Source organism: Puccinia triticina, chromosome 17A (genome assembly GCF_026914185.1).
Source record: "Puccinia triticina chromosome 17A, complete sequence".
Taxonomy (NCBI): domain Eukaryota; kingdom Fungi; phylum Basidiomycota; class Pucciniomycetes; order Pucciniales; family Pucciniaceae; genus Puccinia; species Puccinia triticina.
In genome coordinates, this window is record NC_070574.1 from 1635036 (window position 1) to 1705965 (window position 70930).

A 70930-nucleotide genomic window follows, 5' to 3' on the forward strand; every position below is an offset into this window, starting at 1 on the left:
TGATTCTTCCCCCCGATTTGGCCAAATTAATCCGGCAAACCTTACTGGTGTCACCTCGCGGACGGGAAGACCATTTTGTTGCCAAAGATTTTCTCCTAGAATCTCACAACTATTGGCTCAAGTTCATATACACCTGTGGTGGCGCAGGCACACAAATCAAGCGGTTAAAAACATTGATCTCATCCAACATCCCATTGGTGTGTGACACATGCAACTAGAAAAAATCTTTCCTCTGACTAATGATGTACCTAATGTAATCTAGCTCAAGTCGATGTTTGACTCGTTGCGGACTGACAGTGGGGCCAAACATATTCAACAGAGCCACAAAGTTGAGCTCACATTGCGCGCCTTAGAAAGGTTCAACCAAATGGTCATCTCCAAGGACATCTTAAATTCGGATCCGATTGAATGTTCAACAAGTAAGGTCATATTGCAGCCAGACACATACTTGGACGGCTTAAAAATACTACAAGCTGAACTGAAGGATACTCAGAGTGAATTACATAGGTTTACCATGCACCTGCCCTTTGACGAACAAGTTCCGGAACCAGAAGGTGATTTGGATGATGATGGCAATGTCAGCATGGAACATAACGATATACAACAAGCCAACAACTCACCCGTCCCCCCCTCGGAATGAAATTCTCAGTGATATTCATTGTCCCCGATGGATGCTTTCAACCCCTTGTCTCTCAGCATCTTCGCCCGCTAACTTGACAAGCATTGCCATATGCACTGCCTGCTCCGCCTTCCAAGCCGCTTCCCCACGTTTTTGTTCTTGCTCGGCACGTTTGTGGTTGTCCTCGATTTCTTTGGCAATCCTTTCAGCCTCCAGTTCTCTTGCTCGTTTTTCCTCCTGCTCTCGCCTTCTGACCGCCACCGCCCTCTCCTCAACTTCCCGCAATTCCGCTTCCTGTTGATTCTCATTTGCTAAAAACTTAGTTGCAAATCTATCAATGATTTCCTGGAGAACCTTGAGTTGGCCTGTGATTGTATCCCCTCCTATTGTCTTCCTCAGGGTCGCGACCAAATCAATCAAGCCGAACCGTTCCAAAATTCCTTCCATTTCAACCTTGCCAAACAGGTCTTCGGGTGTGAAGAGTGAAGGGTTCGGGTATGTGCGTTTAAATAAAGCACCAAACGATGATCAGAGCTCAGCGGTCAACATCTCGGACAGCGGAGACATAAGCTTGATGCGTTTGGTGGCGGACTCGTCTTTGGGATTGGTCATCTTCTGGGTTTTTCTTTTCTTCTCATTTTGTTCTGGCCAATTGGTTGTCATCATGTCATTCATGTTCTCTGCTGTCATGTGCTTCATATTGTTCATCAGTCCACGCGCCGCCTCAGGCTTGCAATTAGAGCAATCGCATATCTCAAATAGGTTTAATTGTTCGCACGCCTTCTCCCTGATGTAAGATGGGTCATCAAGCGAAAAAGGTATGTATCCAAGCCTAAGAATGATCAAAGTAAAAATCAGAATCTACAACATGTTCTTATGAATTGCACACCATGAAGGAGTAGACCAACGCATTATCAATTGCGAAAGCAATTCGTAGACAACATGGGGTGACGGCCAGTGCATCCATGCGGTCGTTATCTCCCTGAGCAATACTTGAATCAAAAGCGGACACCGAATTTTTGCCGCCTTTCCGACTCTTCTCCACAAAGATGATTGCAAGACCTCGGCGGCCATCTCGCCCGCATCTACCAATCATTTGACAGATAGCCGAGGGCTCGGCACGACCCAGTTGAATAACGCATCGGACCCTGGACCAGTTTTGCCCCATGCCTAAGGCCATTGTACAGGAAATGATTGGAAAGGGGTGATCCAAAAAATCTTCGACCAACCGGACCTTATCCTTCTGACCAGTGCACGAGTGGAACCGTCAAACGAGGCTTGAATTTGGTCTCATTGAATTATTGGGGGTCCCGCGAGCAATGTCCACCGCTTTCATAGCGTTTAAGGTCCGATTACGAGTGGAGCTATATATTAGAGTTGGCACAACTGATGCATCCGGCACGTCTGATTGAGATGGGAAGTACTCTGACAGCACGGTGCTTTTTTCCATGGACGATGTGATTGGGACACAGATAATGCGCAATTCCGGGCAGGTAAGCTCTCCTCTCACAATCGAAACGTTGTGGTCTTCGAGTTTGAGGCTCTTCTTGATTCCATCAATTGCAAACGGCCGACAAGTAGCTGACATCAGAAGAATAGGCTTGTTGTTCCGGGTAAGCAGTCGACCACCCGTTTTCCCATAACACGGCCGGAATATCGCCAGATCCTCGATCCGACCTATTGCTATCGCCTTGTCCTTCCCGCTGCTAGATTCGACAAGGCCCCACTGATGTATAATGTGAGCCTTGTCAAAAACTACTAATGCAAGACGGTTCTGAAAATTTGCACAGAAGTAGACTTGGTCCCAGAGCTTGCTATTCAGGAATATCTCAGGGCTGAGATAAACAAAATTGTAGAATCCATTTGCAATGTTGTTAGCCTCGATCGTGTTGAAGGTGATTTTGGTTAGATTGATTGCCATGAATCCTGCTTTCGTTTTTTCAAGCACCTGGTTGTCCCCTAATGCGTCAAGAGGATTCAACACTAAGATGACACCTTTAGCCGTGATTGGGAGCAGATAGTAATATATCTCAGGGATTCTGGACTTCCCAAACCTTGTGCCGGCAAGGAGGAAAGTGTTTTTACCGCGTGCTAGATGGAAAACCGTCTCAATTTGTAAGTCCTTCGCCGGTTGGCCGTATCGATCAAGAGCTGTTTGACCAATGGCTGACTTCAAGCCTTCATCATTTCTATTGGAAATCTTCTTCAGCAGTTCAATACGGTTACCGGAACCTTTTGGGTTGGAAATGGCCGGAGCAGCCAGATGGCGGGGCATATGATCAGGGCTTATGGCCAAGATATCAAGTGATGGGGCAATTCAAGATAAGTAAACAGTCACTTGGCTCCGCTTACTTGAATAATATTTTCCTCACTTGTGAGGGTGTTTTCAAGGCCAAATAACCTTGTACTAGACGCTGTTATTTGGTCATCATGACTGAATAACAATCGCACTGCTATCAAGATGTACAGTTATGGTGGCTTCTATACTATGTGTTTGTCGCGGTACAGGAAGGATACACCAAATTTATTGGAAAGTGGAGTGTACAGGAGTAAAAAAAAAACAAGAGTTTGACTTTTGGAAAACAGCTCATCGTGTCTTTTTGAAAGGATGGCTAGCACTGCTCTGGGGGAATGGTTAGATGATGGATGGATGGATGGCTGCGCAAGAAGCCAGGCTACAAGGCCGTGCTACTCATGACCTCATATGTTGGGGGAAAAATGTGTAGGCATTGATTTAGTGAAAATTGGGTGCTGGCCGGGACTACGGTCTCTCAGCTCTCACGCCAGATTTCGCCGCTTGGGGGCAAGCCTCTCTGTGAGACAGAGACCCTGCGGGGCTCTCCCCGCAGAGAGGCTTGGTTAAGCTCGCCTCAGGATAGCCCCCAAGGTCCTCAAAACCGGTCAAGTCATACCGGAGGGCAGGCCCCGCACTTGCCCCAAGGGACCGCTTTGCCGGGGACTCCGCACGTGCAAGGGAACCTGCGCCAGTTAGCAATTGAGCGCCAGGGGAAGGCGCGCTAGCCGCCGACTTATACTCCAAGGCAGGGACCCAACGGCCAGGGAGGACACGGCCTGCAGACGAGACTCGCACTGGAGTAAACACTAGGCCTGCCTTCTCGGTTTTTGGCCCCGCAGCCGGAGCAGACAACGCTGACACCTTCCTGGATGATAACGATTCGGCGGGGGTCCCATGGGATGGGCGGCAGACTTTGAGTGAGACGTTGCCTGGCCTGGGGTTTCCGACGCCCGGGCAGCTTGCGATTTGGCAGGGGAGGCAGCAGACTTGTGCTTGCTGAGGCGCGCGTCTTGTTTAACCGCCAGCTCAGCAAGGGTGAACACGGGACGCTTATCTCTTGTGAATTCAGGGATGTTGGGGGGCTGTCCTGGTCTATCCCGGGGATTTTATGAAGCATACAGCGACTCCACTTTGTTAACCCGTCACGAGTCACGCGGATTGAGGCGCCTGGGTTTTTTGGGTCTTTGATTCTCATTGACTCGGTGTTCACGCCGTACTTCCCAGTGATGTACACATGGAGATCAGCCGCAATCCGGATGCGCTCTTGTTCATTGACATCGGCGAGCGGCTGTCGGATGGGAGGGACGATCTACCTGGTCAGTATGGCCTAACCAAGCACCTGAGGCTCCACATCCACGAATAATGTCTTACATTGACCGCCACCCGAGCCTGGGAGCGTTCCAGGGCCAATTGCGTGTCATCAGGGCCATAACTCATTGCCAGAGCGTCCTTCTGGGCCCTTGCCTGAGGAGACAGGCACGTTTGCCATGTACCGGGGTCAATGGGAAATGAAATTGCAGCACTCACCGCCTGTTCAGCCTTCGCTTTTTTCTGTGGGTCCTGCATGACTACCTTGATTGTCAGTTGGGCGGTCAGGCTGGCCAGCGCTTGCTCAACAAACTCCGCCAATTGGGCTGCAGAGGAGACCATAACGTTTTTCCCCTTTGCGAATTTCTCGTTTTTTGGTATGATGAACTGCCACTTGAGTAGCTTCTCCTTCTCCATCTGACGGAGATGAGCCCCCAGGAGCGAGACTATCTTGTCGAGTCTGTCAATACAGTCCTCGATGACTTTGGGCCAAGTCATGTGCTGCAGGATCGTCTTCAAGACCGCCTTGTCATCGCTGACCACCCGCTCCCAATGTTTTGCACTGGCCGCGGTCGTGTTCCAAGGATTAACTTGGGCAATCTGGCCTGCCGCGGACAACCGGTACACGTGGTGATCGAGGTTGATGATCCGCGGGGCCGGCGGGCGCCTGGAGTCCGATACTGGAGCCACAGCTGCCTGGCGGGGAGGGGCGCGGCGAGTCGTGTTGGGCCTGGGACCTATGCTCTTGGGATCGTCTTGGTTCGGGATTGACTGTTCATAAAACATCTTGCAGGCATCGGCCTGAGAGTCTGGGGGCTGACTGGGTCCGAGGTACGACTCTTGTGGCTCGCCATGCGCATTGGCGAAAGGCAGCGGATCCATCCGGCTGGTGAGCATAAAGAATTTGTCGGTTACTTTGTTTTTGTTGGACTGATGCCAAAAACACAAAAAAACCTTCAGCTGTTGCCCAAATGTGCAGGGTACAGTATGATGGAAGCAAAGGTATGTACATACCATGGTTGCAACTGTGCAGCTGGCCAGGAACCGGTGGGTGACAAGAAGGAAGATGGGGATTCCTAAATCCCAGAGGGGGGGGATCAATCCAATCAGCTCTCGAGGTGATTGGACGGCAGGTAAGAGGGGCGGGAAGGGAGAAACACTCACCGGTATTGGAAAAGGTGATTTTTGGAGTCGGGGATCTGAATGGGCTGTTTGGCGGATGGTACCGACTGGGGGGGAGAAGAAAAAATGATTGGGTCAGCTGTCCGGGTGAATGGAGAGCAGGGAAGAGGGGGGGAAGGCTTGGAGCGAATGGAGAGGGTGGTGAGGTACTCACCGGTATTGGTATTGGCGGATTTGAGGCGGTTTGGGTTCCAGTTGGGCTGGCGGGTGGATGGTTCCGGCTGGCTGGTGGGCGTTTCTGGCGGCTGGGCTGTGGGTGGGTCCGAATGAGCGGGGGGGAGGGGGGGCGAGGAGAGTCGGGGGCCATTTTCAATGGGGAGGGGGTAGGGGGTATGGGAGAGATGGAGAGAGGGAAGGAGTGCAAAGATGAGAATTTTTGGAAGGATACAGGGCAGGTGGCTTAAATGGAAAATTTTGTTGGTTGGATTTTCAGGCTGCCGGACCCGCAAGCTTTTCGGTTTTGGCTGTATCACACCTGTAACTTAGAAAATAACCCTTATTTGTTCTAAGCTACGGCACCTGGCTTGAGTCATCGCCGCGTCCCCTTACTTTTGTAAGGGAGCTAGCCCCTCCGCTATTCAGCGTCGAGGTGTGGTTTATTCCCATTGGCCTGAAAAGGTTATAGTGTGGCCCTAATTCCGCTGGCCGCTATCCTAGCCGCTACAGCGCGAACTCACAACCCTATCGACTCCGTGTCACCAAAGAGACTGGAGCTGACATGCCTGGCAATGCCTGGCAAATGCCTGGAAATGCCTGGCAAATGCCTGGCAAGTGCCCGGCAATGCCTGGCAAATGCCTGGCAAGTGCCCGGCAATGCCTGGCAAATGCCTGGCAAGTGCCCGGCAATGCCTGGCAAATGCCTGGCAATGCCTGTCAAATGCCTGGCAATTCCTGGCAATTCCTGGCAAATGCCTGGCAATTCCTGGCAAATGCCTGGCAATTCCTGGCAATTCCTGGCAAATGCCTGGCAATGCCTGGCATTGCCAGGCATTGCCAGGCATTGCATCCACATCGGGTCCGATTTAGTCGGACTCAACTCCTCCTCGGAGTACGATTTGGAGTAAGCAGGAGTAACTTTACTCCTTGCTACTCCTGGCAACGGTGGGTAGTTACGATAACCATAAATCCTCTTCTTTGGTCTTCAACTCAAAATTAGGAACCAAATAATATATTCTGTCAGCTAGATCAAGAAGTCAGAGCTCTCCTCAAAAATTGGTGAAAGATTTTTCCATTTTTGTAGAAAGAATGAATTGATATCCCTTATTCTGTGTCAAATTTTGCATTTACTAGTAACTAAAACCAGTAAATAAAAACTGGAAGTGTAATCAAGTATATACAGTCAGTCTATTTACAAAAATGGGAAATTATTTCACCAGTTATTAGAGTAGAGCTATGACTTCTTGATCTAGCTGAAAGAAATCATTATGTGGATCTGAATTTTAAATTAAAGACCAAAGGACAAAAAAAACTGATAGTAACTGTTATTGTAACTACCCACCGTTGCTTCTGGGATTAAGAGCAACTTGAATATGCAAAACACCTGGATTAAGCCAGAGCAGCGCCATGTAGCCATCTCAACCGTGGTACACCCACCTATTGCCCCATCTCCACATCAACAGCCGCCCCAGACTGCCATCCCATGCCTGCCGCAACGGCCCAGAATGCTTCAGCCCCATCACCGGCCCCTGCCACAAACTCCCCTGCTGCGGCAACAAATACAACCAAACGCCGAGGACCCAATTTCACCACGGAGGAAGACGAGCAGCTGTCAAAAAGCTGGGTTAGGATTTCGGAAGATGCTATCCGGTCTAATAACCAAAAGATAGATGATTTTTGGTCTTGGATACTTCAAGATTTCAATCAGTTCAGCCCGGGACCTTCACGTGGTGCTGATGGTTTATTAACCATGACAGCGGACCGCCAAGGATGGTTGATAATATTGGATGGGTCAACATCACCATTGACTCAAGTCGGGTGAGGACCAAGGCGGAGGATGAGGCGTTGAGCAGGCCGGGGAGGCCCCTGTTGGTCAAGGTCGCTACCCACTGACATGTCCGACGAGGAGGAAACATCAGAGTCCAAGTGATCTTCAGGATCAAGGTCCTGTCAAGGATCCTCCTCTTCATTGCTGTCAAAATTGATGAGTGGGAGAGGTGGTTGTCTGGAGAAGTCAGGTAGTGGATCAAGAGGGGATAGATCAAGACTAGGATTAAGCGCGGAGAATGAAGGGAATTGTGACTCATCAAAGTATGCATTTCTCGTCTCGATGATTTTCTTGTCTGAGTTCCTGATGATCCTATAAGAAGAATAGTCATTGGTGTACCCAATGAGAATGCCATCCCACGAGATGGCGTCAAATTTGGATGTGCGGAGTTGGTTGGGCTTGATCACCCACATTTTGCAGCCAAAGGGTCAGAAGAACTTCATGTTGGGAACCTTGCCAAAGAGTTGTTGGATTGGGCTGATCTTGCTTTTTCTGAGAGAAGGGAGGCAGTTAGTGGTCGCCATTGCAGTGAGAACGGCTTTGCCCCACCATTCCTTGGCAAGCTCAGACTGCACCATCATACATCTGTCCATGTTGATGATGGTTTTGTTGGCTTGCTCAGCTACACCATTGTGCTGCGGGGTGTAGGGAGGCAAGGCGTTGTGTTGAATTCCGCTTTGGTGAAGGATACCCAAAAGAGAGTGATTACAAAATTTCCCGCCCCTGTTGGTGATCATCTTCTTGATGATGACTTGGCCAGTCTGGCGCTCAAAGAATTTTTGAAAGTCCAGAATTGCAGTGGTGGCATCGGATTCCTTCTTGGGAAGAGTGATGCTGATAAACCCCGTGTGTTGATTGATCAAAGTGAGGAAGTAGCGTGATCCTGCGTTTGTAGCCTTCTCTTCTCTCAATTCTCAGATCAAAGCTTTCTTTCTTCACTCTATCCAGCTGTTAGGCAAAAGACAAAGCTAGTGCGTTCCTGCTTTCAGGTGATTTCTATTCTCTATTCAGACATTTCTCTTAATCCTCAAAGATTGTCATTAGCTGGTGGAGTTTTTAATTAAAAATATTATTTTCAGTTGCTCCTATTTTTTCAGTTTGCCTGTGGAGTTTTGCTCCCAGGAAGACTGCTTTAGCGGTTTGCCTGTGGAGTTTTGCTCCCAGGAAGACTGCTTTAGCGGTTTGCCTGTGGAGTTTTGCTCCCAGGAAGACTGCTTTAGCGGTTTTCCTGTGGAGTTTTGCTCCCAGGAAGACTGCTTTAGCAGTTTGCCTGTGGAGTTTTGCTCCCAGGAAGACTGCTTTAGCAGTTTGCCTGTGGAGTTTTGCTCCCAGGAAGACTGCTTTAGCAGTTTGCCTGTGGAGTTTTGCTCCCAGGAAAACTGCTTTAGCAGTTTGCCTGTGGAGTTTTGCTCCCAGGAAAACTGCTTTAGCAGTTTGCCTGTGGAGTTTTGCTCCCAGGAAGACTGCTTTAGCAGTTTGCCTGTGGAGTTTTGCTCCCAGGAAGACTGCTTTAGCAGTTTGCCTGTGGAGTTTTGCTCCCAGGAAGACTGCTTTAGCAGTTTGCCTGTGGAGTTTTGCTCCCAGGAAGACTGCTTTAGCAGTTTGCCTGTGGAGTTTTGCTCCCAGGAAGACTGCTTTAGCAGTTTGCCTGTGGAGTTTTGCTCCCAGGAAAACTGCTTTAGCAGTTTGCCTGTGGAGTTTTGCTCCCAGGAAAACTGCTTTAGCAGTTTGCCTGTGGAGTTTTGCTCCCAGGAAAACTGCTTTAGCAGTTTGCCTGTGGAGTTTTGCTCCCAGGAAAACTGCTTTAGCAGTTTGCCTGTGGAGTTTTGCTCCCAGGAAAACTGCTTTAGCAGTTTGCCTGTGGAGTTTTGCTCCCAGGAAAACTGCTTTAGCAGTTTGCCTGTGGAGTTTTGCTCCCAGGAAAACTGCTTTAGCAGTTTGCCTGTGGAGTTTTGCTCCCAGGAAAACTGCTTTAGCAGTTTGCCTGTGGAGTTTTGCTCCCAGGAAAACTGCTTTAGCAGTTTGCCTGTGGAGTTTTGCTCCCAGGAAAACTGCTTTAGCAGTTTGCCTGTGGAGTTTTGCTCCCAGGAAAACTGCTTTAGCAGTTTGCCTGTGGAGTTTTGCTCCCAGGAAAACTGCTTTAGCAGTTTGCCTGTGGAGTTTTGCTCCCAGGAAAACTGCTTTAGCAGTTTGCCTGTGGAGTTTTGCTCCCAGGAAAACTGCTTTAGCAGTTTGCCTGTGGAGTTTTGCTCCCAGGAAAACTGCTTTAGCAGTTTGCCTGTGGAGTTTTGCTCCCAGGAAAACTGCTTTAGCAGTTTGCCTGTGGAGTTTTGCTCCCAGGAAAACTGCTTTAGCAGTTTGCCTGTGGAGTTTTGCTCCCAGGAAAACTGCTTTAGCAGTTTGCCTGTGGAGTTTTGCTCCCAGGAAAACTGCTTTAGCAGTTTGCCTGTGGAGTTTTGCTCCCAGGAAAACTGCTTTAGCAGTTTGCCTGTGGAGTTTTGCTCCCAGGAAAACTGCTTTAGCAGTTTGCCTGTGGAGTTTTGCTCCCAGGAAAACTGCTTTAGCAGTTTGCCTGTGGAGTTTTGCTCCCAGGAAAACTGCTTTAGCAGTTTGCCTGTGGAGTTTTGCTCCCAGGAAAACTGCTTTAGCAGTTTGCCTGTGGAGTTTTGCTCCCAGGAAAACTGCTTTAGCAGTTTGCCTGTGGAGTTTTGCTCCCAGGAAAACTGCTTTAGCAGTTTGCCTGTGGAGTTTTGCTCCCAGGAAAACTGCTTTAGCAGTTTGCCTGTGGAGTTTTGCTCCCAGGAAAACTGCTTTAGCAGTTTGCCTGTGGAGTTTTGCTCCCAGGAAAACTGCTTTAGCAGTTTGCCTGTGGAGTTTTGCTCCCAGGAAAAATTGCTTTAGCAGTTTTAGCAGTTTGCCTGCGGAGATTTGCCCTCAGGAATTGGCTAGCACTGGCAGGTTATGACCTACATAGTTGCCGAGCAGGTAAAAGCTTGCCAAGCAGGTACTTTTACCTGCTCGGCCATCGGGATGACCTGCTCGCTGAGCAGGTACAGTTACAGGTACCTGCTCCGCCGCGGCCAGCAGGTCAACTGGCCAAGCAGGTAACAGTACCTGCTGGGCGAGCAGGTACTTGTTCCCGCTTCGAAGCGGCTACAGGTATCTGCTTGAAGATCAGGTCAACCTGCTTACCAAGCAGGTAAAAGCACCTGCTCGGCGGGCAGGTCATCCTGATGGCCGAGCAGGTAAAAATACCTGCTCGTCGAGCAGGTTGACCTACTCGGCGAGCAGGGAAAAGCTCACCAAGCAGGTACTGTTACCTGCTTGGCCAGCAGGATGACCCGCTGGCCGAGCCGGAGAAGGTACGTGTAACTGTACCTGCCCGGCGACCAGGTTGATGGCCGAGCAGGTAAAAATACCTGCTCGGCGAGCTGTTACCTGCTTGGCCAGTAGGATGACCCGCTGGCCGAGCCGGAGCAGGTACCTGTAACTGTACCTGCTCAGCGAGCAGGTCATCCCGATGGCCGAGCAGGTAAAAGTACCTGCTCGACGAGCTTTTACCTGCTCGGCAAGTAGGTCAACCTGCTCGCCGAGCAGGTACTGTTACCTACTTGGCCAGCAGGATGACCCGCTGGCCGAGCCGGAGCAGGTACCTGTAACTGTACCTGCCCGGCGACCAGGTTGATGGCCGAGCAGGTAGAAATACCTGCTCGGCGAGCTTTTACCTGCTCGGCGAGTAGGTCAACCTGCTCGCCGAGCAGGTACTATTTCCTGGCCAGCAGGTTGACCTGCTGGCCGAGTCGGAGCAAGTACCTGTAACCGTACATGCTCGACAAGCAGGTTATCCTAATGGCCGAGCAGGTAAAAGTACCTGCTCGACAAGCTTTTACCTGCTCGGCGAGTAGGTCAGCCTGCTCGCCGACCAGGTACTGTTACCTGCTTGGCCAGCAGGTTGACCTGCTCGCTGGCCAGGTACCTGAACCTGCTTGGCCTGCAGGTTGACCTGCTCGGCCAGCAGCTTGACAGGTTAACCTGCTGGCGATGCGGGTATAGTACCTGTACGTGATCGGGCAGCACTGCTCGCTAGTCTGAGCAGTCTGCTTGGACCGGCGAGTCGAGTTCTTGGACCAGCGAGCAGACTGCTCCGGCCACTGTGGCTCGACGTGCTAACTGCCGGAGGAATCCTCCCCGGGAAAGTTCTCCAAGGAGGGTGGAACAGCCGATGATTCAAAATCATCGGCTGTTGACTCACCGATGATTCGAAATCATCGGTGATTTACCCACCGATGATTCGAAATCATCGGTGATTTACCCACCGATGATGGTGATTTACCCACCGATCATTTGAAATCCTCGGTGATTGACCCACCAATGTTCATTTTACTCGGTGGGTCCGTAACCGAGCTTTCATATCAGATGAAAGCTCGCTTGAGCTGTCAACCGAGCTTCCATTGCTTGGTTGGTGGCGGCCGAGGTTAACTCGGCTGGCCACTGATCGAGGAATTTACTGTGGTGTTACCGGGAGTGCATTCACCCTTTTCATAATGTGTCCATGCCCCTTTATGTGCACATACCCCTTTCAGGTGTGTGTATCCCTTTTTCATGTGCATGTATCACTTTCACAATGTGTACATACCCCTTTCATCATGTTTAAATATCCCTTTTATGTGTTAATACACCTTCTCACATTCCCCTTTCATGCTTACATATTCCTTTCATATGTACATATCCCTTTGATGTGTACAAACCCTTTTTATGTTATTCTGGCTGGATTCAATGACACATGGAGTGTTTACTAAAAGAAAATGAAAGGGTGCTCAGGGGGATTCTCATTTTCAAGGTTGAACATTTTACTCAGCCTACTGCATGAGCCTTACAGTATGTTCAGCATTGGGATGCTGAAAAAGGTACACACTCAAGGTGCACCAGCATGGAATTTGGGTACTTGACTGCAGCTTGAGCTGAGGCTTGATTCAAGCTTACTGCATCTCAACTGCAAGCAGTTTCTAGAGTTTTTCTTGCATTGCCTGGGGAGTGGGAAAATATCTCCCCTGGTGCATGCAGTGGAACATTTCTGGTGGCATAATTTTTGTAAACACATCATCTGCCTTTTGGCCTGTGGTTGGTACCCACGTCAGTGAGGTCATTTTCCTGTAGAGAGATTCATAATTAGTAATGTAGAAATCACGTTGGTGTGACATGTTCTCTTTTTTGAGGAATCTTCAGTTCCTACCCTCACTGCGGATTGATTGTTGCAATGTAGATGGCCCACAAAATCCTCTTCAAGGACATCCTTCAATAGATTATGGATCCAGAAAGTGTGCCTTGTTGCTGCGCCAAGTGCCATGTATTCTGCATGGCAGGTTGAAGACGCAACTGATGCCTGACGCCGCGCAACCCATAGGATGGGACACCCTAAAAACAGAATCAGAATGCCATACAAAGAACAAGAAAATTCTCCGCCCCATGACGCATCACCGGATGTTTGCAGTGCCCTAGGTTCTTTATTTGGGAACAACCAGAGACATTGATCAGTACTACCTGCTATGTAACTGATGAGATTTCTCACACCCTTCCAGTGAAGAACACTTGGTTGCGCGGAGAACCTTGCCAGTTAATTGACAGAGAAAGCTATGTCTGGTTGCGTCCCAACCACTAGATAACTCAAAATGCCCAGAAGGTGAATATATTGCGACGAAGTCAAAGCATTGCCCTCTTCCTTGGAGCATTGAAATTTGGGGGCAACAGCATTTTTGTGACTTGCACGCCATCCCATTCCTCATCCAACAGGGACTTTATAATGAGCTTTGATTGGGAGAATATGAAACCATCAGAAGTTCTCTCAATACGAAGTCCAACTATTGAATCCAGTTGGTTGGTGTGAGCCTGAGTCTCTATAGTGACAGCAGGACACAAGAAATGGGGGGGCAATAGTTGGATTTCTTGGGATAAAGAAATTACAACTATAAAAGAAAAAAAGAGAAAGAGAGAGAGAAACCAAGCAGGATAAGAAGGAAGAGAAGTACTAGGTTATTCTAGTGGGAATGCACGTCCACTGGCAATGCTACTCTTCAGAAGAGTGCTGCTAATCTGTGCAAGAAGTGCTACAGCTTCCTCTCAGGAGGGTATCTGGATTAGATAAGTCTTAATCCAGCCACAGTTTTTTAGACTTCTCTCTGGACAGTCAAGGTTCTTAGAGGGAAACCTGAGGGACAGCCCTGAACCTAGATTTTGAGGCAAAGACCTGATGATAAGAAGGGACAGCCCTGTAATCAAGATGGAGGCAAAGGCCTATAGTTTTGGAGGGACAGCCCTGTGATCAAGGAGGAAGCAAAGCAAGAAGAAGAGGCAGATCAAGCAAGACACAGAGTTGTACCTCTGAGATAATCAAGGTTCAGTGAAAGAGGTTACTTACTGTCAATATCCTAGGCGCCTGTGACGGTAGGTATACTGGGAGTAGAGTAGGCTCTTTGGTGGTGATCCTGGGGTTATCTGGGTGGTGGTTCTGGTGTGCTGAAGTCTGTAGATCCGCCTCAGGCAAGGGGGATCCTGACTACGAAAATTTTCACAGTTTGCTTATGTAATTTACATATGTACATGTGGTTTGGCGCGCCTGGTAGCGCTGACACGTCACAACTGCGCAAGGGCGCCATAACTCAGTAACTCAGGGAAGGAGTATAGTTACAAGGAATTGATAAGTTGTAACTAGGGTTAAAATTGCATGAGGAAACAGAATATGAAGTCAAAACAAGGTTATCTCTTAAGATGAAAAAGATATAAAGTAATTTATATGTAACAAAGGTAGAACAGGCAGCTTTTAGGTCAGCTGTGATGACTCTAAGGCTGACAGTTGGACCACTTAATTTTAAGCACATCTTTGAGATTGAGCTCCAGTTTCTGCAGAAGCTTTATATTTGATGCAGTCACAATGCTGTCATCAAAATGGATCCATATGACACTGGTTTCTGATTCATGCCTCAAAAGAGACTGTTGTTGTATTGTGACGGGGAATATCCAAGCTTGTCTAGTATGCCACATAGATGAAGCCACCAGCATTGCACAGCTTGCCAGGTGCCATACAGAGCTTTCTTAAGGAGAAAAGCATGGCCTTTGGGAAGCTGAACACCTTCTGGCGCCTTCACCCACACTTCCTCCTCAATTGGGGAATTGAAATAGGCAGCAACAAAATCAAAGCTGTGCACAGGCCAGTCAAACCGTGCTGCAATTTTCAGGAGTCAGCGCATCAAAACAAATGTTGCAGTAGGCGCAAACGTTTCAATAAAATCTTTTCCGGCGATCTGACAAAAACCTTTTGCAACCACTATGAAAAAAACTCAAGAAACGCTGTCAGTTGACATGCAAGAACCAGGTTCATAATTTGATCTTTACCCAAGTTCATCCAGGTTGATACTTTGGCCCTTATTGGTATTTTGCCAGGTTCATTCCTTCATCTTCAGGTGTAGTGCATGCTAACATGAACAGGGTATGCTCACATGAAAGGGGAATTTACACATGAAAGGAATAACATCAAAAAAGTATGCACACATGAAAAGCATATGTGAACATGAAAGGGGAATGTGAAAAGGTATTGTTACATATATAAAAGGGAAATTTCCACATGATGAAAGGGGTATGTATGCATAAAAGGGGTAGGTGCACATGTAAGGGGTATTTACACATGAAAGGGATATTTCCACATCAAAGGAATCTGTAAACATGAAAGGGTTATGTACACAGGATGAAAGGGGTATTTACACATGAAAGGGATATGTTCACATCAAAGGGGTATGGAAAAATGAAAGGGGTATTTACACATGGAAGGGGTATTTACACATGAAAGGGTTATTTACACATGAAAGGGTTATTTACACATGAAAGGGGTATTTACACATGTAAGGGGTATTTACACATCAAATGAGCATGTAAACATGAAAGGGTGATGCATGCATGATGAAAGGGGTTCATGCACATGAAAGGGATATGTGTACATGAAAGGGTTAGGTGCCCATTACAGGGGTATGTGAACATGAAAGGAAATTTGCATAGGTCTCAACTCAGTCTGGCATAAATTAGGCAATGCACAAAGATTGCAGGGTAGAAAGAATTTGGGATTCATGGGTATGATCCTTGTTCTAATTGAGGATTAACTTGAGTATGCTGGATGTCAACTGGCAGCAGTTTCTTGAGTTTTTTTCATAGTGAACATAGTGTGCTTTGTAGCGCTTAGTACTGCCATTGTCTCCGGACTTCTTTGCAAATACCCACCTGCCATCAAGCAGGCAGACATCCTTCAGCATCAGTTTTGAAACCCACACATCCGTCTGAAGTAAGTTGGACAACTCTTCAGAGATTGCATTTGCCCATGAAGCCTGATCAGATGATTTCATTGCCTGCTTATAGGTCTTAAGGATATCAACGCCATAGAAAGCACACAACTGGAGGACTGCTTCAATGAGCATCTCTTGATTGTTGAATTCAACCTTGTTGACAAAATTGCCCAGTTCTATTTGCCGGGCAATAAACTCAAGAGATATCTTATTCTGAGGCAATGGGGCAACCAGGGAATTTGTTGGAAGCTGAGGAAGTGTAATTCAAGGTACACTATCAACAAAACGGACCATAGCCAAAGAGACAAACTTGTTGCTATCCGGTATATAAAACAGCCAGCCTTTACTACTCTCCAAATGCGCTACAACATACGCTTCATAAGCTCTTTTGTCAAGCTTGTTGCGCTTCTTGACGGGTACGTGGATGAAAGCCTTCAAACCAAAAATCCTGAAGGTGTCAAAAGTTGGTGGTCTGCCAAATAGGGCTTCATACAGAGTTTTGCCTTTACTGGACTTGTTTGGAATTTGATTCAGGACATGGTTTACCCACAGGAAAGCATAGCTCCAGAAATTCCTGGGCAGTTGACTGTTGCTCAGAACTGTGCAATCCATATTGGCAACAGTTCTGTTGAACCGTTCCACCACACCTTTCTGATAGTGATGATACGGTAGGGACCATTCTGCTATTATTCCCTTCCCTTTCAGAAAATCATTGAACACCTTATCAGCAAATTCCCCTCCATTAATATTATCCCTTTCCAGAATCTTCACTACATCTCCGGTCTGCTTCTCCAACTTGCGGATTATTTCCATGAGTACGTTGTTTGCCTCAGATGTTGCTTTCAGACTCTTCACGTAAGAGTAGCCAGTTGCAACTTCCCGCAAGGTTAACAGGTATTTGGCCCCATCTACGACCTCTACTGGGAAAGGACCCATCAGGTCCGTACATAATATTTCCAGTCAATCTGGCGCCCTCATGGTACTGGTGAGGGGATTGAGACAAGTGCTCTTGGTAATTGTACATATAGGACAGTGAATTTTCCCGGGAGGGAGATCAGATGGCAGGCCAAAACCTAAGCGTTGTTTGATGAGAGATCTAATCTTCCGGAGGCTAACATGCCCAAAAATCTGATGCCAGAAAAGTAAGACTTTCTCAGCATCAGTGAGCAATTCTGGTTTCCATGACAACAGATATATCCTTTCAAATGGCGTGACAAAGGGGTCATTTGGTGATGATGCAATAAAATCACTGCCACGTTCTTTTAGAGGCAAAGAAACTTGATTGGCATTCTCATGGTCATATGAAACAGGAACAACAGAAACGGGGATAGATGATCTTGAGGGAGGCATAGAAGATGTTGCCAACAACGAGTTGGTAGGAGAGGAATGTGATGGAGTACACAACAGAGGAAGAGAAGGAGAGATTGAGGAAGAGGAAATAGGTCAATTCCGGAGCATGGGGTATGGCAAGCACCATTGATTCTTTTGTTGTTCAAAATTTCAGCTGAATGTCAAACTACCGGACTGGTCATACATCTCAAAAGCATCTGAGAACCTGTTGAACTGGAAGTTCCAGTTAGCTTTCCGGAGGGCTGCAAAAGAGATGAGGGTAGAACAAGCATGCTCACAAAACAACACCCCTTTTATGGGTATGATTGCGCCTATTGGCACCCGTAAAAACAGGTCCCCAAAGCCTGATATGAAGGCTCCAGAGCCTGAAGTTGCTACATTCAAAGCAATATTCTGCTTGAGCTTACGGAAGTTGTGCAGCAGGCTTAGGTTGCCTGTCAAGTTGTGCGTAGCACCAGAATCCAAGAGCTGGGGTACTCACATCAATTTCAGCAGTCATTTCCCCAAACTCTGCCTCTGCAATCCCATCTGGGAGCTCCTCCACCGTTGCCTCTTTGGCATACGCGCCACCCCCCCCCCCCCCCCGTTGATTGTTGAAGCAAGGTTGGTTGCTGGTTTGGTTGGGATGGGTCTGGTTTTGCTGTGGTTGGTAAGAGTCCGCAGGGCGGTACGGTGCCAATCTGTTTTGCTGAAAGGCAGGCTGCTGGTGGAGCAACATGGGGGGGTAGGGATTGGAGTGCTGAGGGAAATACAACATCAAGTTATACTGCTGTTTTCCTTGCAATTTGGCGAAAGGTTCTCTGAAAGAACCGTGCCCAAAAGGTATGCCAGGAGGTGGATAGACCGCTCCAATCATGGGCAGGAAAGGAGGTTGATGCTGCTGACGGGAAGGAAGAGTGACCGGCCAATAATAAAGAGCTCCATGTCCATGTTGTTTCCTGTTGACAGGTTGAGATTGGGATTGAGAGGGACAGTCCCGGAGCTAGTGTGTTGCGTCTCTGCAGCTCCAGCATTGATTAGCTGTCACGCTGTAGAAGTGAAGAGCATTGTTCCACTTGATCTTGGGGATATCAGCAAGAAAAGCTCTGCAATTGAAAGGTGGCAACTCAGCAGCCAATTGCAGGACCGCTGGTGAATGACTGCCACTTGACTTTTGGTGTCCTCCAGGTCGAGTATGGTTGTCTTGAAGCTTGCATGCTGACAGGAGTTGTACCATCCAATCAAAAGTGGGGGTAATGCTGTCAGCTGAGTTTTGAAGTTCAAGCTCAACTTGACAATCAAAATCCTGCCTGAGTGAAGTGTCCCTGCCAATGCTGCTCTGGAGGATGAAGCCCATGAATACATCATCTGTGAGGTGCACTTTGAGGTTGCGCCATTCCGTTGCTAGATCTTTGAGACGCGAAGCCACCCCAGCAGATTTTGGGCTCTCAGAGTTCTTGAATTCAATTAATTGGTAAAAGACTTCCAACTGAGCCAACCGACTGATTGATTTGAATTTCTTGAACATCCTATTGTGCATGTCAATACAAGATCCAGCATTGTGTACGTTTGATTTGAGGCAATCATGCATTGTAGCCAAGAAGATTGTGCAACCAATTTTTTTGAGGACTGAGTTGGTGTTCTTTGTAACAAAGAAATTTTTTTTTGTTGAGGTGGATACCACCTTTCTCAGCGAGTTCTCAATTTTAAACCGGAAAATTCAAGCCTTAGGAGAGAGGACAGCCTTGTTGGGAACTTTTGTTGTAGCCGCATGAATCGCTTGTCCAACAATCTTGGACTCCTCAAGTTGGGCTTTGGCCTCCGCCAGATCTGCTGCACGTTGAGCCGCAGTGAGATGTGGTGGCCATTCCATGATTGTTGGTGGGAGGGGCATTGGGGCGTGAGAGGGTGGCGGATGTGATATGTGCAGTTGAGAAGGACTGTGGTTGTTGATGGGCAATTCAGAGAATGTGGGTGAGGGTTTTCTGTCCAAGATATTCAACGGGTTGGCAGGTAATAGCAGAGTTGATGTAGGGGATGGTTGGTGAAAAGAAGGGGGAGGCGGATGGTTAGGAGAGGGTAGAGAAGGGGGAATAGTGATATTTGAAAAGGATTGGTTCTTGTTGGAAGAAAAAATGGTGGGAGAAAGGGAGGAGAGGGAAAAAGAGGTGCACAAAAAGTGGATTGGGGTAGCGGGACAAAGTGTTTTTCAGTGAAGATTGGTTCTGTATCTGGCTTCCCGGATGGCGGAAGTTGTGGTAGATCTGGGTAGAACCGGTTTTGAGGTGTTGCTGGCCTTGCTTTCTGCCAGCCGCCGGGAATTCTCTGGTTTATGATTGCTGTCTTGTCTCCGGGAGTGGTTGGATTGGCTTGATTGTTAGTGATGTGAGAACTCCTTTGAGATGGGTTGGCAGTCCTCTGAGGGGGAAATAAAAATATGATATTCCAGCTAAGTAATACTACTGTTACGGGTGGTTTAAAAGACCTGCCCTCTATTATACTACACAGAATTCTGACAACAAATTTATCTATTGTTGTGGCATGACTTTATGACAGAGAAAACTTGTATGTAGTAGTCTCTATCAGACCTAGATCAGTTTTTATCAAGTATAAGATGCTTATACAACCTCTATATGGCAAGCTGGGCAAAGAATATAATCAATTGAGAATATGTTTTTTTGGGGTTTTATGGTTTTAGCAGAGTGAAGTGATGGAGTGTGATATAATATTTCTATGTTGATGTCTGATGACTGTGTCTCCGTGATGATGGCGAAATGATGACTGTTGACCACTGAGCTGGGGTGCCTGGGTGATGATGGCAAAATGATGGGAGAAGGGCCTTTTTCTGAGTCATTTTTGCTGGTGAGGGCTGCACTCAAGGCATTTCTGCTGGTGGTGACCCTGTGGATTGCACTGCCTTCTGCAAGGGGTGCATAACTTGAACTGAATGTTCCACATGACAATGTGTGCTTTGTACCTTTTAAGGCAAGGGCCGCCTAGGTTTGTTGCACTGCCAAAATGGAGGCTTTCTGACCGCATGCATCAATGTAAGGTCTGTGCAAATCTGTTGAGTTGTTGAGTGGAGGCCTAGTTGCTGCAGTTTCCAATGTGCAGGTTGCGTGAGGTGATCTGTAGCTAATAGTGGAGGCCTGCCTAACTAGTAAATCTAACTATGCTCTTATATATATACATGCCTTTTATTATTTGTATGAATTTCTACCTAGGTATGGCCTGTACTAAACCTATAATTGTAAATAACTTCTAAACTAAAAGAGCTAGCTGGGTAGTTGAAGTGAGTGACTAGGGTTAAATTTGATTTCTCTAATAATATTCTATCATATGCAAGTATTTCAGGCTGTGAGTTCAGGTTTTGGCAGTTTTGTTGCGCGCAACAGATCTGGATCACCACAGCAGATTGTTCCAAGATGTAATACTTATCCATCCCCCTAGTTGCCAACTGCCATGGGTATGTGGACTTTTGAGTGCCGTACACATACCAAAAAAGGCCGGCTTTTCAATGGTCTAGGAGGCGTGACAGGAATCTGGGTGGTTGTGGGGGATTTTGAGGTTGTAATGACCTTCCCAGCCAAATGGCTGGTTGCCCTCACGCGGGAATTGGGACATTATATTCAAGTCCCTCCTTTGGAGGTGCTTTGCGCCTCTAACTTAACTAAGTCCCTCTATTTGAGGGGGGGGGGGGTGGGGGGGGGATCCTGCAGGGACCCTCCAAAGGAGAGATTTATGCGCTATGTCAACCCCGTGGCAGTAGAAAATTAGAAAAATGATGTTTTTCAATCCTTTCCTATAGTGCCATTTGTCACCAGGTTGTAAGAGGCTGTCAAGGTCCTCTTCACTGGTCTGGGTCTGGGGGGTCTTTCTGGGTCTGGGTTCAAGGACTGGACGGGGATGGGGCTGGGGCAAGGCAGGTCTGCCTTGGAGGGATTCTAGAACCACTTTCTGAATTGCTAGCTCAGGGGAAGTGGTTAGTACTTCCCAACTATGTACAACTGGAGATGAGAATGAAAGAACAATGATATAGCAGAGAAATGGCTGAAGGCTCACCTAGCTCAGGGGAAGTGGTTAGTACTTCCCTACTGAGCTAGGAGGGTGCGGGCGGTCAAGGTCTAAGGGTCCTGCCGGGACTGGATCTGTGACATTCCCGTGATTGTCCTTGTGGGGGCGGGCTCACACAGGTCATAAATTTTTGGGGGAGCAAAATGTGCACAACATCATGGAGTTCCTTTGTACATATTTTACAAATTTTTTGGGGCCTTGGGTGGCCCATGAAGTCCTTGTTTGTAACTGACAAGTGTCCACTTCATTGTGCATTCCACATTTTGCACTGTACAGAATCTGAAATTGATAATGTTACAACTATGATTGCAGCTCAACCAGAGGAGTTGAAGATGGGAAAAAATAGTAGAAAGAAGGGGACAGCTTAAGCCATCCCAGAAATGTAAATTAGAGCAAAAAAGGTTCAGAAACTCATTTGGCAGACAAAATGCCTAATTCTCTACTGCCGCAGGGTCATAAGTACCTCCCCGAGGAGGGAATTAGCTAAGTTAGTTCGCGCCTCCTCGGAAGGAAAGGGACTTGTGTGTTAAGTTTGGTGCAAAACACAACCAATCAGTGTTCAGCCTACCCCCCGGGGGCCCGAAGTCTTGAGCTAAGTTCGGGGATCTGCCAGCTTTGAAACCCCGGGGTGTTTGAGGCATTCAAAACAGGAAGTTTTGCTCTCTCAATCGACGTGTCACTCGTACATAGCTCGGCAAAGCCACCACAATTGCAGCAGACAAGCACATTACAGTAACTCAAAGCCTAAGCAAATCATCCATCATGTCAGACGAAGAAGTCTCTGTTAACGAACCCTCTCTTCAAAACATTCTCGATCAGAAATGTAAGCACAAGATACCCCCAACCAAATCAAAACCCTCTACTGACTGCCTTGATATCCATCAGCCTTGAAATGGATATTTTGTGGTAAGCTTTTAATTATTGCCTAGCTGAAAAGTGCCTCTAAAAATTCACTCAATCATTGCCTTCAATTCCATCAAATTTCAATGAGAAAGGTGGGAAGGGAGGTGTAGGTTAGTCACCCAATTTCACCTCGAGTCACTACGAGAAAAGGATGCTGAGTAACCTCAAAATAACACCCTGTAGGTAAAACAACAACGTCGTGCTCTTTAGCAGTCCAACTAGCCTCCTGTCGAGAATCGGTTCTGTTGATCTCGACCGATCCAGCACACAATTTATCGGATGCGTTCTGTCAAAAATTCGGCAAAGATGCGACACTGGTCAACGGATTTGAGAACCTATACGCGATGGAAATCGATCCGAATTCTAGCTTGCAAGAGATGGTCGAACAGTGTGAAAATGATTCCCTCTTTCCAAGTTCTCTACCTTGAGATTACACAAGCCAGTCTGACATTGAAAAATTGCATTCCAATCGATACCTGATTGTTTTTGCATCGGATAGCTGAGTCGCAGGGCGGAGGCGGAATGGGTGGCATGATGCAAGACCTGGCATTCGCTATTCCTGGAGTGGACGAGGCTATGGGATTTGCCGAAATTATGAAGTTAGTCAGATGACAATTGATTATCCTCTTTGCACAAAAATATGATATTGATCTTTTTTTTTTTTCGAAACATTAGACACGTGAAATCAATGAAGTACTCCGTGATCGTATTCGACACAGCACCTACAGGCCACACCCTGCGCTTCTTGTCCTTCCCGGCCGTACTTGAAAAGGCCCTTGGGAAGCTATCCATGCTGGGCGGTCGATTCGGGCCGATGATGCAACAATTTGGCTCGATGATGGGTGTCAATACAAATACTGAAGACATGTTCGGGAAGCTGGAAGACATGAAATCCGTTATCACTGAAGTTAACAACCAGTTCAAGAACCCTGTGCGTACTTATATCGTCTATCCCCATACTTCTCGCTGGTTGAAACTCTGGGAGTAATTAACATTTGATATGTCCCTCGTTGCTCATATGTATTCAGGACCTGACGACGTTCATTTGCGTCTGCATATCTGAATTTTTGTCACTTTACGAGACCGAAAGGTTGATCCAAGAGCTGAGCCAATACGGGATCGACACTCACTGCATTGTTGTCAACCAACTCCTATTCCCTAAAGCCAACAGCGACTGCGATCAATGTAACACCCGATACAAAATGCGTTCGTGCACATGCTTTTTTGACACTCGTTCAACCGCTAAAACTCACTCAGGCTACCTCCATTTCTTCCAATTATCCATGCGTATACAGAAAGAAAATATTTAGCAGAAATCAACGACCTCTATATCGAAGAATTCCATGTTGTCAAGATGCCCTTACTAACTGAAGAGGTGAGGGGTGGGGAAAAAATCAAAAGGTTAGTATTTTTTTTACTGGAAGCGTCTCTTGATCTTGATTGATATGACTGATATTGTCTTCTCTTTGCTGTCAATGTATCAAGTTTTTCGAAGATGTTAATTGACCCCTACAAGCCCCCATCATCACAACTCTTGTAACCCATAACCAACTTCAGCAACATCAGAAAATTCTCAACACTAGAATAAAGATACAAACATGTCAATACACACTCGCACCACATAAAAAAATCACTTTTTTGCTCCGTTTTTATTATTATTCCGTTCTCGCCTTTTTTATGGTGGAGAGACAGTGAGATATTTTTTCTTTTGCTTGAAGGAATGATTCATTTTCACATCCACCCATCTCTTCATCTATGCCTGGTCCTTTCATATTTCTCCCTCGTTAAACTGTCTAGAGGGTGTGAATGAGACATTTTTTGTTTCAGAGGTCCGTGAGAAGTCTTCCTACACCATGGATGAGCTGTCTGGCTCAACCATACTGTTTCCGAGACACAATCTGTTTGCAACGGTTGATTCCGTGCGCAATCTGTCCCAATAGCATTGTCTACGGCAGGCCACTTCATGATGATCAGAAATCATGTGTCGAATTCGCTGGGCACTCTGCTCACGGCCCAATCTTTTATCAGCATTTTCTTAGGTACTGTTTCGAGGTCCTCATTTGTTTGTTGACCAAGAGATTAGCTCACTGCAAAAGACATGCATGTGATACATTCACATTCCTCTCTTGATTGAAAGCCTTGGGAAAACTGTGATCCCTGTTTGTAAGGAGCCTGGCTTCGTTTTCATCCTTCACTGAAATTTGAAGGGATAGATTGGACGATAATCAAGCTCCACTAGAAACTTCTAGACATTTTTAGACAGTGATTTGGAGTTCATTGGTCAGGAGTGGTGGATTCCAGCATGTGGTTTGGTGAAGTGGAAATGAAGCTATGAGCCCGCGTGATTTTTCTCACTGAATTTCCCATTGTGCCGGTTGTGTCTTCTCGATATATCTTCCTCGAGGAACGGATACAGGAACGGCGTGAGTTCTTCGCCCTTGTCAAGTTTCATCTATCCTGACATTATTCCTCACTTTAGGACGGTAAAAAAAAACAAGAGTTGATACCAACGACCAAAATGATCAATCGATCATCGCGACTGACTAGATCGATTGTCCCGGTCTCACAAACCCAATCGACCACCCTCCACAGATTAAGCAAGCAACCTCAAAACAATTTATCAACAGCAAGAGCGACGACTGACGAGAATAAACCACATGACCATACCGTCGTTGGACATGGATCGAAGAATCAACCTTCTACTAGCCCTTCGGTCCAAAAAGCATTCCTGGAATCCATGAAATATCTTCAGCAAGACGCCGAACGACTCCAGCATAAGATAAGAGAACTCCAAACTTCTCAAAACTCACCTCAATCACAACAAGATATCGAACGGCTTGAAATATTGAGCGAAATTAATGATGTGCAAGTTCGGAAGAACCACAACCTTGGCGTTGGGGTAGATATGTCAAAGCCGATATACCGATTTTTAGAACAACAACGATGGAGGAAAGAAGGTCAACTCGGTCGTCTCGTGAGGATTTTTCCATCACACTCATCGAAGACTATTGATTACATATAATTGAGCTTGATTTTTTTACCTTCTTCCTCTCTTTGTGAAGATGGAAACAATCCATCGACTAAGGATCTTTCCCGATTTGTTTCCGTCGATCGATCCGACCGTCAACCTGAAAATTAAGTTCCAAGACAACTATCTATCAAACACTAACCGATTGATCAACATCGGCAACTTTGTTCCAAGCTCAAAAGTAAGCCAAGTCTCCACTACCTCTTCGAACATTGATAACGATAAAGCTTGTTTAACAATTCAACAACTATCTATTTTTTTCCTGTTGTTAATTTGTTCAGTCCACGAAGCCACCAGTCATCCAAGCCCAAGTCTTCCATCCCGAGCCAAAACTATACACGCTCGTTATGGTCGATCCCGGTCAGACTCCTTTACCTCTTTTTTTTCAAAACTTCGTTGATTCTTATTGCCACTAGCAGGAAAGGACACTGAATCTTATCTTTTGTACACGTGTAGATGTTCCCGACCCTCGAAATCGATCGTTCACTACTTTCCTTCATTGGGTCAGGTAAGATATAGTTTCTCGAACACCGAAACAAAATGTATTGACAATGATTATTGGGGAGATGTCTGATGAAATACTGCCGACAACCACTATCCCACAAAAAACCTGAATCCAAAATAACAAAAAAAAATCAAACGGGGAACAATGACAGAGCGAATGTTTCGATTTCGGCAACAACCAATGGCGAGATAGACCTAACAACGGAGAAAGGAGCAGAAGAAGAGGTGGAGTATGTGGGGCCACATCCGGCGCAAGGCTCCGGGAGCCACCGGTACACGATCATGATGTTTGAGCAAGCCGGCCCGATCAATTTGAGTGCCGATCCGGAGCTACTCAACCGTGCTGGGTTCTCATTACGCCGATTCAGTCGCCAACTTGACCTGAAACCGGCCGGCGTGATGGCTTGGATTAGTCAATGGCATGCTCGAGATGCTGAGGCGATCAGCTCGATCTATAGGGACGAATTACGTACGTCTTTTCCTCACTCATCCTACCACTTTGTCTCCATGTCAAAGTTCTTTGTCTGTGGAGATATTAAACTGTTCTTGTTTGGTGCCCTGCAGAAATCCACGAACCTCGATACGGGAAAGAGCCTAAGCCATACGCAAACCGGGTCAAATTACCGTCCCATACACCATTACCCCTCACCCATCGTCACCCACCCGTCATTCCTTGGCGTGAAAAGATTGCTTCTTCTTCCGATCCTAACCTTAGTTAACCCCCCGCATTATTCTTTGGATTAAAAACGTGCCCGTATACAAGAAATCTCACCTCATCCCCTTTTCACTCGTGATCTCTGCGAGTCTCAAACAGACTCTACTTTCGAAAATACAGAAAATCGTCGAGGTATTTGTCCTAGGATGGGTGGAAAATTGATAGTCCAACAAGCACCGATTCCGCTTGTGGAGACTAGGCAAATGACACATACCCGTCCCTCAAGGCTCAACCCATCCACAACTATTGAATATTTCTCGGGTCCACTGCATACATATAGATGAGCTTGACCCAGTAAGCGGTGATCAAGACAACAGTCAAAGAGCCCTAAGCATCCCTACCTCCTCTCTCTTGATAGAGCGTCAAGGACTCGGGATTCTTTCTCTCTCCAAAAGCGTGTTCTGAAGTCTGGTCAGCTCAATACACGAGCCGGCCATCTGCACCAATCATCGTCCGTGACTAAATCTCTCGGAGAGCGCTGCCATCAGGGAAGCAACCAGACAATCTTTGCGCGCATCGATTAGTCTTGGCGGGTCTAACCAAAAGAACCCACTCAACAACACTTCGCACGATTCTTGATTGCTTGATGGCGATATGGACAGTGACTTGTTGGTCTGTCACTATTCATATCTGTGTGTAATTGATTGAGAGGTTATACGGTATCAGACATGAAATAAATGGATCGACTGCTTTAACAATATATCAGATATGTATACTATTCGCGCACTGGATACTTCGAAGCACTTTTTTTGTCTAGCAGAGAGAAAGTCATTACATACAACAAAAAGAAAACGGGTACTGGGGTTTTGTTTTGGCAAGGGATGAGAAATGAAGAAATTTTCATTGTTGCTTTTTCTTGATTGTAGAGAAGTGGGGAGTGTGTGTCTAACTACGAGAAAAGAAGCTCCACAGCCCGCCAGATTTTTTGGCAGGGGCCGGCGCGCCGGGTTCCTGGTCCTGAGGAGGAGAAATATGTGCCGGAGGATCTTGAGGAGCGGCTGCTGTGGTAATGTAGGTGCCGGAAGAAGATTGAGGGCCTGGTTTAGAGGCCGTTTGAGTCTTGGAAGCGTGCGGGGAGTGGGGGTTGGGGTCGAGCTGATCCCACTCGAATTGGGTGGCGTAGTTGAACGCGAGATCGAAGACTTGTGCGGCTGGCTTTCCTGACGCTCCCTCGGCGACATCGTTTAACGAAAGCTTCTCCAGCTTCACTCGGCTTAGACCCTCCGCCCCTCCTTCAACAACCTGCGGCTCCTCTTTCCCATTCGTACTCTTCCACCATTTGTTTGCGATCTCTTGCCTCATATGTTCTTGCACTTCATCGCTTACCGCCTCCAAAAGAACGCGTTCAAACCTGAAGAACTCCGCGTTTAAATCGCTGATCTCTCGCTTCGACAACGCGTTTTCTCCGTCTAGAGCTTCTTCTTCCGAGTTCATCTCTTCTAGGTTCATCTTGGTCTGTCGGAGATAGAAATTCGACTTTTGTTGTAACACGTAACTCTCTAGAAACTTTTCTACTATTAGCCATGACTTTGATTGTATCAAACTCCTAGAGAAAAGAAAAGGAGCGCTACATCAGTTCCTGGACCCCAACAAAAGAAAGCAAGCAAGAATGGTTACCTGTAAGCTTTGAAAAACGAAATTTTAGATTCGATTTTCAAACCCAGTTCATGATCGTCTTCGATCAGCTTTAGCTGTTTAATTCGCTCGAGGTTGAAGAGGATATCATCGAATAATTTAAGTAATGAAGGGAAGATCTTAGCTTGGCGACGTTGGATGAGCAGGGACTTGATGAGATCGGTTTCATAAGTGTATTTAGAAGATGGCCGTTGATGGTTGAAGTTGGAGACAGTTTTCGAAGTCGGTTGTCGGTGCTTAGCCAAGACCAGGCGATTGATCTGATGATAGTTCTTCGGATTTCCGTTGATGCGATTGTCGACTTTGGTCTCCACTTTGCGCCACTTCTGTTCAAGTTTGTGAACCAGTTCGAGATCCCGATTGACTCTGGTCGAAAGCAAACGGAAACCGACGATGCTGTGGATTGTCGCAAGGACCGCCGATTGTTGGTCAAATCGTTGGATAGTCGAGTTCAATTCTAGTGCGCGATTGTTGGACTCGATGAGAGCCTGTAAGGCGGTCTCGACATTGACGTATGTCGATAATGCTTGGTCAAATGCGGCCGTCGGACTGATCGGATTTTTCTGGCTCATCTTCGGATTCTTGGCTTGTAAGAATCTCTGTCGCTTCTGCTTCCTGCTGAGATGCTCCTCGGCCTGGGATTGATCGGGTGAGGTGGGTTCAAGAGGAGATGATTTGAGGTTGGAGAGTAGGACTCGATCGGCCGTTTGGACACTGGTGATCAGGTCGACCAGTTCTGGATTGCGGATCGGGATCAGTTGATCAAGCCACTTTAATTCGATTGTCTGTTGGACGATTTTTCGAGAGGATTTGACCAAGCTTTCGATTTCCGGCCAATCCTTTCCGGCCAGCTTATCACCGACCGGATTTTTTTCGAGTCTTTGCTCACTGAAGGATTCGATCTCGAGAGCATTTGCGCCGGATTTGTAGGCGCAATAGCGGATCATGGGGGCCAACTCATCGCTGGACTCGTCGAAGATGGCCCGTTTCTTGTGGTCGGTTTGGTCGGTCGAACTGGCCAAGGCTTTGAGGATTACGCAGGAGAGTGCAAAGTGGTCGAGAGCGGTGTCCCATCGGGCGAGCTCGAATTCGAGCAGTCCTCTCATGTAGAGTCTGTGCACGTGCACCTGGGCTAGAGTTCTGATCGAGAAGGAATTCGAGGAATGGCACAAGTCGAGGAATCGATCGGAGTGCTGGATAGCTTTGGTCAGCCGATTATTGGCATGATGTCGGACCCTGCTGGCGCCGGTTCTAGTCGCCTGATCTGTCTTCTGCTGGGCGTGCTTTTTCAGGATCGATTGTACCTCCTCTTTTAATTCTCTTGAGGATGCCCAGGCGTGTTCGACTTGGAATAGATTGATCAAAAAATGTCTGAAACGGATCGAAGTAGGACCGGTTAGAATAATATTTTTTTCTTCCCCAGATGGTTTAACTTACTTGAGATTATGCTCATTGGTGCCGTCGAGACTTTCTGCTGAGCGTTTGATAAACTGTTTGGTCTTCGGGTTATAAGATTGTTGCAAGCCAGTTGATTTTCTGAGCGTCTTCAGCTTGTGAGTACAATGGATCCTGACAATTCATGTATATCCTATCAGCATTCGATTGGAATCCCCACCCTGTCGGTTGCTGACTGACCTGTATCGATGGAAGTCTGAGTCCCTGAGACCGAACTTTTTGCGTTCTTCATTGACGATGCACAGCACTGCAATTAGTAAAACCATGTCAGTACACTGAGTGCAATAGAGCCAAGTATGTAAAAATATGTCGATCGACTCACGATCCACGTTGGCCATGGTTTGTGGATGACGATGCTCTTGTGGTTCTTGGTCTGGTGCGGTGTCCTCCCTTGGCTTTTGTCTGGGATATGTTGCGTGATTCTGCCCGGATTTGACCAGTTTCTGCCCTGGGTATATGCGCACATATGTACTCCGAATCCGATCAGGAGCAGACCATCTGGTCAACCACTTTCCAACCCATACCACCACATCAGACCACATCCATCGATACATACATACACGACACATCCATCGAGCGGACACTTGTTTATATGAAACCAAACCAATCGCACAACCAGCTCGTCTTGGATATCAACATTCACGATGTCTACCAGTCCGGGGACATCAACTGTCTGCGAAAATTCCTGAATACGATCGAAAGCACCAAGAAAGCCTCGCTGATCAGCACGACGCTCAACAGAAGAGACCAATCAGGCCGGACGCTCCTCCATAAGCTTGCTGCCTCAAGAGCCGAATCAGCATCAATAGAATGGCTCCAACTCCTCGCTCAAAACCATTTCCTCCAGCTCAACATTCCAGACCTCGAATCCGGTTGGACGCCTCTCCATCGGGCACTCTATCATGGCAATCTAAGATTTGCAAAAGTGCTAATAGACCAGCTAGAATGTGATCTGAATACCAAGGATAATGAAGGTCAGCTTTGGAGCTAAACTCATCCTGTATAGTCATCCCTGTCTGACTATCTTTCCTTTCCAACTACAGGCTTATCAGCATTTGACCTGTACCACACGACAATTGGTGGCCCCATAAACTTGATGGACTCAAAACTATCAATCGAACCCAAGGATCACCACACAGATCTTTTTACTTGGGGTTCCAACCGAAACTTTGTCCTTGGCATTCACGACGATGGAGATAGGCATCATCCCGAACGAATTCACCTCAAACGGTCTAGTAGCTCTTCTCATAGTCAACACCCTCCTCCAGCTGCCCGTCCAGCTCCAGCAAACCAATTCATATCCAATCCTATAGACTTTGTCGCCATCGGTCGACTCCATACCGCCCTCATCACCTCAGAAGGCGAGCTACGAGTATGTGGATTCGGATCTGGCGGAAGGCTAGGATTGCCGACAAACTCAAGGAGTAATACTCAAGATCATCGACCGACTGCCTCGATTTCGGCCGAGACCCAATTCACCTTTGCCCCCGTCAAAGGAGGCGGCTTGGCTCAGCAAAAAGTCAAATTTGTTGCCTTAGGTCAAGACCACACTGTGGTGATCACAAATTCAGGACAGGTTTACACATTTGGGATGAACAGGTTCGGTCAACTGGGATACGGCCCCGAGTCCCCAGGAGCCTCTCTCGAGAATATGATTCAAGTCGAGCCGAAACGCGTACTTGGTTTGCTCAAGAAGGTCGATGTGATTGGAGCGGCTGCCTCCCGCTGGCATACTGCCGTCTTCAGCTCAGATTCACTCTTCACCTGGGGAGCCAATCGAGGTCAACTGGGCTACCACAACCCTCACCCTCACAACTCCTTGGCCTCGATCCAAATCACACCTAGGAAGGTGGCCATTGCTCAAACATCTATCATCCAACTAAGCTGCACAAGCTATGAGACTGTCTATCTCTGCGAAAACTCCAGTGATGTGTACGTTTTGAAGTCTGAGCAGACGCTCAGAGTTTCCTTCTCACCATTCGACCGTTTTCCCTCCGATATCCAAGTTTCTGGCATGCCCAGCACTCATCGAGGACATACCCCAACCACACGAATCATCCAGCTCGATAGCTCCGATCAAACCTTGGCCGCAGTATCAAGTATGGGGGACGTGTACATAGTCGACTTGGAAAATCCAAATCCGTTGGAGAACCCTATCAATTATTCTACAATGTCTTCCAGTCCACATCGATACAGCGCCTCGACGATCCCGTCGAATCCTCCATTCAAACCCCGACGGATATGGTGTTCGACCAAATCGACCGATGCGGCTAAACAAGTCGGCGTGGGGCTGGATGGAGATGTGATCATTACCACGATGCCTGGGCATGTTTATATTAGCTACAGGCGATCAGCAGTCAATGGGCCTCTCAAAAGCCTGGACAGTCGCTCGACCGAACCGTCTACCATGATAAGTGCGAAGAAGAATTACAAGTTTCAGAGGGTTCAATGTCTCCAGCGAGTTTCTCATGTAGCCGCAAGTCCGACTGGCTCGTATGCGGCTATCCGAAAGGATGTTCAATTGAGGGAGATCCAGCAAAGCTTACCCGAGGAGAAAATATCACTCTCTTCAAGGCTTGCGAGTATGCTTCCGCATCTCAAGAAGTATGCCAGCTCAGTGCCCGAACTCCACATAGTGCCTTCAGCCACATCCTCATCCAAGGTGTCGTCATCCGATGCCTCCTCAAGGGGCTATTTCGGCTCTGGGACTATTTCACCCAGCTCCGAAGTGCATTTAGACGTAGATGAGAATATCGTTGAAGAAGAAGAAAATGATCGCGAGGATCTCGTCTGGGATTCTCGAGTCGGATCGGCGCTATTTGGCTTGTCCTTGAACTGGACTGATCATCTCCCCACCTTGGACAGTGGGGATATTTATTTGGCCGCCAACACTGGAGAAAGGATCTTGGTGCATCGGTTCATATTGTGTTCGAGATCGCCAATCTTGGACCGAATCCTGAATAATCTCGCCCATATCGATGGCATCAGTTACCATCCGGGTGATACTGGAGAAGAGGATGATCTTGAAGGGTCCATCAGACTGCCCACGCTACGCTTCGACCACCATGTACTCTTAACTCTGTTGCTTTTCATCCATTACATCTACACAGACACTTTTCCATCTATCTGGGACAACCGGGTGTGGCCACAGATCGAACATGCACACCAAGAGTTTCTTTCAAACACTAGTTTGCCCGGGAAAACTAGATATGACATCATCCATCTGCTCAACGAAGCCAAAGAGGGCCTCAAGAGCCTTGCCAAAAGTCTCAATTTTCCTGCCCTGGAGCTCTCTCTTGTACGACTCGGCAAGGCCACCCCTGAGTCTCTCCTCTCTGACCACTTTCGGACGATCTTACCCACGCTGGGCTTGCCGAAAAGTCACTTATCCGACGTCAAGGGTACTGTCAAGGGGGAAGCCCTTCAAGTTCTCCCTGGCGACGATCTCGTCCCGAATCCTCAATCCAGCAACTTGAGTCCGGACATGGAGCTGGAACTCCAAGATGGCGAGATCCTTGCCTGTCACTCGATCTTGATGCGCGCTCAATGTCCGTTCTTTCGGTTGATGTACGACCAAGATGTCTGGGTGACCGGTCGCAGACGAGCCAAGGCTGCGGGAAACACCGACTTGATTCGAATCGACATGGGCCATTTGTCGAAGAAGGTCATGCAGGTCGTTTTGCGCCACATCTACACCGACGATGCCGATGATTTATTCCTGGCCAAAGGTGAGGTCCTCTCAGTTATCTCGGATTGCTCATGTTTCTCGGGATGCTAATCGGGATCCATGGCCTTTTTCTCGATCAAGACTTCCTTTCATTGAATGATTATATCGACTTTGTCTTTGATGTCATGTCGGTAGCGAATGAGTTGATGATGGACAAGCTGAAGTATATCTGTAGTGTGGTTCTTAGACGTTGCGGTATGTTGTGATCACTCCAATACTTCTCATGGATGAAAAACCCTGGCCGTTTTGATTTGCTTAACAAATTGTTTTCCCCTTTGTTTCGTATAGTAAATCTATTGAACGTGACTGCGATTGCGGCTGAAGCCGATTTTTATCGCGCGGATTCGCTGAAAGAAACATGCATGAATTACATGATTCACAACTTAGAAGCACTTTTTGAAGATAAAGGATTAATCAAGATCCCCGATGAATTACTCTCAGCAATCTCTACGTATTTGAAGCGGGTCCAGGCGGATGTATTCCCAGTCTCTCGATCGACACGGATCATCGACGACTTGATGGCTCGGAATTCTCAGTTTTTAGTTGACTTGGATCTGCCTAAATCCAAACTTACTTTGACGACACGTCACTGGAAATCTTTGCACAAATCCTTTACTCATCAAAGCTCTCAAGCGCTCCCAGATGTTGAGGTATCTTTCAATCAAAGGATCTCGAAGGGGTCGGTTGAGATTGGTCCTCATCAGCTAATGACTGGCAGTCCGAACGGCGGTTTCCCCTCGCCACCATCCGTACCTGTTAAAACGATTCAAGTGACTAATCCAGATCTAAGCGCGATAGAGTCCTACCCAGGATTGGATGGAACTCCTTCGAAAGCCATTGACATAGATGACGATGCACCGTTCGTGATGGATGAACTTGATAACGCGACCCACTCGACGCCCAGGGGAGCTAGCAAGCAGAAACTAGCCCACTCATCCTTCCCCAATGACTGTCCGGTATGGGCGACTCCGATCAACAAAGTAACGCCTATCGATCTCCGGACGGTGATGTCCTTGGGAAAAAACCGCGCCCCGGTCGGGCCCTCTCACCCCCACCTAGACGCCCTCACACCTCCTCGATTGCCTTCTGATCTGACGCCCAATCAGAAACTCTCTCAACGAGAAAAGAGGCGCCAGTCAGCGGAAGCTTCTAAATCCAAAGTAGACTCATTATCGACCGCAGCTACTCATAACAGCCAGAGCAAGGCGCCTGCGTGGAGGTCGATCAGCAGCGGCAGTGATCGGAAGATTTTCGGGCCTAGCGGGCCAGGGCTGCCGGCCTTGATGAACAATATGTCTCTCTCTTGCTCGCCCAGCTCGTCCCAAACACCCGCTGGACCATCCAAAACTGTCCAGCCGATTGGTCCACGGGTCCAGGGAGCCGTGCCGAGGAATCTCGAACCAAACGACCCTGCCTCCGCCGTTGGCGCATCCGTCATCACTCCTACTCGAGCTGCCAATGGAATCGGAGCTAGCAACTCTTCCCGACGCGCCTTGGCCGGCCAAGATACGCCGTGGACCAACTATGTCTCTACGTCTACACATTTCGTGATCCCTGGGACCTCCTCTGGACCACTAGATCCATCATCAAACCTGGTTGTTGGTTCTCACGAAGACAACAAACTTGAAGATAGTAACACTCATCTACTTGGCAGCAGCAGTGGGATCGAGAACACTTCCGGCACTGGCCGAGTGACGCCGAGGACTTCGAGCCAAGGGAGACCGACGACGACGAACTTTTCGACGATCCAAGAGCTTCAAGCTAAGGAGAGCTGGGCGTTGTATGGCCCTGGGAAACAGAAGCCCAAGTTGGCGGAGATCCAGGAAGAAGAGAACCGTCGACTGAAGGAGAAGAGGCAGGAGGAGCAGTTCCTGAAGTGGTTCGAGGAGGAAAGCCAGAGGCTTCAGCAGATCCCTCCGGCCGCTCATCATCGCCCTAACAAGCCACCCCGGAAACCCGCTCACAAAGAAAAGAAAGCTAACCAGATCCCGGCCAAGCCGACTGTTTCCGAGCATCATGATCTAAATAGACTCTCCGGCAGAGATCTTCCTCCTCATCATGAGTTCCCCAACCCATCTCCAAAAGGGAAAAAGAAAACAAAAGCTAATAAGTCGATGCTCTCCGACTCGAAACCCTCTTGCACTTCGTCCACTCCTACACCTGCAATGACTAAAACTGCGACTGCTCCATCATCGTCTGAGAAAACTTCAAATGGGGTGTCTGTCCCTTCTTCATCTCCTAATCTCACCTCTAAATTCTCTCATCATCATCATACTCAGCGTCATCAGAACGACCATCTTCCTGCTCTCCATCATCAAAACTCTTCTCGTGTTAAAGCCAATTAATATCACAATGACTCACTTCCTTTTCTGTTGTATTTTCATTTGCCAGATAATTTTTACAACTCTTTCTGTTCAATCTTTCATATGTAAATAGATTCAAACCTCCTTTAGTTAGATGGTCATCTCCTTTTTTTGTTTTGGTTTTGGGATGTATCTGTTTATGTCTGTTGCATTAGGTTATGAATGTGTAATCATTGATAGGGATTGGGATCTCCAAAATAAAATCTGAATAAGTCACACACACCCTGGTGTTTGAATCTCATTCCCATCCAATGCCCTCAATAGAGGAGAGCTGAAAGTCATTGTGACAGAGAAGTAACCCCAATGGAACTAAGCCTTTGCTATAGAAGAATAACTCCAAAGCCTTTGTAAGGGGAGCCTTGTAGAGTACTAGAGCCCAAGACCTAATTGGTTCTAGATTTGAACAGCTGATTGGCAAGCTGCTTGTCTATCAAGCAGTGAGATAAATGACAACATTACTCCTGATGACTATGATCAAAAAATCATCAAACTCAAGATGAGTACAATGATCTTAATAATAAAGATGGAAGCAGAACCTAACAAATTCTGGTTTCTTCTTCAAATTGATCAGCTCTTTGCAATCAATCAAGCCTATGAATCTGAGATTTTTTGACCACAATTTTCCACCAAAGCTCTTCATTTGATCCAAAGTAGCAATTAGATCAAACCCCTCTTGAAAGACTTCTATCAACTTCAAGTTCAAATGAGAGCAGACTTTGACAATATAACATTTGTGTTGCTATTAATAGCAATCTTTGAATCAGTATAAAGAGACATTTTTTCTCTTGGCCTTTGTTGCTGTTTTCATAACACAACAAGCATAGCAAATGCTTTCTGCCTTTAGTTCCTACACTGGTTAGTGGGTACCATAGTGCTGGTCTCCCCAGTGACTGGCATTATATTTGCCACAAAACAGCTTGACTGGTAAGCAATTACACTTGCAGGGATGGAAATCCATGTGTGCAAATTTGATGTTGGATACACAAGAGTTGGGAATTCCAGGTGGAAGTTCCTCTAGGAAAATCAAAGCTTTCCCAGAATGGCCAACCTGAGAGCTTAAATGATTGAGCCCTTGAAAAACATTATTTACATTTTATCAAAATATCTAGGCCAGGGCCCAGAGATGTACGGTTATGGTAAGTGAAAAGGAAAGTGGTAAGCTATATGTGAGTTTGGAACTTTGGAGGGACAGGTGATCCAGAGGCAAGTAAACAATTGTTTAATCATGAAAAGAGCAAGATCTGAGTGATAAGTGTGAGAATATAGCCCCAGACCCGCAGCAACCTCCTTGGAAGCTAGCGCGGTTAGACCAGACCCACCTGCAGCAATCCTCCAGAGAGCTTGCATGGACAGACCCAAACCAAGCCCCAGCTGCACAAAGAGGTAAGCCCCTCTAGCAGTCCAGCCAAACCCTAAACCCAAGCTATACACGCTGGGGGTACTTCCTCGCGAGCAGGTTTGTGGATCCAACAAGGAGCTTTTGCTCCGTGGAACCGACGAGGATCAGCTTGGTAAGTGCTTGGTAAGCTCGTTGGTTCCACAGAACATCATTTTCCCCGTGGAACCAACGGGTTTGTCACTTTTCCCCATTGGTTCCACAAAGCACACTCCTGTAACTTGTGGAGACCACGTTGGCTTGTTGCTCATGTCCGTTCCACCACCACAATTTTTTTTTTTTTCACTTCCAACCAGGACTAGCTCAGGCTGGTCCTGAAGTGTTGAAACTTTGAGAAAATAAGTAATTGAAAGGAAGAAAAAAAAACTTTGATGGAAAATCGACTTGCAAACGGCTTCCTGAGTGGGTGAAATATTTGAAAAAAAGGAATGTTCTGCAATCTGGAATAGCGTAGCTGCCAAGCAACGCTGTTGTGTATGCCCTGCCACGCAGATTGGGTTTGAATCCCAACTGCATCATTTTGTTGGGCAGGCCTTTTTTCACCAGCTTGGTACCATGCTCCACGTGGATTTCACGGCGGGCGGAATTGGTATCCTCGGATTATCATCACAAGGAGCCCCCGTGATCCATTTGGTGGAGAGCACGTGAACGTGTGGACCAGCAGCCGCTGGTCCAACCTCGCGCAGGGGCACTACGGGGAATCCAAGAGGATTCCTTGAGATATCCTTGTCGAAGGACTCCCCTGGTGTAGCTGACAAGAGTCGCACGGTCCTTTGTAGACACGGCACTCGCAACGGCTACCGCAAAGGAAAAAGGTAGATCAGACCAAGCCTCCGGGTATGTAGCCGAGCAGAGATAAAGTTGATACGCACATCATGCTGACCAACTTTACTCTCAACAGAACCCTCGCCAAGCGTATCTGGAACCAGGCGCAAGACTCACTCCTAGCCAGGATTACGGCCAGCACCGACCAAGGTGAGCAGATCTTTAACTCAAGATCAAGCAAGCAGAACACTAGCACTAAAGCAAAGCAAACCTTGTTTGCCAATATAGATCCAGCCACTGCTCATCCGTACAGACAGGATAAGACCAAGTTATTCATATAACTGGTCCCTGCACCGGTGAGTCAGAGAAACAGAACCACCTCTACTAGACTAGCCAAAGACTGATCTGAAAAATGCGCTGTTCATCGCATTAGACTCGTCAGACTCGTCTTACTTCAGCAAAGCAAAAGCACAAGCAACCAGGAAGTCTTTTAACCTAGAACCCAGCTTAACCTTGTGCTGCTTTCAGGTAAAGCTTCTTCTCTCATAATCTGCTTTCTTCTTATTACTTTGTAAATACAAGAGAAATTAAGATAAAGCAATCCAATTTCAGTTGCTCCATTTCTTTCAATAAGGTATTCATGGTGTCAATAGCTGGTATTATGGGCTTGATGGGAGATTATTTCAATTCAGGAAGGTTGAAAGTTTGGCGAATGAATTTTATGAGACCTAACTCGTGTTCCAGAAAAACAACGGAGCCAACAAAGTCTTCAAACAGACCACCCGAGAATTGTACGTCCCGCCAATACTGTTTCAACTTATGATAGAAGATAGCCAGGGTCGCCACTCGCTTATAAGCCGATGAAGAGTCAAACTTTAGACAGAGGCCCCAGAGGCTTCCCCAATTTTTGGGCATGGATGAGGACATGGCTACGCGAAGGTCGTCATCATTCTTGATAATTTGCGCAAACGTGGATTCATTGACTGGGCAGGAAGATTTAAATGATAGCAGAAAGTCAATATCAATGGCTTCAGGTGTTAGATTGTTGTAGATAACTCATTCCACAAACCTATATCTGGTCCAAATCCAGTTCTTGGTATATATAATTCTAATTTGGGAAAGAAAGTTCAGTCAAAAGGTACTGTGAGTGTGATGCTGTACCACGGAGAATTCAATGGTGAAACAAACCTTGTTCCCATCTTAAAAGACATTTCTGATGAATACGTGCGCGCATGCTAATACTTTCGACATATTTGGTCATTCCAACAATGTGGTTGAGAAGATCCTGCCTATAAAGTTTCGAATACCTCAACCGAAGGATATAGAGTCCATACAAAGCAGGCGCAGCCAAGTTTACTGTGGCAAATGCACGTTTAAAAAGTTGCTCTTTATGTTTGCGCAGAGCATAGGCAAGAATTGTAAGCCATTCCTTGATTGGTGCATCTGTGTCATCTTGCCGTTCCATAATTTTTTTAAACTCAAATTGTATTATGCGAGTTTGATATTCAACCGGACGGTCATCACGCTCCAAAATATTACGGATGAATACCATGCGTGAGTCGTGTTCGGCCAATTCATTCAATTTTGCCGACTGCATTGTGACTGAACCAATTATAAAACATTAGCTCTCGGCATGATGGGCACTAAGATTAATTCTAGGAGCTCTAATATGTTGGAAGGAGTTCACTTACCTTTGCAATAGTGCCCAGAGACTACCGGGGAACATAAGCCAAACGTGCCGACGAGGAAAATTGAGGAGAACAGGGTGGTCGAAATATCTCAGCAATTGTTTCCTGCTCTCAATCACATACCGCATGTGCAGATCCGAAGCTATGGGCGAGTACTCACGTGTCTCCACATCTTCACCAATTGGAGTTTGCAATGCTAGAGAGAGATTGCGGGAAGCTATGAGAATCAGTAGGTATTGGCGTGAGGTGTTGAACAATCTCAAGGCATACCTGGTGGTTGATTTACTGGAGATATTTGGTCTAAGAAAAACCAGACTCAGTTCTTGTTTTGTAAGACATTGAAGAACTTATCATAATGCGAAGAAGAATTTGTGGAAGAAGTAATAGTAGTAGGGTTATGTAACACACCTTCAAAAGCGGCACAATTTTTTTGGTAGGTTTGGACCCATTGCTCGACCTGGGGGTTTACTGCTGGGGGTATCCATTGATCCGCTGCAGCGACTGTGGAGGAAGCCCTTTCTAACCCCGAGGAGCTGCTCGTCGCACCGACAGCGCGGCCTGTCTTGCTAGCAGCATACATAGCTTGGGCGCGGTCTGTCAGTCGGCAGATGAAAGTGGCGAGACATAAGGCGAGAAACTTGGGGAATCGCATCTGCGGTGCTAAAGGAGTGTCGAGGAAAAGTGCGATGATTGCGGATATTGGGTGACGTTGGGACGGATGTGTAGACGGAAGCCTGTTGGAGCAAGTAGTCTGACCGCGGATGACTTCCATGAGCTCTGATAGACATCATGTGTTCTCCTTGTTTGAAGCTCATAACATTAATTCCACTTGTTTGAAGCTAATAACAATTGCACCTTGGTTTCAACGATCAAACATGACTATGGTGACTTGTCACATCCACTAGCCTATGAAGGTAGGGGAAGGTACGGAAGCTGAGGTACAATCGCATCCTATCAACTAACCTCTATATATGGATGAGGAACGCTGTCGCAGACCTAGCCTGAGTGGGCAGCGATGGGCAAACCAGAAGTTGGTTAGCGCTTGCTTAACTTAACGGCCACTAAACAACCTCTGGTGGGCCAATAGCCCTGGTTTGTAATTAATTGGAGGTTACCGGCGCGCAGTAGAGGTGGCCAAGGTCCATGACCAAACCCGAAGGAAAGACGAAGTATCCTGAGGCCGGACCTGCCCTCAATTACGGCAAGCAAGGTCCTCGCGAGTACGAGATACGAGGCGATAATTACACCCCGGGCGCACTAGAACGTCCGGACGGGCTGATCCTCACGTCTCACGACAGGACCTCACCCGCAACAACAAACGGCCAAGATACAGGCCCCGTGCCATTCATGAAGCCGTCTTCGACCCCCTCGTGCAATCCGCCGGCCGAATCCCACGTCACCAGACGGAAGCAGCCGACGTTAGTCAGTTGCTTGTAGCACGTCCACCAAACAGGGCAGCCAGACCAGACTGCCAACGTACAGTGGCTCATATCGAGCTTAACTAAGCCAACACTCGTGGTGAGCGGGTCTGGGCGGCAGCCCAGTCTCACCAGAGAGGGAGGGGTCGCTTCGCGACCAGCCAAATGCTGCACGGCCCGCAGGAGGCTGGGAGTCGGACCTTGTGTTAAGTTCGGGCTCATATACCACACGGCTAAAATCAATGCACGCCATATGTACGGCACCCCACCACAACTACCGAATTCTTGCAGGTTTTTTCCACTCGCCAAGAAATTGGGCCACAGCGAAGCCGCGGTTGGCAGCAGAGCTGCCCGGTGGGGAGCTGATGATCTGACAAAGAAACTGGGCTGATGCCACAGTAAACAAGGATGTTGGGCTGATGCCCCAATTCCCCAATGCGGGTAATTTTGGTGTTTGTTTGTATTTCAAGTGAGCCTGAGCGCCAATGCGCCTAGCTAAATATTTGAGGACCATGGTTGCAAGGACTCCATGGTGGGAACAAGGCTGCTATTTATGCAAATCAGTGAACCTAGGTAGTAGGGGGAAGTTGGCTACAAGGTCACTTTCAGGCTGAAAGTCCTGAACCGTGATATCATTCTTGAGACCAGCCAACACTTCAAGTATAATTGAATTCCCCCAAAAAATTACTTAAAGTTTGAGGTTGTGAAAATCATTGAAAAAAATCATCTACTAAAAAAAATGCTAACTGAGCGTGCTCAGCCAAAAAAATAAAAATGTGTCAGACTGAGTAAAAAACAATGGGGCACATTTTTGGGGAACTTTTTTTGGATGGGCCTGTGTGAGGCCTGTATGGGCCCCAACCAAGCCCATTGGGCCCATTGAAAAATTATTATTTGTGTGGGATTTGTAAGAATACATGCCAAGGGGAACAGGCCCACTCGCCCAAGGCGAGGAGGGTACCGCGAACCACAATAGCTGCGGAAGAAGGTAAGCCAAGCGAACCCTTCTCCGCAGTCCAAGCTGCCCGCGGGGTTGGGAAAACTGAGAGCATCTTCTTGATGAATGCAGGTACCAACCACGACAGCAGCAAGATTGACAAAGCAAGCAAACCTTGCCGATTGTCGTTACTGGAACGGATCTTGTCTACCACCTCTGGTGAGTAATAGAGTTCCCGCCCTGATAACCGACAAGGAAGCAGCTGACAGCTCTTCCCCTCCAAACAGGCAAACAGCCCAAAGGAAGAACTCAAGCCAAATAGGCAACGCAAAAGGTAAGCAGCCGAGTTCCATAAGCTAGGAAAAGAAGCTGAGGCAGAGGACTGAAACAACAATTCTGTTAAAGCAGATATTGTTGGCAGCCCAGACCAAGCGTAACCCTAAGCCAAGGCGGCAAAAGAGGATCAACCTCAGCCCAAGTAAGAAAACCTTACCTAACTCCACAAGGGAAGAAGACGGTCAAAGACTGACGCTGATACACAACATCAATAGATCAGCGGCAACCTTGCAGAACAGCAATATTCCTTCTTCTTCACTCAAACCTAGATAGCGGCCCTATAGTCTGCTTCTAGGTAAATATTTATTTCTATTTTTCTCATGTTCTTATGTTAGGATTGTTACTATGACTCAAACTACTGTCTAATGAAATAAACCTTCTAGTTCTCCTAATTCTCTCAGAATTCCCATCCTCAGCTAAAATATGAAATGGGTCAAACTGAGTAAAAAACATGGGGGCACATTTATGGGGAGATTTTCTTGGCAGGCCTGCATGAGGCCCACATGACCCCCACAAAGCCCACTGGGCCCATTGAGAGAGTAGCCTTGGTCTAGAATGCCTATGCTCAGCTAAGAAACAAAAATGTGTCAACCTGAGTAAACAACATGGGGTCACATTTTTTGGGCAATTTTTGACGGGCCTGCATTGTGGCAATTGGCCAAGCGGGAGTTGGGTATTTGCCCAGATGGACTTGCAACACCATACATCAAATTTTGAGGTCCTTTTGCACTTCTGTATTTATGTAAATCCCTCTACATTCAGAATTAGCCTGATCAGAAGCTTGGCTATTTTCTTCCATCTTCTGGCTTTTTCTCTCACCCAATCATATGATTTAGGCATAAAAATTGGGTGGGTTTGGGCCACAGAATAAACAGGGGGGTCAGGCTGGGTCAACTTGTCTCAAATTGCCACCCCAAACCCATTTAGCTTGTGGGCAGCCGGCAGGCCTCTGAGACCAATTATCCTGCGGGCAGCCCACCGGTTGCAGTTAAATAATAAACTAAAATATTTAAGGATTAATATCAATGCCAATATCCCCAGGGTTGGAATGTGACCTTTCCACAGGCCCTGAAAGATGTTGAAGTCAAATTGTGGATGCCAGAGGGTGCTACAGGTTCAAAAACTCATCCCTTCATGGCTGAACCCTGAAGGGGGGGATGCCGGGGCAAAAAGGGGTTTTACCAAAGGCAATGGTGCAGGAGCTAAGCTACGCAAAGCGGTATACTATAAAAAAAAACTAAAGAAACTGCTGCCAGTTGACATCCAAGTATATTAAATTCTGAGGATTGTACAAGGAAAAATTCAAGGGTTCCCCCTACAAAATGACCAAACACAAAAAAAAATCAAGGGTTTCCCCTCCACCAAAACAGACAGAAAAAATCAGAGGGCACCCTTACAAATAAAAAACAATAAGAAAAAAACAGGCCACCAAACATTAACAAAAACCCAAGCCCACATTCTGCCACCCAGCATCAGCAAGCTGATGCACCGTGGCTCACCACCCATCCCTGTCTAGCAGGGTTAAAAACCGGTGGGAGGAAGACCCCCAGCCCTTAAGCACAGGGGGGTCCACGAGTAGCGCCCCACCAAACTGCACAAGTGCAACAGCGGACGGGGGTGAGAAGACCCCTGGCTGGAAATGTAGCTCAAGGAATCGCCTGAGGGACATGAAGCTTCATGAAGACCTCTTCTTATAGAACTCTACATACAACTTGACTGAGAATCCGACTTCTACAACCCTGTCAACCTCAGCGCCTCGCGCCGCATGTTCAACTACCACTCCTCCTTCCCAACCATTGTCCAGACACCCGCACAGGCCGACTCTGGGGTCTGCCAGCAAGTCCCCTGTAGTGCCAAATGCGTTGGCTAACCCACTCTTGCATAGGCCAGCCCTGCCCCTCTTGGACCGACCACCACAAACAACTGCTCACAAGCGGTAACCCCGCCGCGCTCCAGCGCCTATGGTCAAGCTTGAATACAACAGTCATTACTCACGACCAGCCTTGTTTTTCTTGGGGGAGTACAATCAGGGAGTCTGCTTGAGTTGTCATTTCAGATCCAACCATTGTTCTACTTCACGCTCAGTTAATGCTGGGTCCTCAAGTATAGAGTTGGACTCTTGATGAAGTAGAAGCCAAGGATCAAGACAGGAGGTATCAGCCAAATTCTGATGAATTAATCAACGATATAGGTGTTTTGCTTAGAAAAACACGCAAGCGTGTATTGACTCAAGCCATTCCGTAGATCATCTCAATCATTTCATCATGAGTCACCCAAGTGGGTTAGCTAACATGATCTTCTTGTTCAGCTCTGGTATGCCGCTACCAATCAGTTTAGGAATGTAAGCCATGTAATATTATCACTAACATACTTATCATTAGATTGATTCCAACATTGAAACTTTCATAGTGACATGTTTGCTCCTGTATTTGCATTCAAAATCAGCATGACTTATTTTTCCTTCCAGCTTTATGGTAAACTAATTTCTGAAAATTAACTTCAACTTGTTTCCTGACACTTGAGTATACCTAGATTCTACAGGCCTCAAGAAATGCAATTTTTTGACTGCGGCACCAAAGCAGCAGAAAAACAAGCGTGTGAAGTGATTCAAGAAGAAAGGAACAAGCACCTCAAAGGAAGCCACACTTCTGGTTGGCAATTCCCCCGCCCAATTACCTCACAATTAGCCAAAAACAGATAACCCCAACAAAATCTTTCACTTGAAACCGGTTGTTCAACATTCCCTCAATCCCATAATGGTTCTGCTGTACAAAATATGTGCAAAAATTGACCCTTTCAGTTTTCATCAAGGAATTTCCTTCATCTCTAATCAGGGATTTCATGAATGGGCATCAGTTCGCTGTTCCAAAGCCTACCACAAGTAAAAATGTCATAACCTACTGTGGAGACACTGATGCTGGCTATCAAGCGCTTCCTGCTCCCTCCCTGGCCTTGCCAGAGGTTCCGGGCTGCCAAGCTCAACTTCCTAAGCATCCCTTGGCCCTATCAAGTGGTTGCCCAACCCAGACAAGTACCCATTAAATCTATCTGCCTTTGCTGTTGTTTTCAGTGACAGAGTCCCAAAGATGATCAGTGCCTTCCTTTCTATCATTAAAATTGTATGTGGATCTGAATAAAAATTAAATTCAACAAAAAAAATTACCCTGAAAAGGTGGGTAAATGGATTCAGTATCATTCAGATAGATCTGCTTCCTGTAATCTAAAAAATCTGAATATCCTCCTTGGTGGGTCACACAATCTATATAGGCTCAAGCTGATGAAATTATGAGGCCAGTGGGGTTCTTGGTTGGGGGTATACATAACCCTATCCAGGTGGTGGAGTGTTTTGTACAATTTATCACTTCAAATACTTTCCAAGGCATTCTTTTTTCCCAACAGAAAAATTAAACTGTGAGATTACAACATATCACCTAAACAAATGTGTGCATTTAGCATTCAAAAACATGAACACATAAAATGTCACTGCTGATTAAAAAAACTACGGCTTCTGAGTACAAAAATTACTGTTGCTAAGTACAAAAAGTACTATTTCTGGCTGAATAATAGCGGAGCTGGAAATGTGGGCTCTGCAGCTGCGCAGCCGCCTTGGCCTCTAGTGCAATATTACAAAGGCGCCTTTGTAATATTGCATGTCAACTGGCAGCAGTTTCTTGAGTTTTTTCCACAGTGGTAGCTTAGAAAAAGAGTAGCGCTTTTGGGCCCCACTGCGCTGCACTTTTGGTAGCAGGCTGGGTGCTTTGCTTTCTGCTAATCATTTTAAAGAGGTTTTTTTTTTCTTTTCACCAGCTACTTTCAGCGGCTTGTAGCAGCATTCCGCTTCGCTTTTCTCTGAAGTAGCGGAAAGTCGCTACGCTGTTTGCTAAAGTACATAGCAGCAAAAAACACTGCTTGAGCGGTTACTTCGGCACTTCTATAGTGGTCTTTCTGGCGCTATACAGCAATTATGGGGCGCTATTAAGCAACTATTGGGCGCTATAGAGCAACTTTTGGTTGCTATAAAGTGGGATTTAATTTTTCAACTAGAGTTTAAGGCGGCTACGCCGCTGCACCTTCAAGCTCCCAGGGCCATTTATCCATATGTGTATTTGTTATTTGGCTACTTTCAAAACAATTACAAAACAGTTAAAAAAACAAGGGATTGTCTCAAAGGGCTAGTTTGTGTATAGCATGTCATCAGATTGCTTACCTGGAGAGAAGAGAAGATAAGAAATGGCAGCAGTTCTTTTTAGCCTTGGCTGGTACTGGATGTAGTTTTGGAAAGCTTGTACATGGCAATGTGGTCCCTTTGGTGAGAGATGCAACCTCCATAAAGCATCATCAAACACGGATCTCAAATAGGCTTGCCCCACTTGGTCCAATTGCATGTGGGAGCTGCAGTGAAGTATTGAGTGCGGATAGATTTTGCAGAACTGGGAAGGGTGTCAGCAGGGGCCAACTGCGGGTGGTGGGTTGCAACTTGAAAGTTGTGGGTTGGGTGAGATTTGAGGAGAAAGCCACGCTGACCTTGGGACAAGATTGACCTATGATGGGTTCTGAGGCAGTTGGTGGCGGCTCAGATGGTAGATCAGATAGATGTCTTGTCTATCTTACGTGATCCTCAAATTCGGCAGGAGTATTGGCGCCTGTGTCCGCCTCAGACACCACTTCCACCACTTTGACCGGCAGACATACCGCGCCCATTGGTGGTGGGTCATCTGCCTCAGCAGGAACAACAAAACATAGGGGGACAATAGCTCTTGATGCTAGGTGAGCAAGATATTTCAAGGCTCATCCCTGCTGCTGTGTGACTGCTCAGGGCCAAAATGGCACTATTGGTGGGGTTGCCACAAGAGACACCGCGCCTGCTGTTGGTTTGTCTTCAGCAGCTGCGACAGGTGTTGTGATGGCAATTATGCTGGTCATCTCAGATAGCAAGAAGTTCAGCGGCTTTGTGGCACTTGCAGGAGAGACAAGTCTTAATCTAGCGCAAAAGATTCCAAGCCAAGCAGTTGAAGGGCAACTATGTACCTGGCTTTTATACCTTCAAATGTTGCCCCTTTTAGTTAAGCTGTTTTCACCTGAAATCCCAGTCTTTATTAAACCCCGCGTGATTGAGTCTGCAAGAGCATTAGTGTCAAGACTTCTGGTGACTCCAAAGTGAAGATTATTTTGGGGGTGGGTTTGATTTGGGGGTGGATGTGATGGGAACTTCAATGGCCAATTCAAGGGTGATACATAGTTTGGTTTTGGTCACAATCAAGGAAAAGTTCACGTATGAGGCTTTTTGGGTGGCTTGGGCAGCTGTCCTTCCCGGTTTCAATGAGCTAGACTTTGAGGGCGGGAGGAAAGTCCCATGGATACTGACCTGTGAAATTACTGGCAATAGCCTGGGCTCCGTTTTTTGCAGCAAATTTCAGGGCAGCATGTTGTCCATAGGGACGGGCAGACCCCACACAAACTTTGTGCAGCCAAGGGAACATTGATGTCCTCCTCAGTGGGGGCCAAACCCATGGCAGACAAGCGGAAGCCATATCCATGGGCCGGGTGGGTTTTTGGTTGGGATACCTAGCAGGTGGTCAATGGAGCGCTAAGAATTACCCGGGGAGAGATCTTGACAAGAACTCGGGATGGGTTGAGTTGGCAGAGAGGCATTGGTCGCGGGCGCGGCTTGCATTGCAGAGGTAGGCGTTGTTAGATGGGCGGCCAAAAATGCCCGGCGTATTAGCAGACATTGACAAAGAGGGAGTTGGCATGACTACACGCCCGGGGGGGTGGTTCGTCAGATCGGTGTCCTCCGCTGCGTCACCGTGACCCCGCAGGAGTTGGGCGCCATGGCAGCGTAGTTTGGGCGGATCACTTCTGGGCGCCATGGCTGGACGGCGTGTGGGCGCAATTGGAACACCTTGAGGTTGATGGCGCATACAGAAAGGCAGGAATACATATTGCACCCTTCTGAAGTCGGGAGGCGATATCCTGCCACAAAGGGGGAGTGGGTGATTGTTGGAAAGAATGATATCGGAGATCGAAGTCACCCGCTTGGAGGGATGACACGGGATGGAGCTCATGCCTCACAGGAATAACCTGCTATGTACGTATGTAAACTTGCTGTTACCTGAAACCATTTGAACGAGGGTTTCAGATGGCATCAATGTCTGGGTTTCAGACGGCATGGATGTCTGGGCTTCAGATTGCATTATGGTCGGGCCGCTACCAGACACAATTTGAACACATTCCCATCGGGGGGCAGAGAACTGCGCCGGCCACAAAGAGCAGAGGCAAGAGATGGCTGGTGCCGCTCGGTCAATCGGCCCCAGCCAAGCCTGACGGTGGGACATACACCGTGGCCTCAAGCGTTTTAGCGACTCAATGACGACTGCTGACGGCGTCCTCGGGTCTCTTGAGTCACACGAGGTCACACGGCGTCACCAGGCCTGCGCCCGAATGGCGCCATGGCCTCACCGAACGCCCAGCGGACTCTTCCGTGGCGGATCAATCCTTTGAGCCCAGATGACCGGGGCGACATGCAAGCGCCCTTGAGATCAGCGTCACAAGGGCGCCCACACAGCGGCATGGTTTTTGTGGTGGCCCCACTTGGCCCCATTGGGAAGTGGGGATCCACGACGCCCCTGACAAGTACCCTAAGGCGGTACATCTGGGGGAACCCACAGGTGGCGCTTTGTGTGCCCTGTGCCCCAATGTGTTCGACTCCCTGCCGGATTGCCATGCGCTGGCTTGGGTTGGTAGGCTTCAGGGGTAGAGTGGCTGTAAGCCTGTACCAAGCCAAAAATCGGAATAGTTGTACATATGTAACATCGCACTGGCAGCCATCACATGGCAACGGTCACAGTGGCAGCTTGTGGCTTTCTGGCTGGGCCATCCTGGGCCAAACTGAGAATGAAGCACTCGAAATCATGACAACTTGATATAAAGGGGGCATCTCCTGCACCAAGTTTTCTGCCCCAGGTGATCCTCCCTCCTCTTGCATTTGCAGAGAACTGGTGGCAATCCTCACCCTCCCCAATTGCACTTGCAATTGGCTGAGGGGTTTCCAGCGCCGACTTTTGCCCCACGCACTTGCGCCAGGCTGAGCGGGTTAAGACCGGTCTCTTTTCACCTGTGGCATGTCACAGGCTGGGAGTTCGTTAAATCCTTTGCTTTTTTTGTACATAAATATATTACTCAATTGTGATTTGTATGGTTTGTTTGTTTATTAATTTAGCTTGTATTTTATTTTTATTTTTTTGTGATTGCTTGTATATAGGGGAAACCCTTGAATTTTTTTTTGGTGAAACTGTGGTTTTAATAAACTTAGATGAAAAAATTAAACTCAGTATCTTGGGCATCTGGGATTTCTATCTATGTACTACAAGTTTTTCCTGTGTAGGATGTGTGTGTGTGTGGAAGTCCTGGCGTGTCAGTTGCAGTGATACCAAGAGCTACGCTCTTCTAGCTGCACCAGCTGCAAGCTGATGCTACAGTAGTAGCACAGTTTCTAGGTCTAGAATACCAACTAGGAAATAAAAAATATGATTGAGAAGATTTTTTATGGAGGGGCTTAAATCTGAGAGTCAAGGGTATTTAAGTGCCCTCCTTTAGAGTTCAGGGCCTGCTGGGTAGGGGTGTTTAGGATGCCTGACACAGAGGGGGCCTGGAGTACAGGTGTAGTTTGCTGGGTTAACCCCTCCGGAAATCTAGGAAGATTCCAGATAATAACTAAAGAGAAGGAACTCACTTTTAGTCTAGAGTTCTTAGCCTTGTAGTTTGAGAGAAGACACATCAGAAAGGGCGCGCAGGAAAAGAATTGGGAAATTGAACTTTGATCTGAATCAGGCACTGGAACTGTGGCAACTTTGTCAATGAAAGTATTGGAAAAGATGCAGGTACTAGAGATAGTCATTTGGGACCCGGGTACCAAGCGGTACCCGGGTACTGCACCGCTTTTCGGCCTATTTCAGGTACCTAGTACCGCACCCGGCACCGCCTGGGAGTTACCACGGGTACCGCGGGTACCACCCGTGATATTTTTTGGTGTGGCAGCGTCCTGCTGTCCTGCTTGCTCCATCCAGTTTGTTGCCGCCCTTTGCGACAAGCTGGAGGGCAAAAAGACCACTGTTCGCCGGGAGGGACTCCTCCCGGCAAGCACTGGCTCTCCTCTTTGACCGGAGGAATCCCTGCGGTTGAGAAGGAATGCACACCTCTGACCGGAGGAATTGATCCATCCGATTGAAGGCATGTACACCTCTTCGACCGGAGGAATGGCTCCGGTCAAAGAGGCAAGTCCACCCAGCGAGCTGGATATGCATCCAGCTCGCCCGGTGGACATCTCTTGCCAAGCTGGATACATATATGTATCCAGCTTGCCGAGATGACTCATCCCTCACCAAGATGGATACACAATATCCAGCTCGGCTAGCGAAGTCTCACGGCGAGCTGGACACATTCAGTTCCCTTCGAATATTCCTCTCGGCGAGCGACTCCTCTCCAGATCATCAAGAGGTTCTTCGGCGTCCGCGAGCGCGAGCTGGATACACCAGCTCCGCGGGAGGAGTCCCCTTGGCGAGCTGGAAACGCCGAGAGGAATCCTCCCAGCTTACTGGGAGGCCTTCGCCGAGCTGGATCTACCAAGTCCAGGCTCTCAATCCCCCGGGGGGTGGGAGGTACTTGTAGGCGGTACCCGGGTACCGCACCGCTTTCCGGCCAAAACCCGGTACCTAGTACCGCACCCGGCGCCGCTGCGCGGGTGCGAGGCGGGTGCAAGGGGGTACCCGCCAAGCGGTACTAGGTACCCGCCGCGGGTACCGAATAACTGTCTCTAGCAGGTACTGCTTTGGGTGTTGGGTTGGATTAAGTTGGGGATTCTTGGGAGACACAAAATTAGCTCTATTTTATAGAGGATTTGTCTAGCTCTTATTTTCTAGCTTAGTACTTTTTTACTAGGGTAAATCTACGCATAGAGAGCTCATCATTGACAGCGAGAAATTCTCTACACATTACTTTGTCAAGGATGAGCGTTTTGACTATTATTGATTTTACAAGGATGAGAGCTTGTTTTTCATTTACAGTTGTAGTTGCATGTACTGTAGTTCTAATACATATTTCTTTCATTCACAGTCATAGTCGCATATTTCTTAGTAAAAGAATAGGAGTAACTGAAAGATTTTATTGCTTTGTTAGATTTCTATTATGTACAAAGCTAAGTGTGTGTTTGAATTAGAATGAGTAGAGAAGTTATTCCGGGTATGCACCTGAAAGCAGGGCAGGATAAGCCTGGGGTCTTGGTTTGTCTGAGGAAAGAAAAAGAAGAATTGGCTTTTGCACTGTCTTTGCAAGCCGTAATTGGTTGTGAAGTAGTGAATACCGTGCGCCGGGGGTATAAGCCAAGTTACCGTAGTAGCTTTGTCTTATCCTGTCTGAAGGGTTCTATAACGTCTTGTACTGAATGTATAAGCGTAGGTTCCTGTCTGTTAGCTTAATCACATCTTTCTGCTGTGTTCTGTGCTTTCTGGTCTTGGCTTACGGGTATCTGGAGCTTCTGATAATCTGGCTAGTAGGTCTGATTGTTGCTTGGGTCCAAGTTGTTCTGCAAGAGTTCTATGGAGGAACACAGTAAAGTCAGTCTTAAAGTTTAAGTCTGCTTTCTGTTTAATCTGAAAGAATTCAGAGAACTAAGAATGTATTCCAGTTAGACTTGCCATTACTCTAGGTACAATTAATGATGAGAGCAATGATAAATTTAGGTTTTACCTAAGAGCAGACACTAGACCGTGTTCTACTGATGAGATAAGAGTGAGAATAGAAAATGGAACCTCAACGGTTCAAAGGCTGATTTGATCTGTTCTGCTTTAGCAGACACGTTATCAGTCCTCTTTTCTTCTTCTTTTTTCTATAGAACTCTTTTGCTCCTTACATTAACCCAGCCAGAGACCAGGCAGGTTCCAAAGCTCAATTTGTTTCCGCAAAACAACTGCAAAGAGTTACAACGTTATCTGTAGATACATGTCACCTTCTTAGTCTTTTGTTTCCTTTCACTGCTTCTAACACAAACACTTACCGAGTTTTTTTCCGGCTCTTTGAGCGGAATTGGTGTGTTTGGTTCCTCTGTCTTTGGCGTTGCCTGAAGAACATTGGATAGTGCATTAGCAACTATCTACCCATCTGTCTTTGATTTAGATCAAACTACATACCTTTGGTAGCAGTGGTGATCCTCTCAAACAGTGGTTGCACTTTGGGATTTCCCTTGAGCTGAATCTTGTTGCTCATGGTGATCGGACCTGCATGCATCAAAAGATGTTTTCAGTTTAAGATCCCGCGGCACTAGTTTGGACTGCGGATGTGGTTTGCTTTTGCTTACCATTCTCCTCAGCTGTTTCGGATCCCGGCATCTTTCTCATTTTATGAGATCAATTCCTTTCACCTAGACGTGAATTCTCACATAATCTTGGGATGTACAAGGTGCTGTGCCAGGTCTGTTCTTGTCTTTGGGCTTTGACCGTTAAGGTTCTCGCCTGGCTTGCTTCTGTAATTGGCAGGCAATACTTTGCGTTAGCTTTTGCCGTGGTTAGGGCTTTTGGGGCTTGGGTATTTTGCCGCGATTGGGGCTTGGGTTTGTTGTCTGGACTGCGAAAGGGCTTACCTTTCTTTGCAGCTGGGCTGGGGCTTGCGCCTTGGTTTAGCCGCGCAAGCTTCCTCAACGGTTGCTGTGGGATTTGGTCTGTATTCCTACACTTAGGTACATGTATTAGCGCATCAGCGCGCAGAGTCGGTGCTGCGTGTTAGATTTCTAGTCTCACTGTCAGTCTCTTAGTGAATTTATCATCAAGCAAAATTATTATTAGCATAAAAGTATCTCAGGGTGTAAATGGGTTGGGTTTGGGTCAAAAAACAGCGCCCAGACCCAACCCTACATTTGGCGCGGGTTGGTTTGGGTCGGGGCAGATTTTAAAACATGCTGCCTGAACCCAACCCAATGTCATACTTTTTTGGGTCAGGTCGGTTCAAGTCTTGGGTTGACCCGACCTATTAGGCGCCAAAACCCCCCAACTTGACTGTTGGAGGCGCTATAGTCGGGTTGCAGGCTGACCTGATTAGGAAATAGGCTGCCCAGACCCAACCCAACGATTTTACAAGACGGGTTGGGTTGGGTTTGGGTCATGCCATTTTCTTTAAGAACGTGCCCAAACCCAACCCAAAACCCAACGGGTCTTGGGTTAGTTTTGGGTTGGCCCAACCCATTTACACCCTGAAAAGTATCATTATTAAGACATGTAGCTCTTAATTTTATCAATCTAGACATGTAGTTCTAGATATTTATCTTTATTTTAGACGTGTACGTGTAGCTCCAAAATCATTGTCCTGTTATTGAGACATGTAGATTCTAAATTTTATCCTGTAGTAGCAACAAAGGGTAGTCACACTACGCGTAACGCGTAGATAACAGTAATTTAACGGAATTTTCGTTGTTATCTACGTGTTACGCGTAATGGCAGTGCCATTAAGTCATTGCACCACATTAAGCCGTTTTTTTATGCTTGTTGCGTTATCCGGGCGCGCGGAGCCCCTGAGAACAGGCAAAAAATGAGGCTAAAAAAGCCTTGAATGGTTTGTTATTGCGTTATCTGGGGGATAAGGCAATAACGGGCCTCAAAAATGAGGCCCGTTACGTTACGCGCGGGGCCTGAAATGACCCCATTACTAGTAAAGTAACGGGGGGCCCCGGATAATGGGGGTAGTTACGTTACCAAAATTGCGCGGATAACACAACATAACATAAATACCCTTTGTTGGTAGTAGAGACATGTATTTCTCTTCTCAAGTTGTTGTATTCATCTGTCATAAGTGTGACAGGTGAGCTTGGTTTATAGTCTTTTCTGACATCATTGTAATTAAATCATTGAGTCAGAGCACATTATTCTGTTGACCACCCACAAGAAGTCATAAAGATATTCAAGTCCCCAGATCCTCCTTAAAGATTCTCTCCTCTCATCCTTGGAAGGAAATTAACATTGGGTCTCAAATTCTAACACTGCACTTACACACTATTTTCAGTGGACATCAAGCTTCTTTTCATCCAAGGTTTCTACATTTCTGCGCATCAGCGCACCTATTAAGCAAAGGATGCTCTTCTTTTTTACTTTATGCTTAGATTTTTTATCCGGGGTCTCTATGTTGCTGCCCATCTGTGCACCTATTAAGCAAAGGATGCTCTTCTTTTTTACTTTATACTTAGATTTTTGTTATGTTTTATATTTTATTTCTTTCTTATCAGTTAGCTCTGATAAGTAGCTGACTGACACGGCGCTGTAAAGTGCATCATCCTGCTGCGCTCTTGCCAGTAATAGCCACTGTGATAAACCCAAGAAACTGCTGCCAGTTGACATGCAATGGGTCCTTTGTAATATTGCATGTCAACTGACAGCAGTTTCTTGAGTTTTTTTTACAGTGAGCTACTTTGTTGCTATCAGCAACATGGGAGGGGAAAAGATGCTGTGTGACTGCCCTCATGGATGGTCTGGAAAAGAGTCATAGGGATTTGAGGTGATAGCGTTGGGGGGAAGAGGTTTTGAGGTTTTTTCAGGTTGTAGATTCTCAATGGTGGTTGTTGGTTTGGATGTGTGAGGATTCTGGAAGAAACTGGATTGGATGGGACTCTGGATTCTGGAGTCCTGATGATTTCAAAAAGGTGATGCCCTTATTCTTGGATCAGAATGGCATGCCTCCCCCATCCTCCAAGTTTGGAAAACTTGGAATCCAGGGGAGGACCTGTCACATGCATTTCATCATCTCCTTGCGCGCTACGCGCACACACAACAAAACACAACAAAACACAACAAGAAAACAGAAGAGAAGGAAAAAAAGAGAGAAAAAAGAAAACAAAAGTTTGGCTGCTTTGTTATAATTAATCAATGGTTGAATTTATGACGCGTGACCCCTGGGGGTCTCAAAGTTTTGGTGGCAATGGGGGGCAAACTTTGGGTTGTGCGTCATAAATTCAGCCATTTATGATGTATAACGCGGCAGCCAAACAGGGCCTGAAAACATAAACAGACACCATGGGAGTTTGCTTGGCACTTGTGTGCAAGTGCCATTGCACAATATTGTTTAGAAACCCTGTTAGATATATCCTGGGACTTGAGCCACAATTTATGCTGAATTCATGATGAATTTATGGTTAACTTATGCTCAATTGAGCTAAATGCACTTTGGAAAGTAGTTGAATTCAATTGAAAACCAGATCCAACATGACTCTAGTTATTACTGGAACTATTTTAGAACACATTTTCAACTACCTTGCAAAGCAATATCAAATACTTGGCAGAAACAAGGTATTTACCATGGGAATCATATATTTCTAGAGATGGCCCCTATCATCTGTTGGCAGTTACTTGGCACCCGCAGGCGGGTATCTGGGGAAGTGCGCAGGTATCCGCTGGGGGTGCGGGTGTCCAGTCTGGGTCCAAATTCAGGCAGTTACCTGCGCACAAATCACCATCCTGCAAAGCTCCGCTTGCCCCTAGTGCCCATTGGCGGGTACTAGGTACTTGTGGGTGGGTACCCGTCAAAGAACACAGGTAACAGCCAGCAGGTGCAGGTGTCCATTCTGGGTCAAAATTCAGGAAGGTACCTGCAGCGCTGGGGGTACCCGGGTGCAAAGTGGCAGCTCTATATATTTCATTCTATCACGTGTTTATCATAAATCCCAAAAAGCTCGAGATAGGTACAAAAAAAGATATACGTGTAAGTTTGTGTGACACATTCTTTAGTTGCTGAATTTTTTCACAAAATGTTTCAATTTCTGGGAAAATTCCAGCGGAAAAAACCTCATATTACTCAGGAGTTGTGTGTGACTTCAGAAAATATCCCCAAAATCATTTGTGTACATATGGCTGAACGTTGCAAACAATTTTTGAATGGTCCACCTAAGCCCCTGGCTCTGCATGAGCACTCAGGCTGGCATCACTTGGCTCAGTGATGAAAAATGTGACACACCAGCACACATGTGTAAATTTGTGTCACACATTCTTCAGCTGCTAAATTTTGTCCCAAGGGAGTTAGAATTCTGGGACAAGTCCAGGGGAGCCTCAGATTACCCAGGGTTTGTGAATGAATTCAGAAAATCTCCTCAACATTATTTCTGTACTGATGGATGAAAATCAGATACAATTCTTAAAGGATTCAGCTAATTCTCCCCTGGGATTGTGGGCACTCATCTTGGCATGACATGGCTGGGCGATGGTCTACGTGTCACACAAACACGCGCGCGTACGTTTGTGTGACACAATGTGTCACAGAAACCTGCACAGGTTACATGGTTTTGTGACATCTGGCCCCACAGCGCCAAATTCAAACCGTAGTACCAGAGCAAAATCAGACCTCTTACTAGAGCTGACACTTTGCACCCGGGTACCCGTGGCAGGTGTGGGTACCTGCCTGAATTTGGACCCAGACTGGACACCCGCAGCCGCACCTGGCGGATACCTGCACACTTCCATGGGTACTAGGTACCAGCTCTACCTCCCACAGTATCACTACACTCCATCCAAAGTTTTCCCCATGTGTAATAGAAAAAAATTAAAAAGAACTGGCAGATTTTTGGTGTGTGCCCTGAAAATAAATGCAAAAATGGTTTCAGAGAAACCTACTGGGTATGGGTTTCCAAAGAGGTCAAAAATCATGATAATTGAAATATGAGGAGCTTTGGTCAAGCTTGAGGATCAAGTAAAAATTATCATTAAAATGGCCTTGTTTGTGGCATAGGTGTAGCATACATTTTACAAATACATTATACAATACATCAAGTATTGTTCCAGGTCATTTCAGGATATTTTGTGGCAGACATGAAACTTGCCTTCAAACCAGCATCTAAGTGAGATCCAACAAAATCTATGGCTGAGATAAGAGATGGCACTTGCACGCAAGTGCTGAGAAACTCCCATGGTGTTATGGCATACATTTTGGGTCAGCCTTTATGCACACCAAATAAATACAACATGCACACCATTTTTGGTGTGTATTAGTGTGCACTCCAAGAAATTGGAGTGCAAACCCATGCACTCCAAAAAAATGGTGTGCACACTCATGCACTCCAAAAAATTGGAGTGCACACCCATGCACTCCAAAAAACATGGTGTGCACACTCATGCACTGTCTGATTGGTAGTGGATTTCTCTTTACTCCCACCAATGGTAGGCTTCTAGTAGAAGACCACCAAGTCTAGCATAGAAATTCTATGCTACACTACACTTGGGGGCAACTTGGTGTTAGCCAAGCTGTGCTAACAGCAGCCCTTTTGCCTGTGGTTGTAAGTCGCCGCTACTGCCGCAACACTAAAGAGCTTTTAGCATCAAAAAAGGCCAAAAACCCACTCCAAAGAGCTTTAAAAAGTGTAGAAGGATTTTCTACGACCTGTACAAGTTGAATAAGAGCAGAGAAGATGCAATTCCCCCAATTCTACAATAAAATTTAGTGGAATCCTGCAAATCTACACCACACCAACACTTTGGTTAGCTTAGCTGGAACACTGTTGTTCCTAAAATTGGATATTAGTCTCACCAGGATGTAATTGCTCAAGTTAGTCCCTTCTCTCAGCTTGGTGATTTCTGCCTCTTTTTTAAATCCTGGCTGTATTGATTTCACATGGCTTCACTCCACTTTTTTCAAGTGATTGGGTGTGCACTCCAATTTTTGGGAGTGCAGGAGTGTGCACTCCAATTTTTGCAAGTGAATGAGTATGAACTGAAATTTTTTGTAGTGCATGATTGAGCACTCCAATTTTTGGGAGTGCATGGGTGTGCACTCCAATTTTTGGAGTGCATGGGTGTGCACTCCAATTTTTGGAGTGCATGGGTGTGCACTCCAATTTTTGGAGTGCATGCACCAGGAAAAAACAATGATCACTTGTCTGCAAGTGACATGAAAAAGTACAAAGGCCCCTTTCTACTTTGCTATGTCACTTGTTGGAAAGTGATCATTCTTTTTTCCTGGTGATGGGTGTGCACTCCAATTTTTTGGAGTGCATGGGTGTGCACTCCAATTTTTGGAGTGCATGGGTGTGCACTCCAATTTTTGGAGTGCATGGGTGTGCACTCCAATTTTTTGGAGTGCATGGGTGTGCACTCAAATTTTTTGGAGTGCATGGGTGTGCACGCCAATTTTTTGGAGTGCACACTAATGCACACCAAAAATGGTGTGCATGTGGTATTTATTAGGTGTGCATAAAGGCTGACCCTAAATTTTACACAGACATTGCACAACACATTTGGTATGATTCCAGTTCTTATAAACTTACTTTGTGGCAGACATGAAATTGCCATCCAACCAGCATCTAAATGAGATCCAACCAAATCTATGACTGAGTTCAGAGATGGAACTTGCACACAAGTGCCAAGGAAACTCCCATGGTGAGAGACAAACAAAATCTTGAGAAATAAAAACAAACAAAGACAAGAAAAAAGCAAAAAAACCAATGGAAGCAAAAAAAACAAGGAATAAAATCACAGCACAAGCTGTGTTAGGACCAAGAAACTGAAAAGAGTGGAAGAGAGGGGGAAATTAGAATGGTAAAGGGCTGAAGGGGAAGAGTGAAAAATGAGGAGGAATTGAGAGTGGGAATCTTGATGGCTTGAAGATCTTGAATTTGGAATCTTTAGGTTTGGATGTTGAGGATGGCAGTGGTGATATTGAGAACTGAAAAACTGATTTGACTACCAGATTTACCACCACAACGCTGCACTATTTGCACTAGTATTTTGCCGCTGATAGCGGAAAATAGTACCACTTTGGCTGCGCTAAAAAATAGCAAAAGCAAAAACAATTATGCTATGGAAAAGCACTACTTTTTGTAGCAAAGCGTAGCTCTTGCAGTGTTGCTGACGGGCACCCGGCGGGATACCCAAACCTGCCCGGCTTCAGTTACGGGTCTGTTGCAACAGTTGGGTTGGGCTGACTTCTCAACTTCCCCCAAAAACCTAACCTGAAGCCGGCCAGGTTAGGGCGGCATGCCGGCTTACCTGCCCAATTGCCATGCCTAATATGATGTGATGAATGTCATATCAACAAAATCCATGATGGCTCAAGTAGTGTGGCTTTTGAAATTCATTAAGAATTGAGCCAGATAAGGTTTATGATGATCAAAGGGCAGCAAAAATTATCCAAGATGTAGAGCTTTCTGATTACGTAAAAATTCAGGTGAAATATTTGGTGGTTCCAGAGCTATGGCAAAAATCCTTGGAAAACGTGCTTTAATGAGACATTGCTTGGTCTCAGTTGTAAATCAACAATATTGTGTAAGTCCCTCAGTGGGAGGTGCATTGCGCCTCCACCCTCAGACTTAGTGAAGTTTGTTAGTGTTGTGGCTGTGGTATGTTAATGATGCCAATAAAGACTATTCACCAGAGAGGTGGCACTGTGTTTGCTGTTCAGGGATGATTAAATCTGCCACCCTCATCCTGCTGCAAGCAAGTCCACCTTCTATATCTTGTCACAGCAGCAGGAGCATAATTTCAAATGATATATTTACGCAATGTTGAATCAGCAAGTCTTTTTTTTCTCAAGTGCTTCCAAAACTTCGGGTAGCTTCTGATACATATGATTGAAGTTTTGCCATTCTGATTAACAATAATTGCTGTGTGTCTGAAGGCCGCAGATCCCAACGGAAGTCCTACATGCGTCCCGGCGGGAAGTCCGTGTGACTCGTAAGTCTGGGGTCAGCAGATGTGTACGCATTTTTATAAAAGGAACAGGATAAACTCCGAAACTTGGTGTTGACACATGATGGAAAGGATGACTTTCAGTTGAGACCTGAGAGCCTCCCAGAAGTGATCTAGAGTTCAAAAAGCTAGGTCACTTTTCAGGTCTTGGCATCTGCGGAGGTTCCAGATTGCATGGCAAGGCCTCCATGGGCCCTCTGAATGCCTGGTTCTTTTTTAAACTCCTAGGTGAATAGCCTAGGTCAATATTCTTGACCTCATCAGCTCTCCACAGCCTCAACATTTCACAGCGTAACAAGTTGATTGATCTTATTTGTCATGAACTGCAATGAAAACAAAGGTACAAAGCAAAGAAGGTCACTAAATAAAACACTAGTCGACTAAGACTTCTCATCAAGATTTGTGGGCCCCCTAGAATTGATTTACAAACTCAAAAGCTAGATTTTCCTGCAAAAATCTACATAGACTTTTCGGGCCGGTCCAAAGCAACATCTCCGAGGGTCCCAGATTGCACGGGAAGTCATCGACTAACCCAGCCTCTCCCAGCCTCCAGCTCTCCGCCGGTCTCGAGAATTCGCCTGCACTTGTCAAGATCTCCACATTTGAATCAAGACAGCCAACTGGTGTCGCGGGGGAGATGCAAGATTTGTCGTGCAAAGCACTGAGCAGTAAGCCATAAGAGTTTCATATCACTATGATCAAAAAATATGAAACTAACCTTCAGTCCATCTTTCTTAGAGGAACGAGTGTCCTACCACGCAAACCAGATAACAATAAACTGCAAGGGGCGAGGTAGTAAGTGTTTGAGGAGCAGCGTTTGTCCGCCTGAACCAGGGAACCCGGCTAACAATCAGCATCGCTCACTCAACCAACTCCATCGCCCCAAGGATCACATCACCGCCGTTAGCTACTTGCATTCAAAAGACAATCGAGTAAGTCTTCCAAGATGTGCCAACAGACACTTATCTGACTCGTCAACAAGCCAGTCTTATTAAGACAAGCGGAACAATAGACTTGTCTGACACAAAAGGGAGTAACCACCTTTCACCTTCACAGACGCCAGCAGTTGTTCAAGTCTTAACATTGAAAGTGTTCCTCTTTTGAAGATCGGACCGGCCCCTCAAAGCTCAACCCCATCTCCCTTTTCTCATTCCAGATCTGAGACCTCTATCTCCTTTGTTATTCGTCACACTCAAACCGCCGTAGTCTTATCAGCCCAGCCACTTGCGCGACCACAGCACTGCTCCGAGGTAAAATTCAGTTCCTAACTAGCATAATTGTATTTCGTATCTCATACCCTTAAATTTTAAATGCTCTTATCTTCGGAAACCAATGCTGATTATTGAATCTATTTGTTACTTGAAACTTTAGATCAATAAGCCATCCCCCTCTCTCCTCCTTTCTGGGTCATTCCGTAATTTCCAAGAGCCTTCCACGACAAAAACCACATAGGACACAGACTCACCCGAACCGAAAACACGGGGGTCAAAATGCATCTTTTGACGTTTGCCTCGCTCATCTACCTCGTGCCCGCCGTCCGGCTATTCATGCTTCCAATTGCAACCCGAGATATTGGGATCTGTGGATTGTGTGATTCACATATACAGGCATTCATAGTGTTTCACCCATGTGGAGAGCACTTGACATGCACCCACGGGTTGGAACTCCGCGCTACCTGTGGGAACACAGTCGTTCGGTATGCTACCATCTGCAAGAATCAAAGATGTGCTCGGTTTATGGAATCTACTCTGGCAGAAGAATGTGAAAACAAACTTCACCTGGGCTTATGTGAAATATGTCCCAAATAAACACACATGAATAGACACCCCAACCGCATATGGTAAATATGTAGCTGAAATTGCTCAATCTTTGTTGTGGTCTCTCTTTTCTCTTGTTCATGTGTACACATTTTTTTTCTGTCTTATGGCACTCATCCATTTCTCATTTTTACTCAGGTATATATGGTGTTCAAAACAACTTAAGTTTTATGTGTGCAGATGAAATCTCCCTTTCAAAAATCACTTACAAATTTTGAACACCATAATTTGCCCTTATTCTGACTTCTGATCTTGGATTGTCTCTCCTGAATATGCATTTCAAGTCTACACCCAAGCTTAAACTACTGGTTTAAAAAAATTAGCAATCAAGCCTTGTGTCAACCCTTGAGAAATTTGATATTTACAAAAGGGTTGCATAGAGATGCATAATGAACAATGTAAAACCTCAAGTGATTGAGAAGTACAATCAAGCAATAATAAAAAATTTAGAGAATCTTGAGAAGCAATTAAGACATGCAAAATAGGGGGATTCAAAGTTGGCCATGCACAACTTGCATGCACTTTTGCAAGTAGGTGTTCCAAGCTTTTATTGAACACCAAATTTCAAAAAAAAAAAAAAAAAAAAAACATTCAAGCAGGCATAGGGGGTGTAGTACAGTGTGGCTTGCATGCACTTTTGCAACTTGGGGTTCAAGAATGACCTTGAACACAGACTTGCAAAAGTGCATGCAAGTTGCATCTGGCCAAATTTGAAACCCCCTAATGATGGGATCCTTGCCAAATTACACAAAGAGAGAACATACATTTCCTCTAGCCACAGACAAGAGAACCTGTCCTCCCTCCCCAGCAAAAATCTTTGATGAATTTTATGCAACATCCAAATAAATGTCCTATAAAAAGTACAAGTACTAATTAGTATTAACTCCACGCTACTACCAACAGTGGGCTGTTACCATTACCTCAACCTGTTAACGTAAAGTATTGTAAAGTATCAAAAAATAATTTACAATACAGGAAATATGGTTATTGATTTCAACAACAAAGTTAACTATAATGTTGAGGGCTTAGTAAATCACCCAAAATACCCTTGATAACAGCCAATACATGCCATTTTTTGTTGATACAGCCAAAAATGTATTGTAATCTATTGTGAATTATTGAAAATTTGATATTTTTTTGTTAAAATTACAGACTTACTTCGCGCACTGCGAAAAGCTCTTCGCGCACTGTGCAGTGCGCGAAGTTTGCAAACACTTCGCACACTGCGCGTGAAGGGCGCAACTTTTTCAAATTATTTTTTGACCAATCAATAGACAAGCTTATTATTGTCCTCTGTGAATTTATTTGGAGTTTTTTGAAGCTTCCTTGTATGCTTAAAAATCCCACCAATAAAAAAAAAAGTACAGCCATTTGGGGACCTGGAATTCATATTCCCACAGGCCAAAAAATCCAATTAATTTATTGAATCATATTAAACATGTATTTAAAAGTTTTAGAACTTTTTGGCCACTTTGTACAAGGACAAGGCTTTCAAAAACCAGTAACTGTTTCTCAAGATATGCCAAAATGCGCCAGTAAGTGGTGAACTTTCCTAATTTTTGAAAGCCTTATTCTTGCACAAAGTGGCCAAAAAATTCTAAAAAGTTTGAATTCATATGTATCATTATTCACTAAATTATTTGGATTTTTTGACTGGTGGGAATATGAATTCCAGGTCCCCAAATGGCTGTACTTGTTTTTTTTATTGGTGGGATTTTTAAGCATACAAGGAAGCTTCAAAAAACTCCAAATAAATTCACAGAGGACAATAATAGGCTTTTCTATTGATTGGTCAAAAAATAATTTGAAAAAGTTGCGCCCTTCACGCGCAGTGCGCGAAGTGTTTGCAAACTTCGCGCACTGCACAGTGCGCGAAGAGCTTTTCGCAGTGCGCGAAGTAAGTCCGTAAAATTAACATTTTTTCCTCAAAAATACGGAATTACTATGCGCACTGCAAAAAGCTTTTTGCGCACTGTGCAGTGCGCGCAGTTTGCAAACACTTTGCGCACTGTGCAGTGCGCGCAGTTTGCAAACACTTTGCGCACTGCGCATGAAGGACGCAACTTTTTCAATTTTTCTTTTTGACAAATCAATAGACAAGCTTATTATTGTCCTCTGTGGATTTATTTGGAGTTTTTTGAAGCTTCCTTGCATGCTTTAAAATCCCACTAAGAAAAAAAACAAGTACAGTCATTTGGGGACCTGGAATCCATATTCCCACAGGCCAAAAAATCCAAACAATTTAGCGAATCATGATAAATATGTAGTCAAATGTTTTAGAACTTCTTGGCCACTGTGTACAAAGAAAAGGCTTTAAAAAATCAGTAACTGTTTCTCAAAATATGCCAAAATGTGCCAGTACATGGTGAACTTTCCTAGATTTTGAAAGCCTTATTCTTGCACAAAGTGGCCAAAAAGTTCCAAAACATTTAAATACATATTTATCATTATTCACTAAATTATTTGGATTTTTTGGCCTGTGGGAATATGGATCCCAGGTCCCCAAATGAATGTACTTGTTTTTTTCTTAGGGGGATTTTAAAGCATGCAAGGAAGCTTCAAAAAACTCCAAATAAATTCACAGAGGACAATAATAAGCTTTTTCTATTGATTGGTCAAAAAAAATTGAAAAATTTGTTGCTTCCTTCACGCCCAGTGCGCAGAGTAAGTTCATAAAAATAACGGCCAATGCATTACGCAAATCGGCCCATGTGTAACACATTGCATTGACCCACCATTGCTACTCCCATGGAGTACTCAAGTCCCATACTTATCCAACTAGTATCCAATAATCTGCTACTTAATCTTATCCCATAGTTTTTGAATCAAGGAATGGGTAACTAAAGGTTGTTCTCCTTGTATATATTTAGGCATTGTTTGGAGCCAATATAATCTGGGCAATATATGAGTTTTTTTGTCTGACATCTTATGTGACATCTGATCAGGCTGGCCAAAACTTGATCAGATGTCACAACAATCCATATTATATTGCAAGATTATGTTGGCTCCAAACGGGCCTTAATATCTTTCAAATTCTGGGATTTTGTTCTCATTTTCAATCCTATTACCCCTTTTCATTTATATACATCTCTATCACCTATGAATATCTTGATTCTTACATCATATGGAACAAACACTTTAAAATCATTAATACACACCAGGAAAAAAAAGTAGTCACTTGATGGCAAGTGACATGACACAGCTTTGTTCCCAGCTCCAACACTTCTCCAATGCTGCTCCTCTGCACCAACACATCTAGGGCTCAAATGATAGGTGTCAGGATCAAAGCACTCAATGTGAAAAAACCAGATGATGCTCAGCTTTGGCCCTGGCCCAGCTGATTCTCAGCTTTTACCCTGGCTCAGCTGATGCACAGTTTTTCCCCTGGCCCAGCTGATGCTCAGCTTTGGAACTGGCCACCTGATGATCATCTTTGGCCCTGGCACAGCTGATGCTCAGCCTTGGCTGTGGCTCAGCTGATGCTCATCTTTGGCCCTAGCCTAGCTGATTTTCAGCTCTGATCCTGTCCAAGCTGATTCCCATCTTTTTCCCTGGCCTAGCTCAGCTGATACTCAGCAAGCTGAGCAGCAGCTGGCCAGCTGGCCCAGGACTGGGTCAAAGCTGAGCGTCAGCTGGGACAGGACTAGGAAAAGGCTGAGCAAAGACTCTTACAAAGCTGAGCATCAGCTGCGCCAGGAATAGTACAAAGCTGAGCATCACCTTGGCAATGACTGGTCAAAAGGCTTTATTCCAATTCTGAGAGTGACCTGCGCAAAAAAGCTGAGTAATTATGAGTGGCAAAAAAGCTGATTATGAGCTGGGTACCAAAGCTGAGTATCAGCTGGACAGAACTGAGTATTAGTTGGGCTCATCAAAAACTGAACAGGACCTCCTTGGCAAATTTTGGAAGTTGAGGAGATGGGTGGGAGATTGGGGCAGATAGTGGATAGATATTGGATAGATGGTGGGTAGCTGGCTGGAGCTGGTGTGATGTCACTTGTCATCAACTGACTATTTTATTTTCCTGGTGTGTACAGGTCATTAGCAATACCAATATCCCCATTTTGCTATTATAATCCAGCCACAAAGAAGCCAATATGATCTTAAACATATCTTTGATCAAACCTGCAATAGATTTCTTATCTGGAGAGGCCAGGTCTTGCTGGCTCAATCAGTTGCTCACAACTAGACAATCATTCTGCTTCCAAGGAAAGAAATAACCAAATTGAAATTATCCTCTTCTTTCTTCTTATCTCTATTATACTTATGTATAGCACATATAGTAATTTATATATTAAACTCCTATACCTTCAGTCTGTTCTCTACATGGGAACTCCAGCTGACACCTTGTTAATGAAAACTTTTCTGATTTTGCAGCAAGCACCAAATTCAGCAGTTGGGTGCCTTTGTGATGTGCTATCAGTACCCAGTGGGCTTTAAGCAAAAAATTATGCATGAGAATACTGAGGCTAGAAACCAGAAAACATATAGCTGGAACATGAACTGCCTCAGTGCTTCCATTACCCAAACAAGTGAAATATCATTTCCTTCAAAAAGCATTACAAAATTGTTCATGTACTGTCTGGCAGCCTGTGTAGGGTATAGATATGATTGTGGGAGTCAGCGGCCTCATTCACACAAGGGGGATGGCGCCCTTTGAGCAGACCTGTTTTGAGTGCTGAGAGCCCAGTTTCAATGGGACTCGGGAGGTGTTCTTGTATACAATGAAATACATGATGTCCGAGTGATGTCAACGCGGGGGAACATTCAAACTTTAAATCGCCCGGTAAGGGGGATGCTTGCTTACCTAATCAACCCCGCCAAGAAGTGCATACTCCTCTTGATCTACTCGTCTCGACTCCAACCCATCCTCAAGACATCCAAACCGACCCCGACAACCACTCCAACGCCAACGACTCAGCTCACAGCAGCTTCAACAAGAACATCTTGAAAAACCTCACCCGAAAATCTCTCACAATGTCCTCGCGAAAGAAGGTACTTCTGAAAGTCATCATCCTTGGTGATTCAGGAGTTGGCAAGACGTCCTTGATGAACCAATACGTCAACAAACGATTCTCGACTCAATACAAGGTGAGCTTCACAGCTAATTATCTCTCTCCCTCCTTTCATCTGCCCGATTTATTGCACAACGAAAGTATGCTGACAATCTACCCTTCCTGATTCTTTTTATTTCCTGTGGTCTGCTATTCAATAGGCTACGATTGGCGCGGATTTCTTGACCAAAGAAGTGTATATCGAATCACCAGACCCCACTCAGGCTTCAAGTGACCCTCAACAACCACCCTCCGGTTCTGCTTTGACCACCAACACAAATAACGGCTCGGATCGAGTCGTCACCATGCAAGTAAGTATGCATCCAATCTCCAACCAAAGAGAATATAAACATGCACACAAAGGATCCCCACTAAATGGAGAGCTGACAAAGATTGTTGCATCCTACTTAACATTTTCTTTTGCTACATCGCCCATGCATGGGATCAATTGGAAACTCGGGTCTTCGTCATGAATCGTAGCTATGGGATACAGCCGGTCAAGAGCGATTTCAATCGCTTGGAGTGGCGTTCTATCGTGGGGCAGATTGTTGTGTACTAGTTTTCGATGTCAATAGCTCGAAAAGCTTCGAAACACTTGATAGTTGGAGGGACGAATTTCTTATCCAGGTCTGGTCCCTCTCTCAACTTACTCATCAACACAAGAAGAACAATTAGTTGATGGCGCTCTGAATTTCATCTTGTTTTCTAGGCTTCTCCCCGGGATCCAGATAACTTCCCTTTTGTCGTATTGGGTAACAAGATCGATGTAGAAGAAAATAAAAGACAGGTCAGTCAAATCGACCGAACAAAATTAAAAACCCTTTCTAAAAAGACTCTCAATCAATTCCCATGTAGCAAAAATGACTTATAAATTTTTTCCCGGCTTTTCATATTAATTATCTTGAATATAATCAGGTATCACAAAAACGAGCGATGAGTTGGTGCCAATCCAAGGGCAACATACCGTACTTCGAGACGTCAGCAAAGGAGTCGATGAATGTCGAGCAATCGTTCATCGCTGCCTGTCGAAACGCATTAAGTGTTGGAGACTCGATGGATGACGGGTCAGTACCATCATCTTCTTCCATGGCCGACCTCCCCCTCAGTTCTTTGAGAAAAGATATTAATCAGAATTTTGTCTTTCGCTATTGGGTCTGTAGTTTCGCCGATTATCCCGACCCCATCATGTTGAATTCCGAAGGCCAACAGAGCTATGGATGCGGTTGTTGAGGTCGTTTTTTTGGGGTGGCCTTAGACAAGCGACCTGGTATGGGCGGCTTTGTTGTGTGGCTTTGTTATAACTTCCTTCTCCTTTCTCTTCTCTGTCCCCGTTTGTCTTTCACTCAACTACTTCAATGCAAGGTTTCAATCAGCCAATTTGATTTCAAGGTCCTCTTTTTTCTTCTGCTTACCACTCCATATAACCGTCCAGTAATAATCTTATGGTCCTGCTTGTTGATCTCATTCTGCGTGTGTTTGTGTGTATCATCAAAAATACATCCTTTTGTTGACAGCTTTCAGTAATCTTGATCCATTGCTTTCCCCAACTACCTCATTCATCTTTCTGCCCTCTTACACAACACATAACATACACATCTTCATTTTGGATTGTCTGGGTTTATTTTACTTTGGTGTTTGCTTTTTTTAAAAAAAATCTTTTCATACATAAATGCTTTTGTAATTCTTCGATTCATACATTTTACTGCGATCAAAGCAATCAGAAGACTAGTTTGATTCACAAGTGTCTACAGCCAACTCTGCATAAACCACTAGCCTTGGGTGGACACAAAGCCCTATGGGTTAGTGGAGAGTATGAGTGATTTGGTGGGCCGTTTTCACATGGCTTTGGAGATTATGGGTCAATACAAGTAATGATTTGATGGTTAGAGCAGAGTGAACTGTATTACTTCTTTCATCTAGGCTCTGTCAGACTCAGAGGACTGATACTCAAATACATATCTCTGTCAGTGAGTGACCACTAAAGAGTATGTCTCAAAACAAGACACACATACATAGTGCTGTGGTATACCAACATCAATGCACAGTTGGTAAAGGATGCACCATTTGAAGTCCCCCAATAGTACTGGATGATGATGATTTGAAGTTGTGAGGCTTGTAGCCTTGTTAAGTGGTATAAAATGGGTTTCAAAGAATGAATCTAATTTCTGCATACCAAAACATGAAAAGTGTTTTGTCAAAATTGCAAAAAAACTATTGAATTTTTTTGGAAAGTTTCAATACTTCCCAGAAAAGAATAACAGTAGATCCACTGGTGCTGAAATTTGGCCATGTTTAGCTCCAGAGCTGATGCGGCCTGCTGTGGCATCCACTGCACAGGAGGTATCCTGGCTAAACTTGGCTTTCACCAAGCCCCAACATGAACAGGGTAGAGTTAGTGGCTGGGTGTTTGGAGGTGGTGAGATGTCAACAGAAATTGAGGTGTCACAAGAGCTATTGGGGAACTCAGGTTTTGCTATTTTTGGCACCACCTGAGCTCCCAAGTCGCCTTTGATTTTGTTATTGTGAGAGATAAATGTCAGATAACACCTGCGGTGGGGTTGCTCTAAGAAATAAAAATTTGAAGATATAGTGTTTGGCTAGCTTAATACAACTTGAGATGGTGTCTGGCACTTGGGTACCCGCCTGAAATTTTGCAAATTTTTGACACCCGCTGTGGTGGTATAAATAGGTGGTCCGTCAGAGAATGCCCATGAAGCAGCATGGCCGGAAAGCGCGGGCGGCTGAGCTTGTTGGAAAGCTTGTGCATTCCACGCGTTCTTATATGCTGCTGAGGGAACCTTGAATGTACGACCAAACAAAAGCATGCAGAAAGTTGATGGGCGGAGGCAGGCGCGGACCGGGGGACCGACACGGGTGCGGGGAACCGGGGTTCAAGCCACGGCCTAGACGGAGATTTAGCTGGGAGTCGGAGTAGGACTGCAGCGTATCAAGCGCACGGATGGACTGGTAGCGGCGCAGAGTTAGGTGAAGCAGGGCAGCGGAGGCGGACATCATCAGCAGATGACATTGGGGTGGAAGCGCTGGGTAGAGACTAACTCCGGAGGCTAGTTGCGGGGTGCGGGAGAACAGGTGTTGGAGATGTGCTAGGCTGAGAGGCAATGCAGGCGGGGTTTAATAGTGCGGGAAAGGGGGAATGCGGACAACCTTGTGTGGGAATGGAGGACTGCGGGGTGGAGAGAGTTGGAGATATGGGACTTTAGGGAATGGCTTTTCTCTCACTATTCTAGCATTCTACTTACTACTCTTACGGTACCAACATTATAGTAGCTGTTTTCTTGTGACAGTGTGCATGTTGCTTTACGGATTGCAAGCGTGCGGAGAGTTCTTACCTACCCTAAAAAATCATACCTTTGCGGAGTTCTTGCGTGCGGAAGCGGAGCAGCTGAACCCTTCGTAGACTAGGCAGATCTTATCAGACTCATGGAGGAGTGCTGAAGGGATTTGTACCTTGTGGAGTTTCAGTGCCAACTACCAAACAAGCCCGGAACTATTCTAGAAGGAAGGCGGACACTCAACTTTACCTATACATCCCACTTTCTATTTGACACCGCACCCGCACTGTGCTGGGGCACCTGCTGGCATGTGGTGGGCAGGTATACCGGGTACCTGCTGGTGGGTGCCGGGTACCCGCAAAGGGGTACCCATAACCCAAGTGCCATCTCTAAATACAAGTTCCCCCTGGTGGGAGGCCTGCTGTGGTTAGTGGTGAAGTCCCCCCTCATACAGGGAGGTACTTGGTTATTATTGCAAATTTCATGTGGGCAGAAATTTTGTTTGACTGGGTGTTTTCAAGTTTTATATAGTTTATCCCACAGCCTCTCCACAGGTCCCCTTCAGGTGTACCTCATGCTGCAGCACTGTCCCTACAATTTGCACCATCAGTTTACCTGCAACATTTTTTTCCAAAAATGAATAATGTTTAAGTTTTCCAAATGAGGATCTACCAGGTTGTGAATCCAGGATTCATTCTTCTTGCTACAGCTTATAGAAAGATGAGTGGCTAGAATGCTTCACAAGGACAGAACTTGCAATTCTGTCTATTCCATTTTTTATCATTTGCTGTTACTTTCTGCTACTGGTCAAATTTAATGATAACTCATAAGCCTCTCCTATAGAGAAATCTCCCTGTGGGTCTCCTGGAGCCTCTGTTCAGTGGCTTTGTTAAGCTAGAGTGTTTGGTCTGCAAGAGATGAAAAGATATACATCAAACTGATTCAACACTCAGTCTCCAGGTCAAGAGTCAATTTAAGTATGTTTTTACTTCCTTTTCCACTACAAGCCAGTTGATTGCCTCACTCTACACCTGCTTGAAACTTCACAGATGGGGTTGCTTCTTCAAACATT

The 70930-nt window shown here is 46.0% G+C and overlaps 7 protein-coding genes across 7 annotated transcripts; 5 read left to right on the top strand and 2 right to left on the bottom strand.

Annotated features, from left to right (window-relative positions):
• Positions 1-21881: 21881 nt before the first annotated feature.
• PtA15_17A125 (uncharacterized protein) lies at positions 21882-23562 on the top strand (the record flags this gene model as incomplete). The annotated part of the gene is made up of 9 exons (XM_053164208.1): positions 21882-21942; positions 22005-22025; positions 22115-22132; positions 22206-22412; positions 22522-22621; positions 22698-22953; positions 23051-23228; positions 23318-23423; positions 23508-23562. 9 exons carry the CDS (start codon positions 21882-21884, stop codon positions 23560-23562), a joined length of 1002 nt encoding a protein of 333 aa, XP_053028198.1.
• Positions 23563-24540: 978 nt separating this feature from the next.
• PtA15_17A126 (uncharacterized protein) lies at positions 24541-26273 on the top strand (the record flags this gene model as incomplete). The annotated part of the gene is made up of 6 exons (XM_053164209.1): positions 24541-24996; positions 25085-25231; positions 25332-25410; positions 25507-25558; positions 25707-26023; positions 26119-26273. The coding sequence occupies 6 exons, from the start codon at positions 24541-24543 to the stop codon at positions 26271-26273; spliced, it is 1206 nt and encodes a 401-aa protein (XP_053028199.1).
• An 881-nt stretch (positions 26274-27154) lies between these two features.
• Positions 27155-29697, bottom strand: PtA15_17A127 (uncharacterized protein; the record flags this gene model as incomplete). Its single annotated transcript, XM_053164210.1, has 5 exons — positions 27155-27815; positions 27887-29275; positions 29342-29473; positions 29540-29606; positions 29682-29697. The coding sequence occupies 5 exons, from the start codon at positions 29695-29697 to the stop codon at positions 27155-27157; spliced, it is 2265 nt and encodes a 754-aa protein (XP_053028200.1).
• A 254-nt stretch (positions 29698-29951) lies between these two features.
• On the top strand, positions 29952-35442 carry PtA15_17A128 (uncharacterized protein; the record flags this gene model as incomplete). Its single annotated transcript, XM_053164211.1, has 5 exons — positions 29952-30333; positions 30403-33087; positions 33168-33281; positions 33375-35304; positions 35424-35442. The coding sequence occupies 5 exons, from the start codon at positions 29952-29954 to the stop codon at positions 35440-35442; spliced, it is 5130 nt and encodes a 1709-aa protein (XP_053028201.1).
• Positions 35443-38288: 2846 nt separating this feature from the next.
• PtA15_17A129 (uncharacterized protein) lies at positions 38289-40070 on the bottom strand (the record flags this gene model as incomplete). Its single annotated transcript, XM_053164212.1, has 7 exons — positions 38289-38593; positions 38680-38718; positions 38799-39212; positions 39302-39322; positions 39459-39494; positions 39569-39598; positions 39707-40070. 7 exons carry the CDS (start codon positions 40068-40070, stop codon positions 38289-38291), a joined length of 1209 nt encoding a protein of 402 aa, XP_053028202.1.
• A 3684-nt stretch (positions 40071-43754) lies between these two features.
• On the top strand, positions 43755-43964 carry PtA15_17A130 (uncharacterized protein; the record flags this gene model as incomplete). Its single annotated transcript, XM_053164214.1, has 2 exons — positions 43755-43817; positions 43875-43964. 2 exons carry the CDS (start codon positions 43755-43757, stop codon positions 43962-43964), a joined length of 153 nt encoding a protein of 50 aa, XP_053028203.1.
• A 22524-nt stretch (positions 43965-66488) lies between these two features.
• PtA15_17A131 (uncharacterized protein) lies at positions 66489-67795 on the top strand (the record flags this gene model as incomplete). The annotated part of the gene is made up of 6 exons (XM_053164215.1): positions 66489-66602; positions 66727-66876; positions 67046-67192; positions 67275-67352; positions 67481-67629; positions 67726-67795. The coding sequence occupies 6 exons, from the start codon at positions 66489-66491 to the stop codon at positions 67793-67795; spliced, it is 708 nt and encodes a 235-aa protein (XP_053028204.1).
• Between the last annotated feature and the right edge of the window lie 3135 nt (positions 67796-70930).